At 42.3% G+C, this 72089-nt stretch overlaps 3 protein-coding genes and 1 long non-coding RNA gene across 7 annotated transcripts in view; 3 read left to right on the plus strand and 1 right to left on the minus strand.

The window, feature by feature from the left end:
• The first annotated feature begins 17037 nt into the window (after positions 1-17037).
• On the plus strand, positions 17038-39174 carry LOC139560292 (zonadhesin-like). The gene is made up of 25 exons (XM_071376935.1): positions 17038-17220; positions 17846-17886; positions 18319-18575; positions 21284-21836; positions 22040-22236; positions 22463-22843; positions 28324-28625; positions 28803-29068; positions 29460-29513; positions 29631-29768; positions 30057-30319; positions 30430-30514; positions 30624-30695; positions 30807-30944; positions 31540-31802; positions 31998-32082; positions 32163-32232; positions 33355-33543; positions 33754-33827; positions 34032-34240; positions 34345-34501; positions 34755-35134; positions 36274-36403; positions 38136-38304; positions 38593-39174. Exons 1-24 carry the CDS (start codon positions 17144-17146, stop codon positions 38267-38269), a joined length of 4515 nt encoding a protein of 1504 aa, XP_071233036.1. The 5' UTR covers positions 17038-17143; the 3' UTR covers positions 38270-38304; positions 38593-39174.
• A 277-nt stretch (positions 39175-39451) lies between these two features.
• Positions 39452-44817, plus strand: LOC139559588 (sialidase-like). The gene is made up of 5 exons (XM_071375706.1): positions 39452-39746; positions 42243-42500; positions 42652-42786; positions 42939-44713; positions 44782-44817. The coding sequence occupies exons 1-5, from the start codon at positions 39671-39673 to the stop codon at positions 44815-44817; spliced, it is 2280 nt and encodes a 759-aa protein (XP_071231807.1). The 5' UTR covers positions 39452-39670.
• Positions 44818-44864: 47 nt separating this feature from the next.
• Positions 44865-47350, plus strand: LOC139560158 (uncharacterized). Its single transcript, XR_011671875.1, has 4 exons — positions 44865-45365; positions 46217-46411; positions 46557-46645; positions 46825-47350. It is a non-coding gene; the product is annotated as an uncharacterized lncRNA (long non-coding RNA).
• A 21112-nt stretch (positions 47351-68462) lies between these two features.
• Positions 68463-72089, minus strand: part of LOC139559729 (paired box protein Pax-3-like) — a 43475-nt gene continuing 39848 nt past the window's right edge. For 3 of the 4 annotated variants that reach the window (XM_071375995.1, XM_071375994.1, XM_071375997.1), the window contains exon 9: positions 68734-68892. In XM_071375995.1, coding sequence (XP_071232096.1) covers positions 68875-68892 — 18 coding nt within the window. In that variant the 3' untranslated portion in view covers positions 68734-68874. Of the gene's footprint in view, positions 68893-72089 lie in introns of all 4 variants that reach the window. The other variant, XM_071375996.1, reaches the window with a different exon arrangement.

Raw genomic sequence — 72089 nt, forward strand, 5'->3', positions numbered from 1 at the left:
GGTGAGGTTGGGCACTGATGATGGACGATTAGGTCTGGCTTGCAATCGGCATTCCAATTCATCCCAAAGGTGTTCGATGGAGTTGAGGTCAGGGCAATGTGCAGGCCAATCACGTTCTTCCACACTGATCTCGACAAACCATTTCTGTATGGACCTTGCTTTGTACACAGGGGCATTGTCATGCTGAAACAGGAAAGGGCCTTCCCCAAGTTGGAAGCACAGAATCATCTAGAATGTCATGGTATGCTGTAGCGTTAAGATTTCCCTTCACTGGAACTAAGGGGCCTAGCCTGAACCATGAAAAACAGCCCCAGACCATTCCTCCTCCACCAAACTTTACAGTTGACACTATGCATTGGAGCAGGTAGCGTTCTCCTGGCATCCACCAAACCCAGATTTGTCCATCGGACTGCCAGATGGTGAAGTGTGATTAATCACTCCAGAGAATATGTTTCCACTGCTCCAGAGTCCAATGGCAGCGAGCTTTACACCACTCCAGCCGACGCTTGGGATTGAGCATGGTGATCTTAGGCTTGTGTGCGGCTGCTCGGCCATGGAAACCCATTGCATGAAGCTCCCGACCATCAGTTCTTGTGCTGGCATTGCTTCCAGATGCAGTTTGGAACTCGGTAATCAGTGTTGCAACCAAGGAGATACGTGAGCTGTGAGCTAGTGTGGCCTACCACTTTGCGGCTGAGCCGTTGTTGCTCCTAGATGTTTCCACTTCACAATAACAGCACTTAAAGTTGACCGGGGCAGCTATAGCAGGGCAGAAATTTTATGAACTGACTTGTTGGAAAGGTGGCATCCTATGACGGTGCCACATTGAAAGTCACTGAGCTTTTCAGTAAGGCTATTCTACTGCCAAAGTTTTATCTATGGAGATTGCATGGCTGTGTGCTCGATTTTTTTATACCTGTCAGCAACGGCAGTTGCTGAAATAGCCAAAAATACTAATTTGAAGGGATGTCCACATACTTTTTTATATATAGTATACTTTGAAACAAAAGTATACACCTTACACACATGGTTATGGGCTTAAAAAAGAAGACACCTGTACCATGTCAGATACAGAGTTTAAACGTATTCAAATTTGAGTTTGCATCCCAATATTACACTTTATACACATCGCAGAAGACTGAAATAAAACAAAACGGTTTGACATAGCAACATTTGATTTTCAGCGTGATTTTTTAAATGATGTTTATTAAGTATGAAATTAAGAAAAATATTAATAACATTCCATCCATGAGGCCACTAGAAGGCGATTGGTAATTTGACTGCAGGAAAGGGCTACAACCATAATGCTATGGATCCACTTTAGCAGTTTTATGCTAGGCTCAAACATAAATCTGCTATTTGCCTCTCGTAGTATTTAGTAAGTGGCACAAGCCCTCACATGTAAATATTGGGCTCTTTTAAGAGCTTTAGGAGTTTTAGGGAATTCTACATTTGTGAATCATAATATCCAGAAAAAGATGCAGACAAAACAGGAGAAACAAAGCTATCCACATACTGCTTTTAAGTGTTCCCAAACGTCTCTTTTTATTCCAGTATTTTGTCTTATATGTAGGGAATAGGGACGAGAATAAGAGAGAAACAAATTGTCAATAGAGCCAACTAGTAAAGAGGGAGAGCTCAACGTCTGCCCTAGAGAACCCACTGTTATCCATCACTCATGACCTTGACCTGGCAGTGTTCTGTAGGAGTGGGTGTCCCGAGCACTCTGGAGACTGGAGTCAGCGAAGAGAGAAGAGGGTTGAAGATATCCATATGCCACGCTTGACCTATCCCCAGATGAAAGAATGCTGTCTGGATTGATTTCTTAACAGAGGTGACCTTTTGGGTCTTCGCCTCATCAGGGGGGGAGAGAGGAGAGAGAGATAGGGCGGAGGTGTGTCCGTTAATGGGCTTGGAGTTTTAGAGAGAGGAGATGATAGAAAGAGGGTGGAGGGCACACAGACTTATTATGATGACACAGTTGAAAATTCACTGGAAATAGACCCCAGAGAACCAGATAAACGACTGTATAATGGTGCCTTCAGCTCAGACAAATACATTCTGTATGGTTTGGATGAGTAATTTTTTATATATAGTATATAAATGCAAAGAGCACTTTACATTTTATAAGGGAAAGTGGGGAAAGTCACGCCATCCACTACCTATGAATAGCACCTGTTTTCTGTTTGTTTGATTTTTATTGACTGAGTGGAATATGTTAGAAAATTATATATTGCATCTCAAGTGGGTCCAATTCATAGACTTATATAAGGTCCCATTACATTGAACAGCATGTTGTGTGGTCTTAGGGTGCCTTGTAAAGGAACGAGACATGGTACAGCTATCGTTCTGTTTCAATGTCTTGTGTGTTCCATTTATGTGTGTGTGAAAAGCCACATTCCAATGCCTGCTCAGGTGTTCTACCTTAAGCCTGGGTTGACACATTGTCACCAATGAGGAACAGGTAAATCAAATCAAATCAAAGTTTATTTGTCACGTGCGCCGAATTCAACAGGTGTAGGTAGACCTTACAGTGAAATCCTTACTTACAGGCTCTAACCAATAGTGCAAAAAGGGTATTAGGTGAACAATAGGTAAGTAAAGAAATAAAACAACAGTAACAAGACAGGCTATATACAGTAGCGAGGCTATAAAAAGTAGCGAGGCTACATACAGACAGTTAGTCAGGCTGATTGAGGTACATGTAGATAGGGTTAAAGTGACTATGCATATATGATAAGCAGAGAGTTGCAGTAGCGTAAAAGAGGGGTTGGCGGGTGGTGGGTGGCGGGACACAATGCAGATTAGAGGTCGACCGATTATGATTTTTCAACGCCGATACCGATTATTGGAGGACCAAAAAAAGCCGATACCGATATCGGACAATTTGTTTTCTTTATTTTTTTATTTGTAATAATGACAATTACAACAATACTGAATGAACACTTTTATTTTAACTTACTATAATACATCAATAAAATCAATTTAGCCTCAAATAAATAATGAAACATGTTAAATTTGGTTTAAATAATGCTAAAACAAAGTGTTGGAGAAGAAAGTAAAAGTGCAATATGTGCCATGTAAAAAAGCTAACGTTTACGTTCCTTGCTCAGAACATGAGAACATATGAAAGCTGGTGGTTCCTTTTAACATGAGTCTTCAATATTCCCAGGTAAGAAGTTTTAGGTTGTAGTTATTATAGGAATTATAGGACTATTTTTCTCTATACCATTTGTATTTCATATACCTTTGACTATTGGATGTTTTTATAGGCACTTTAGTATTGCCAGTGTAACAGTATAGCTTCCATCCCTCTCCTCGCCCGTACCTGGGCTCGAACCAGGAACACATCGACAACAGCCACACTCGAAGCATCGTTACCCATCGCTCCACAAAAGCCGCGGCTCCTTGCAGAGCAAGGTGAACAACGACTTCAAGGTCTCAGAGCGAGTGACGTCACCGATTGAAACGCTATTAGCGCGCACCCCGCTAACTAGCTAGCCATTTCACATCGGTTACACCAGCCTAATCTCGGGAGTTGATAGGCTTGAAGTCATAAACAGCCCAATGCTTGAAGCACAGCGAAGAGCTGCTGGCAAACGCACGAAAGTGCTGTTTGAATGAATGCTTACGAGCCTGCTGCTGCCTACCACCGCTCAGTCAGACTGCTCTATCAAATATCAAATCATAGACTTAATTATAACATAATAACACACAGAAATACGAGCCTTAGGTCATTAATATGGTCAAATCTGGAAACTATAATTTAGAAAACAAAACGTTTATTCTTTCAGTGAAATACGGAACCGTTCCGTATTTTAGCTAACGGTGGCATCCATAAGTCTAAATATTCCTGTTACATTGCACAACCTTCGATGTTATGTAATAATTACGTAAAATTCTGGCAAATTAGTTTGCAACGAGCCATAACTGTTGCATTTACCCTGACTCTGCGTGCAGTGAGCGCAAAAGAAGTGACACAATTTCCCAAGTTTAATATTGCCTGCTAACCAGGATTTATTTTAACTAAATATGCAGGTTTAAAAAAATATATACTTCTGTGTATTGATTTTAAGAAATTCATTGATGTTTATGGTTAGGTACATTCGTGCAATGATTGTGCTTTTGTTAAATCATCCCCCGTTTGGCGAAGTTGCCTGTCTTTGTTAGGAACAAGTAGTCTTCACACATTTCTCAACGAGCCAGGCGGCCCAAACTGCTGCATATAACCTGACTCTGTTGCACAGAAACCAAGAGAAGTGACACAATTTCCCTAGTTAAAAGAAATTCATGTTAGCAGGCAATATTAACTAAATATGCAGGTTTAAAGATATATACTTGTGTATTGATTTTAAGAAAGGCATTGATGTTTATGGTTAGGTACACATTGGTGCAACGACAGTGCTTTTTTCGCGAATGCGCTTGTTAAATCACCCGTTTGGCGAAGTAAGCTATGATTCAATGATAAATTAACAGGCACCGCATCGATTATATGCAACGCAGGACAAGCTAGATAAACTAGTAACGTCATCAACCATGTGCAGTTAACTAGTGATTATATTAAGATTGATTGTTTTTTATAAGAAACGTTTAATGCTAGCTAGTACCTTACCTTGGCTCCTTGCTGCACTTGCATAACAGGTAAGCAGCCTGCTACGCAGTCTCCTCGTGGAGTGCAATGTAATCGGCCATGATCGGTGTCCAAAAATGCCGATTAGGACCAGTTTAAAAAGAAGGGTTGGGGGGGGGGAACACAATGCATTTGGTTACCTGTTCAGGAGTCTTATGGCCTTTTTGTACAAGACTTTGCACTCCGGTACCGCTTGCCATGCGGTAGTGGAGAGAACAGCCTATGACTGGGGTGGCTGGGGTCTTTGACAATTTTTGGGGCCTTCCTCTGACACCGCCTGGTGTAGAGGTCCTGGATGGAAGGCAGCTTAACCCCAGTGATGTACTGGGCTGTACGCACTACCCTCTGTAGTGCCTTGCGGTCAGAGACCGAGCAATTTCCGTACCAGGCAGTGATGCAACCAGTCAGGATGCTCTCAATGTTGCAGCTGTAGAACCTTTTGAGGATCTCAGGACCCATGCCAAATCTTTCCTAGTTTCCTCAGGGGGAATAGGCTTTGTCGTGCCCTCTGCACGACTGTGTTGGTGTGTTTGGACCATTCTAGTTTGTTGTTGATGTGGACACCAAGGAACTTGAAGCTCTCAACCTGCTCCACTACAACCCCGTCGATGAGAATGGGGGCATGCCCGGTCCTCCTTTTCCTGTAGTCCACTATCATCTCCTTAGTCTTGGTTACGTTAAGGGATAGGTTGTTATTCTGGCACCACCCGGCCAGGTCTCTGACCTCCTCCCTATAGGCTGTCTTGTCGTCGTCGGTGATCAGGCCTACCACTGTTGTGTCGTCTGCAAACTTAATAATGGTGTTGGAGTCGTGCCTTGCCATACAGTCGTGGGTGAACAGGGAGTACAGGAGGGGACTGAGCACGCACCCCTGTGGAGCTCCAGTGTTGAGGATCAGCGTGGCAGATGTGTTGCTACCTACCCTCACCACCTGGGTGCGGCCCGTCAGGAAGTCCAGGATCCAGTTGCAGAGGGAGGTGTTTAGAGAGCTGTAGTTGCAGAGGGAGCTGTAGTCAATGTATAGCATTTTCACATACTTGTTCCTTTTGTCCAGGTGGGAAAGGGCAGTGTGTAGTACAATAGAGATTGCATCATCTGTGGATCTGTTTGGGCGGTATGCAAATTGGAGTGGGTCTAGGGTTTATGGGATAATGGTGTTGATGTGAGCCATTACCAACCTTTCAAAGCACTTCATGGCTACGGACATGAGTGCTACGGGTTTGTAGTCATTTAGGCAGGTTGCCTTTGTGTTCTTGGGAACAGGGACTATGGGGGTCTGCTTGAAACATGTTACGGACATGCTGAAAATGTCAGTGAAGACACCTCCCAGTTGGTCAGCACATGCCTGGAGCACACGTCCTGGTAATCCGTCTGGCCCCGCAGCCTTGTGTATGTTGACCTGTTTAAACGTCTTACTCACGTCGGCTACGGAGAGCATGATCACACAGTCATCTGGAACAGCTGATGCTCTCATGCATGCCTCAGTGTTGCTTCCCTTTGTAGTCTGTAATAGTTTGCAAGCCCTGTCACATAAGACGAGCGTCGGAGCCGGTGTAGTGTGATTCAATCTTTGCCTGTTTGATGGTTCGTCGCAGGGCATAGCAGGATTTCTTGTAAGCTTTCGGGTTAGAGTCCCGGACCTTGAAAGCGGCAGCTCTACCCTTTAGCGCAGTGCGAATGTTGCCTGTAATCCATGGCTTCTGGTTGGGGTATGTACGTACAGTCACTGTGGGGACGACATCCTCTATGCACTTATTGATAAAGCCAGTGACTGATGTGCTGTACTCCTCAATGCCTACGGAAGAATCCTGGAACATGTTCCAGTCTGTGATAGCAAAACAGTCCTGTAGTTTAGCATCTGCTTCATCTGACCACTTTTTTTTAGACCGAGTCACTGGTGCTTCCTGCATTAATTTTAGCTTGTAAGCAGGAATCAGGAGGATAGAGTTGTGGTCGGATTTACCAAATGGAGGGCGAGGGAGAGCTTTGTCCGCGTCTCTGTGTGTGGAGTACAGGTGATCTAGAATTTGTTTCCCTCTGGTTGCACATTTAACATGTTGATAGAAATTTGGTAGAAATGATTTAAGTTTCCCTGCATTAAAGTCTCCGGCCACTAGGAGCACCGCCTCTGGGTGAGTGGTTTCCTGTTTGCTTATTTCCTTATACAGCTGACTGTGTGCGGTCTTAGTGCCAGCATCTGTCTGTGGTGGTAAATAAACAGCCACGAAAGTATAGCTGAAAACTCTAGGCAAGTAGTGGCCTGCAATTTATCACAATATACTCTACTTCAGGCGAGCAAGATTTGTTTAGATTTGTTTAGACTTCGTACACCAGCTATTGTTTACAAATATGCACAGACACCCCCCCCCCCCCCCCCCCCCTCATCTTACTGGAGTGCACTGCTCTATCTTTTGACATCACATTGTTGTTTTGCATTTTGAATGTTTTCAGTATTTTGAATGTTTTCAGACAATGAGATTAATCACGATTAAGGGCTGGATTCAATCTGTATTGCAGAAATATTGCAGAGGATCCACGTTAAAATGTATCGGTATTTTCCGATTGAGCATGCAGTGTTAACCGTGAATGAACGCCATTGCCATTACATTTCTATTGAGTTGTAACGCGGATATTCCTCGATACTTCTGCTATATGGATTGAATCCAGCCCTAATACAAAATAGTCCACTAAAATTACACAATGTTAACGTAAATTAATTGATCAACTCTGACAGCCCTAATTCAATATGATCATGATGAGACATCATTTTAGGGTATCAATTGATTTGATATTCAGTTTCACACTTATATAACAGTAATTGTATGTTAAACATTTTTATTCAGATGAATAGATTCAGATTAATGGGCAGAATCATTTGTAAGATATTATAAAAATAGTATATACTTGTGTAACGCTCGTCGGAAGAAGTGGACCAAGGTGCAGCGTGGTACGTGTTCATGATTCTTTATTTAATCAGAAACACCAAACAAAACAACAAAAGAATAACGAACGTCACGTTCTGTAGGCTTCACAGAGCTAACAAAAAAACAACATCCCACAAAACTAAGGTGGAAAAACAGGCTAGCTAAGTATGATTCCCAATCAGAGACGATAGACAGCTGTCCCTGATTGAGAACCATACCCGGCCAAAACATAGAAACACAAAACATAGAATGCCCACCCCACATCACACCCTGACCTAACCAAATAGAGAAATAAAACGGCTCTCTAAGGTCAGGGCGTGACAACTTGTGAGCTTTCATTTACTTAATATCAGAAACTATGAATGTTTGGACTAATTAATCAGAGACAGTATAATTAATACAAATAATTTTGGTACGCATACCTCACAATTATATTTCAAAGACTCTAGCCTCATCTAAAACCGTACCACGCAGCGGAAACATACTGTATGTGTACAGTCAATGCTTTAGTTACATTTCTGTGCTGCACCAATTAGTAATGGATAAGAAATGTAGTTCACATTGGTGGCTCACTTCCTGACACCAATAACAATAATAATAATACCAATAATCAATTATCCTTATTTCCAGTCTGGTCCACACTTCATGCATGAGAATTTGCGTCATACAGTCATCAGAGCGCCCTCCACCTGATTTGCTAAGTCGACTTTATAACTTGATAAAGTAACTGAGAAGACGGTGCAAGGCAGTGCTTGTCATGACTATTTGGTCACTCAGACCCATATCGATTGACAGCCAACACCCTTCCAAGGCATTAAGACTGGGCAAAGGGCAAGATTTGGCCGTTTTACCATCAATCTATGGCCCAAATCCAATGGTAAAATATATTGATAATATCATAATTACAAAATAGAAACTAAATTGTTACGTGGTTCCAATGACCAACAGATCTAAGTGGTCTCATGCAGGTAGAACCCAGTCAAAAGAGAATGTTCTAGATTTAAAATATCATGCTCTCTTGCTGTACTATTTTAACATGCTACTGTTCCTTACAACCAACAATGTGTTGGCATGCCTTAGCAACCATTAGGCTCCAAACTACAGCCAGGCCCCATAAAGATGCTGGAATGTATTCTGATAAATTCCTGAAGAGGACACACCTAAAATGGATGTGAAGATAATCTGTGATCCATCTGTTGAGAACCATTATAGATCTCATTGATTCTTATACTGTACATACAGTAAAATCAGACACTCTCTCTGAGACGCCAACACACACATGTTATCAACGGAGCAGTTAAAAACAGTGTTAATATTTGTTTGTATTGACAGAGAGAGAGAGAGAGAGAGAGAGAGAGAGAGAGAGAGAGAGAGAGAGAGAGAGAGAGAGAGAGAGAGAGAGAGAGAGAGAGAGAGAGAGAGAGAGAGAGAGAGAGAGAGAGAGAGAGAGAGAGAGAGAGAGAGAGAGAGAGAGAGAGAGAGAGAGAGAGAGAGAGAGAGAATAATTAGAGGGAGCATACTTAAGTTGACACAGGACACCAGATAAAACAGGAGAATTTCACCAGATATATCAGATAGACCCAAGCCCCCAGGCAACTAGACAGCATTGATAGTGGAGGCTGAGGGGGGGCCAACCAGGCAGGATATTACCCCGGCCACTTTGCCATAGCACAGCCCCCGCAACTACAGGGATATCAACAGACCAACAACTTACTACCCTGAGACATGGCTGAGTATAGCCCACGAAGATCTCTGTCACCGCACGAGCGTGAGGGAGGGGGCGCAAAACAGAACAGGAAGATCACGTCAGTGATTCAACCCACTCAAGTCGAGTGCAGCGGAAAAGCCTGGCACGACGTGACACACCCCTCCTAGGGACGGCATGGAAGAGCACTAGTAAGCCAGCCCCCGTAATAGGGTCAGAGGCAAAGAATCCCAGTGGAGACAGGGGAGAGACGGGAGCCTTTCAGGCAGAGACAGCAAGGGCGTTTCGTCACTCCAGTGTCTTGCCATTCACCTTCACACCCCTGGGCCAGACTACACTAAATCCTAGGACCTACTGAAGAGATTAATCTTCAGTAAAGTCTTAAAAATAGAGACTTTTAAGTCTTTACTGAATGTTGCTCTGTAGGAGAAAGCCCTGCCTCCAGCTGTTTGCTTTAGGGACAATAAGGAGGCCTGCGTATTGTGACCGTAGCGTACGTGTAGGTATGTACGGCAGGACCAAATCGCATAGATAGGTAAGAGAAAGTCCATGTTAAGCTTTGTAGGTTAGCAGTTAAACCTTGAAATCAGCCCTAGCCTTAACAGGAAGCCAGTGTAGAGAGGCTAGGACTGGAGTAATATGTTCAAATTTTTTGGTTCTGGTCAAGACTCTAGCAGCCGAATTTTAGCACTAACTGAAGATTATTTAGTTTTTTATCCGGGTAGCCAGAGAGTAGAGAATTTAAGTAGTCTAATCTAGAAGTGACAAAAGCACAGATTAGCTTTTCTGCATCATTTTTGGACAAAAAGTTTTTGATTTTTGCAATGTTACGAAGATGAAAAAAAGCTGCCCTTGCAATATCCTTGATACTGTATGTTTGTTAAAAGAGATATCAGGGTCCAGAGTAAGGCCGAGGTTCTTCACAGTATTAGTTGAGACGACTGAGACAACCATCTAGTGTATTGTCAGATCAAACAGCAGATATCTTTGTTTATTGGGACCTAGAACTATCATATCTTGTTTTGTCAGCGTTTAAAAGTTTAAAAAATGTGCCGCACCCCACTTCCTTATGTCTGAAACACAAACTTGCAGGGTAGGAAATTTTGGGGCTTCACCATGTTTCATTGAAATGTATAGCTGTGTGTCGTCCGCATAGCAGTGAAAGTTGACATTATGTTTCCAAATGACATCCCCAAGAGGTAGAATATATAGTGAAAACAATAGTGGTCCTAAAACGAAACCTCGAGGAACACCGAAACTTACCATTGATTTGTCGGAGGACAAACCATCCACAGAGACAAACTGATATCTTTCGGACAGATAAGATCTAAACCAGGCAAGAACTTGTCCGTGTAGACCAATTAGGGTTTCCAATCTCTCCAAAAGAATGTGGTGATCGATGGTGTCGAAAGCGGCACTAAGGTATAGGAGCATGAGGACAGATGCAGAGCCTTGGTCTGACGCCATCAAAAGGTCATTTACCACAGTACAGTCTCAGTACCTATGATGGGGTATAAAACCAGACTGGAGCGTTTTGTATACATCATTTGTATTCAGGAAGGCAATGAGTTACTGCACAACAGCTTTCTCTAAAATATTTGAGATGAATAGGCCGATAGTTCGATATAGGCCGATAGTTTTTTTAATTTTCTGTGTCAAGGTTTGGCTTTTTCAGGAGAGGCTTTCTAACTGCCACTTTTAGTGAGTTTGGTGCACATAGGAGGGCCAAGCACAGAAGTAGCTCTTTCAGTAATTAAGCTGGAATAGGGTCCAGTAGGCAGCTGGAAGGTTTAGAGGCCATGACTATTTTAGTGAATGTGTCGAGAGATACAGGATAAAAAAAAACATTGATGCCATCATTTGTTTTCTAATGATCATGATCTTTTTGTCTAAGAAGTTAATGAATTCATCACTGCTGAAGTGAAGGCCATCCTCACTTGGGGAATGATGCTTTTTAGTTAGCTTTGCGACAGTATCAAAAACACATTTAGAATTGTTTTTCTTCTCCTCAAATCAGGTTGTAAACATTTAGATCCCCGATATTTATTCCACGGGACAAAACTAGATCCAAGGTATGACTGTAGCAAAACCCACCCGAGTCAATGATGGCTCCGAAAGCCTTTTGGAGTGGGTCTGTGGACTTTTCCATGTGAATATTGAAGTCACCAAAAATGTGAACGTTATCTGCCATGACTACGAGGTCCGATAGGAATTCAGGGAACTCAGTGAGGAATGCTGTATATGGCCCAGGAGGCCTGTAAACAGTAGCTATAAAAAGTGATTGAGTAGGCTGCAAAGATTTTATGACTAGAAGCTCAAAAGATGAAATTGCAGTCTTTTTTTTGTAAATTGAAATGTGCTATTGTAAATGTTAGAAACACCTCTTCCTTTGTGGAATTTGCGGGGGATATGGTCACTAGTGTAACCAGGAGGAGAGGCCTCATTTAACAAAGTAAATTCATCAGTCTCGAGCCATGTTTCAGTCAAGCCAATCACAATATGGTTATGATCAATCATTAGTTATTTGACTATGACTGCCTTGGAAGTGAGGGATCTAACATTAAGTAGTCCTATTTTGAGATGTGAGATATTATCACAGTCTATTTTAATAATGACAGGAATGGAGGAGGTCTTTATTCCAGAGAGATTGTTAAGGCGAACACCGGCATGTTTAGTTTTGAGACACAGACACAGACACAGATCGAGACACAGACACAGTCGACTAGATCGAGACACAGACACAGTCTCAATGGGGAAAGCTGAGCTGGCTACACTGACTGTGCTACTGGCATACACCACTAAGCTGGAAGGCTGGCTAACAGCCTGCTGCCTGTCCTGCACCCTATCTCATTGTAGAGCTAGAGGAGTTAGAGCCCTGTGTATGGTGATAGATAAGATGAGAGCACCCCTCCAGATGGATGGAGTCTGTCTCTCCTCAGTAGGTCAGGCTTGGTCCTGTTTGTGGGGGAGTCCCAGAAAGAGGGCCAGTTATCTATAAATTCTATATTTTGGGAGGGACAGAAAACAGTTTTCAACCACCGATTGAGTCGTGTAAATCTGATGGAGAGCTCATCACTCCCTAACTGGGAGGGGGCCAAAGACAATTGCTCGATGCCAACACATCTTTCTTGCTAAGTTGAAGGCTTTGCATGGTCAATCCGACATCTGCATTGGCCGTGCAACATTTACGGTGATATGGCCTCTAGAGAAGTCAGGGCATTCATACTTCTTGCGCTTCGCAAAGCAGCGCAGAGCTGCTGTGAAGGAAGTTGTCAAGGAAGTGAGTTTGTGTTTACACAGGACCTCCCACAACATCCCTATACCATCTACACTCGCCAGTTTTAGCCTCAGCCAGCACCATCTTCAGATGAGCTTTTACGTCAGTAGCCCTGCTCCCTGGTAAACAATGTATGATCGCTGGATGATTCTTTTTAAGCCTAATATTGCGGGTAAAACAGTCGCCAATGACTAGGGTTTTCAATTTGTCAGAGCTAATGGTAGGAGGCTTCAGTGGCTCAGACCCTTTACCTAATGTTCCCTCTAAGTTGCGCGTTGGCGGGCATCTCCCCCGGGAATGCCAGCAGAAGAAATATGAGCCCCCACAGAGAAGAACGAGATTGAACTTCACTCAACTTTCTAAAGTTTTCCCCGTTAGTTAACACTATCAACATTTCCTTTTACTGTGGGAATTGTGATCGAATCAACGCAATATTAGCCACTTTTAGTGCAACATACCAAAACAAAACAAACTATGCAAGACTAACTATGGAAGCGATTTTGTTGTAGGTAGAATGCATCAGAGTAGGAGTCTATTGCATTGACATGCACGACTCAGGCCCGTACTCCACACAGACCGGTGCGCCATAACCAATCAGAGCTGCAGTAGGTCTACTGTATATGCAAATAGACCACTGCCAAATATAGATCTGTGCCATTCACTTTGAACTGGACTGTGTTTACAGCATGAGCGGTCATGAGTGTAGAGGTGCATGTTTTGAGCTACATGTAGCCACGTGTGCACATTTGTTCATATCCTTTGCTGGTTAGTGAGTTATTAGTCCAGTTATAGATCATTTGTAGTCGGCAATGGGGGAGTGATTGCTTCCTACACGAGCACAAAACGTGCATTTCTAGACATTTTTCAAAAGCCAGTCAGGTAAAGAGCTTTTTTTTGTCTTAAAGGGGCAGTGTTGTATTTTGAGACAAGCTTGAATAAACTAAGTAGTCAATAGGCAGAGGTTGCATAATTTGATAAACAGGGTAATGTTAAGCCCTGTGTATTTCTTTCAAAAAGTCTCATGGAACTCATGGAGTTTACATACACTTTAGCCAAATACATTTAAACTCAGTTTTCACAATTCCTGACATTTAATCCTAGTGGAAATTCCCTGTCTTAGGTCAGTTAGGAACACCACTTTATTTTAAAAACGTGAAATGTCAGAATAATAGTAGAGAGAATGATTTATTTCAGCTTTTATTAATTTCATCACATTCCCAGTGGGTCAGAAGTTTACATACACTCAATTAGTATTTGGCAGCATTGCCTTTAAATTGTTTAACTTGGGTCAAACGTTTCGGGTAGCCTTCCACAAGCTTCCCACAATAAGTTGGGTGGATTTTGGCCCATTCCTCCTGACAAAGCTGGTGTAACTGAGTCAGGTTTGTAGGCCTCCATGTTTCGCACACGCTTTTTCAGTTCTGCCCACAAATTTTCTATAGGATTGAGGTCAGGGCTTTGTGATGGCCACTCCAATACCTTGACTTTGTTGTCCTGAAGCCATTTGGCCACAACTTTAGAAGTTTGCTTGGGGTCAATGTCCATTTGGAAGACCCATTTGAGACCAAGCTTTAACTTCCTGACTGATGTCTTGAGATGTTGCTTCAATATATCCACATAATTTCCTGCCTCATGATGCCATCTATTTTGTGAAGTGCACCAGTCCCTCCTGCAGCAAAGCACCCCCACAACATGATGCTGCCACCCCCATGCTTCCCGGTTGGGATGGTGTTCTTCGGCTTGCAAGCCTCCCCCTTTTTCCTCCTAACATAATGATGGTCATAATGGCCAAGCAGTTCTATTTTTGTTTCATCAGACCAGAGGACATTTCTCCAAAAAGTATGATATTTGTCCCCATGTGCTGTTGCAAACTGTAGTCTGGCTATTTTATGGTGGTTTTGGAGCAGTGGCTTCTTCCTTTCTGAGTGGCCTTTCAGGTTATGTCAATATAGGACTCGTTTTACTGTGAATATAGATACTTTTGTACCTGTTTCCTCCAGCATCTTCACAAGGTCCTTTGCTGTTGTTCTGGGATTGATTTGCACTTTTCGCACCAAAGTACGTTCATCTCTAGGAGGCAGAACGCGTCTACTTCCTGAGCGGTATGACGGCTGCGTGGTCCCATGGTGTTTATAATTGCTTACTATTGTTTGTAAAGATAAACGTGGTACCTTCAGGCGTTTGGAAATTGCTCCCAAGGATGAACCAGACTTGTGGAGGTCTACGATTTTTTTCTGAAGTCTTGGCTGATTTCTTTTGATTTTCCCATGATGTCAAGCAAAGAGGCACTGAGTTTGAAGGTAGGCCTTGAAATACATCCACAGGTACACCTCCAATTGACTCAAATAATGTCAATTAGCTTATCAGAAACTTCTAAAGCCGTGACATCATTTTCTGGAATTTTCCAAGCTGTTTAAAGGCACAGTCAACTTAGTGTATGTAAACTTCTGACCCACTGGAATTGTGATACAGTGAATTATAAGTGAAATAATCTGTCTGTAAACAATTGTTGGAAAAATGACTTGTGTCATGCACAAACTCGATGTCCTAACCGACTTGCCGAAACTATAGTTTGTTAACAAGAAATGTGTGGACTGTTTGAAAAACGAGTTATTATGACTCCAACCTAAGTGTATGTAAACTTCCGACTTCAACTGTATGTGTGATGATTGTGAGGCGCTAAACATATTCGACAGTCACAAGACAGGACTTCAAATAGGCCTGTAGCATGTCAAGGGAACTGTAACCTAGTGTTCAGATGGGTTAAATGGAAACTGAAATCTGGACACTGACTGTAGGTCTATAACCTCTCACACAGCCTTAACAATAACTCCTGCAGAATTAAGCATTTCTTGTAGTAAATTGATACACCAAATGCAGGCAAAATATGGATTTGGGAACAGGAGTGGAGAAATATGATTTATTTATTTCTGCATCTTGATATAAGGTAATGCTCAGTTAGAAACCATCTGTAGAGGTTCAATCTTCATCATAAAAGCAACATAAAAGCTGATTGTATTTCAATCACATTTTTCCTACACATAAAATAAGAAATTGTTCTTAACTGACTTGCCTAGTTAAATAAAGGTTAAATAAAAAATAAATAAACATAAAATATGCGTCGAACTGAAATCTTATCAGAAACACGTTGGGTCGTTTTCAAAGCTTTCTTTTTCATTACAACCGATAAAACTGACTTTTTTTGTTGCATTATTGTATTTTCTCCCCAGTCCTGAAACGCCTTTGCCCCGCGAAAGATGAGAGAGAAAACTGTCCCAATGTCAACTAGATTAAAGCATTCATTCTATCGATCTATTACATTATTATGTGGATAAAGGGTTTATTTAGTCTTCCAGAGCAACATATAATGACAAAAGAGAAACTACATGTATCTAATTATAGACAAGTTTACTAACACATAGCCTACCAATATGTCGGGAATTAGAAGCAGAAACATCTGAATCGTTCTGCTGTCTTTGACTGTAGCATATAGCGCATGTTCTATATTTGCGTGTTAGGGTTGGGTACGGGCCTTCCGATTTTTTTGTGATTGCGGGCGAACAAACAGCTGACCCACGCACCACTATTGCACATAACCGGTGGAGAGACCTGCAAAGGCTCAGGCTCTGACTTCAACTCGTTGCTTAGTGGGGGAAATTGGCAGACAGTTTCTGAACGAGCTACACCGGTTGAGCGTGCAGACAGCATATCTCTCCAGAAGCAATGAGAAAATTGTCCGACTTCAGGGACTGTGCACTACTACCTGTATTTACTGGTGTCACAGACGCTTTATCATCCTTTCCTACACTTAAATTGCCTTTGCCTAACGATTGCGTCTGAAGCTGAGCTTGCAACTCGGCTATCCTCACCATAAGGTGATAGTTCTGCTGTATACAGTGACTGCAATGGATCATGAGGTGTCCGAAATAAGCAAATAAACAAACTTTAGCAATGTCGTTTTCAATAGAAAAATGTCTAAGCCAGGCGTGGAAATGGGGGGGAAATCACTCTGGGAACCCACCAATGTATAATCCTTGAATTTACCTTAAAAAGCACAATTTTACTCCCGTAAATTCACTCCCAGAACCCGATTCCCCCTCATTTCCCCTCATTTCCACTCTTGATCTTATCAATAAATACATTTTAAATTCTCAGTGATTGTCCTCACTTTTTCCTTGTGCTTTTTATATGGTCCTAGCTCCTAAGAAGTGGAAAAAAGCATATTTTGATTATCATCAATCTCTAATCAGCGTGGCGTAGTCTACTAGCCATGCCATACCTTTGATCCTATACTAAATCCCTGACCTGGAGACTGACACCCTTTAAAGTAACTGTTTCTCAATCAATTCGTCAATTCAATGTCTGTTTGACGCCATACACCTGACCACCCCCATTTTCTACTTTACCCGCCCACTGCTCTGGGTTTTACCTTATCAGGTGTGTGCTTCCCCCTTATAAAAGCCTGCCTGCTCTCCTCTTCCCATTCAGAATCAGAGTGAGACCTGACAACACTCGGAGACTCAGTACTCTCCACTCTCTCTGTACAAAGAGTGCAAAGAGTGTTTTATCTCTAGCCTCCATAAGGGACCACAGCAACGAGAACAGCCATGCTAGCAGGCACCTACACTGGGTTGGTGGCTACAGCAGCCCTCCTCTGCCTGCTACAGGCAGGAACCAACGCAAGGTGGGTCTCACTATCATACTGTATCTCTTGGTCTAATGTCTAGCATCTAGCATACTTTTAGTTACTCTCTCTCTATCACTTTCCCTTCTTCTCCAACACACTCCCTTCCTCCCTTCCTTCCTCCCTCCCTCCATCCATCTGCCTTGGCATAGGTATCGGACACTGGGGCTCTATGTGTTTGTGTGTCTCTTTTCTGCCCCCTCTTCCCTCCCCTCTCTCTCTCTCTCTGGCTGCATCTCAGTCTTTCACTTCTATGATTACTGTCTAAGTCCTTATTATGTCCACATTAGTATTAATAATACTAATATGTGTATTAAAGTAGGAAAAAGTTTAGTATTTGGTCCCATATTCATAGCACACAATGACTTGTGACCACAAATTTGTTGGATGCATGTGCTGTTTGTTTTGGTTGGGTTTCAGATAATTTTAGATACTTTTAGATAATTTTTATAATATTATTAATAATACTAATGCTGAACTTTTGTTTGCAACTTGTTCTCTGATAGCACCATGACATCGAGGTTATGATGTTGATGTATTGACAGGCAAACAAAGTGTTTTATTTTGATATCCATTTCTCTTCCAATGTTTTGATTTGATCTTGATGTTGTTTTTCTTCCTTCAGCATTGAAGGTGACGGCTCATCAGTTACCAGGACAGATGCAGGTGCGGAATAGTTTTAAAAACAAATAATGCTTTGCATTGTTTTGCTGTTTTTTTTTTCAAACAACACAATGATTGCTAAAGGAGAAATGGGATTTGTCAGTAGAACTAGCAACCTATTAATCAGTCTGGCTTATAGGCTACACTTGTGTGCAGTTCACGTCCTTAATTCCACTGTCATCCACACCACCAATTTCTTGCTATAGTAACTTTGGAGAGAACACACCTTTATTAAAAGCCAAAACACAGAATAGTGTATTAAAATTTTTACATTTTCTCTCTCTCTCTCTCTCTCTCTCTCTCTCTCTCTCTCTCTCTCTCTCTCTCTCTCTCTCTCTCTCTCTCTCTCTCTCTCTCTCTCTCTCTCTCTCTCTCTCTCTCTCTCTCTCTCTCTCTCTCTCTCTCTCTCTCTCTCTCTCTCTCTCTCTCTCTCAGGGACCTGCACTGTCCACAGCAACCCCCACTACAGCACCTTTGACGGGGCCAACTTCCGCTTCGTGGGACCCTGTACCTACGTCCTGACCCGGGTGTGCTCGCCTTCTGCACCCTCTGAGACACCCCTGTCCCACTTCAGTGTGGAGGTGAAGAATGAGCTGAGAGGGAACTCCTCCGTGTCTGCTGTTCAGCAGGTCAAGGTGGAAGTGGAGAACCTCAGGGTCTCCCTGCACAAGAGACAAAACCATCGGGTCATGGTGAGTACCTTGTAGGTTGTTATTATGAAGTTTCTGCATTATAAAATGGGTTATAATGGTTTATTGGTTATAATCACTTTCACATGTGATTTAGTCTTGAAAATTCCAACTGACCACGTTAATGTTACATAATGTATCTTGACGCAGAAAAATATCCTGACTTTAGTTGTGCTATTTGTAATTGAGTCACTGCATAATAGTGCTAAACGAAGTCACTGGGTCTAAACGTAGATATACAGTGAGCTCCAAAAGTATTGGGACAGTGACATTTTTTGTTGTTGTTTTGGCTCATCACTTTGGATTTGAATTATACAATGACTACGAGGTTAAAGTGCAGACTCTTAGCTTTAATTAGAGGGTATTTTCATCTTTTTGTACATAGTCCCCCCATTTTTGGCTGAACAAAAGTATTGGGACAAATTCACTTATATGTGTATTAAAGTAGTAGAAAGTTTAGTATTTGGTCCCATATTCATAGCACACAATGACTTGTGACCACACATTTGTTGGATGCATGTGCTGTTTGTTTTGGTTGGGTTTCAGATCATTTTGTGCCCAATAGAAATTAATGGTAAATAATGTATTGTGTACTTTTGGAGTCACTTTTATTGTAAATAAGAGTATAACAGGTTTCTAAACACTTCTACATTAATGTGGATGCTACCATGATTACAGATAATCCTGAATGAATCGTGATTAATGATGAGTGAGAAAGTTACAGATGCACAAATAGCATACCCCCAAGACATGCTAACCCTCTCACCATTACAATAACAGGGTTGTAGGTTGGTGGAAATCCCCATCGACTGAGGATGAGGGGTCACCATTATGTAGATGTATAAAAATTATCCAACCATTAAGTAGAAATTATGTTTAATAATACTAAACTACAGTCATCAATCTGAATCCAATATGATGTGAATGAATGCAACAGGCCCTGTGGGTTCCTGGAGGATCTAGCAAGATAGCGAATCATTGCATCACCGACTCAGTATGACTATAATGTCTAACTTGCAACGTTATGCAATTATTAAGACTAGATTCAAATAGCTAATCCTGGCAACCAATGTTCTAGCATTAAGTTATTGAGGCCAGCAGATCAGGGATGTCAAGGTGGTACCCAAGCATGTGATATGTGTTTAGTGTATATAACCACTATCAATAGACCTATTACATTATAGGCTTATAGTCAATCAAATAATTACTCTGTAAAACGAGGAATGCATTTACTCAATTAGTCACAAAATAACTGACAATCAAACAATTACAGTGTACATGAAATACATGATACATTAGAGAATAAAACAGAGTGAGTAACTATCACCAATAGGTTAAGACTTAAAGTTGTTACACGTGTCTTCAGGTCAGAATAACCTATAAGAGAAGAAACCATGTGTGTCTGATACACACAGGAGCTTGGTAGCAAGTTCTCAAAGTATGAGCGAATTCACTGCCCTTTTAACCAAATTCAAGCGGGAACCCATCCCCAACCTGAATTAACATTTCTGAGCTCTTTGCTAGTGAAAACAAAAGGCAGGAACAACACACCCAGATTCTAATCTAATCAACTGAATTGGAATGTTCTGACCAGACAACAGGAATGTGCCTGATAACCAATCAACCCAACATACAATTTCAAACCAGTCACTTTAAAAATGCATCAACCAGAAAACACACAATGCAGTTAGACATATCCAAATGTGCAGCCCTTTATGAGCTCTTGAAACAAACCAAACACCACAATTTAATTCACACAGTAACATTCATTTAGTCAATTCACATTTTCATCAGTCATCACACGTCTCCTTGTGTCAGTGACCTCAGGACTTCTGGGGGAACATCTCTTCATTGAGATTGCCACAGATAAGGTGTGTTTCTCTCCTGTGAAATGCAAATATGCAGCCATTTATGCAGACAATGCCAATGACCCTCTGTAACTTTCTCAATCATCATTATTCACGATTCATTCAGGATTACCTGTAATCATGGTAGCATCCACAATGTAGAAATGTTTAGAAACATATTCTATTATTATTTACAATAATAACTCAAAAATAACACAATACAGTATTTACCATTCATTTCTATTGGGAACAAAATCGTCTGAAACACAATCAAAACAAACAGCAAATGCATCCCACAAATGTGTACAGTCACAAGCTTGATGTAGTCATTGTGTGCTATGAATATAGGACCAAATACTTCACTTTTTACTACTTTAAAATACATAGAAGTGAATTTGTCCCAATACTTTTGGTCCCCTAAAATATGGGGACTATGTACAAAAAGTGCTGTAATTTCTAAACAGTTAATCCGATATTGATGAAATACCCTCATAATCATTATATTATTGCAAATCCAAACTGCTGAAGTACAGTGCCAAAACAATAAAACATTTTTCACTGTCCCAATTCTTTTGGAGCTCACTGTATCTGCTGTTTCCATGAACTGATATCTTAAAAAGTATTTACAATACAACTAAGTTCAGATGAGTTCAAAGTTCTGTTACACAATAATGTACAATAATATGAAACCTTATCAGGTTTTTCAAAGTTTTATGGGCCATTAGGGCATTAGTATTTTGTCCCCTATTCCAAAGTATTGAACACCTTGAGCCAGTAAATATTTACTACATACTACCATAGATGTGCGAACGGCAAAGAAAGACCAAAGTCTTTCAAGCACACTAATCTGTATCATGTTTTCAGGTCAACGGTATTTGGAGGAAACTCCCTCTGAGCCTCAATGGTGGCACTGTCAACATCCAAGGCACCGCCGCTTCCATCGTTGTGGAGACAAACTTCAGCCTGTTTGTATCCTACAACGACGCCGGTGCTGTCCATATCACCGTTCCCGTATCGTACTCCGATAAAGTCTGTGGCATGTGTGGGAACTTCAACCACCTGAGAGACGATGATTACCGCACACCTGGCAGTTCCGAGGCCGAAGACTCTGCCACATTCGGACAGAACTGGCAGAGCGAGGCCTGTGACTTGACCGTCGTCCCCATTGAGTGTCAACCAACTGATGAGGCGGAGTATGCCAGCGAGCCATACTGTGGGTCCCTGATCTCCAGGCATGGGCCTTTCTCTGGCTGCCAGTCTGTTCTGGGAGCAGAGAGCTACTTCCGGAGCTGTGTGGCGGGGATGTGTGGAGCGGATGGTGACCCAGAGGTGCTGTGTGAAGCCCTGCAGTCCTACTCCGATATGTGTCTCAAGGCCGGGGTGCTGGTACCAGCCTGGAGGAACTCGACTATGTGTCGTAAGTTGTTTTATGGTTTCCTCTTTCAACCTTCTTGTTGTAGAAAACAGTTTGCTCTTATTAACTGGTGAAGTTGGAGAGAACTTGATGATGATGATGACGATGATGATGATGATGTTGGTGGTGGTGATGAGGATGATGATAGCCCTCTTTTACACCATGACCAGACTTTTGTCTCATCTCTCTCTCTCTTCCTCCCCCAGCCCTGGAGTGTGGTGCGAACAGCCACTACAATGCCTGTGCTAAGGGCTGCCCTGAGGTCTGCTCCAGCATGGATAATCAAGGGGCGTGTGGGAGGTGTGAGGAGAGGTGTGTGTGTGACCCAGGCTTCAAGCTCAGCGGGGGGAGTTGTGTACCTGCAGAGGACTGCGGCTGCTGGATAAAGGGAGAACACTATGAAGTAGGGAATGGTAACACGCACACAGACAGACAGAAACACAGACAGACAGACAGACAGACAGACAGACAGACAGACAGACAGACAGACAGACAGACAGACAGACAGACAGACAGACAGACAGACAGACAGACAGACAGACAGACAGACAGACAGACAGACAGACAGACAGACAGACAACACAGAGAATGTTGGTGTTCATCAATCTCTTTTCTTCACCCTTTTCTAGAGAGGAGAGACGTTCATGGAAGGTGAGTGTGATCGTGTGTGCCAGTGTATGAGTGGGGACAGACTCCAGTGTGCTGCTTCCTCCTGCGCGGCCGACGAGGTGTGCAAGGTCAAGGAAGGGGTCAACGGTTGCTTCCTCTCCAGCCCGGCAACCTGCCACGTCTACGGAGACCCCCACTACATCACCTTTGACGGCAAGGCATACACCTTCCAGGGGGGCTGCAGCTATACCTTAGCCAAGACTTGCGGCGGACACACACCCGTCCAGTTCTCAGTGACGGGCCAGAACTGGAACCCCAGAAACGAGAGCAGTGCCAAGCTGGGCGCAGTGGTTCTGGAGACAAGCGGTCTGCATGTGAAGATGCAAAACTACAGTGCCACAGTAAGCATGAAAACTACAAAATTCTGAATAATCTTTCTTTACTTGTTGTGATTACATTAGCATGCATTGCTGACCCACTGGATTCCCACTAGCCCTCCCCACTGTTCTGTATTGTTTTGGCATGACAGGTCAAATAAACTTGATGTAGACTAGTAGTACAGAATCTAACTATGCCTATCCATTATATGTCTTCATTTGTATTTGTGACAATTCAGTGTACTTTAGTATCTACCATTTGTCCTGTGAGATGGTGGAGACATACAGTGCCAGTCAAAAGTTTGGACACACCTACATTCTACATTGTAGAATAATAGTGAAGACATCAAAACTATGAAATAACACATATGGAGTCATGTAGTAACCAAAAAAGTGTTAAACAAGATTCTTCAATGTAGCCACCCTTTGTCTTGATGACAGCATTGCACAGTCTTTTTTTCTTATTATTTATAATTGTAAATATATATATATATATATATTTAGGGGGTGGATCGGCTTTAATATTGAGGATAGACTGTTTGATTTGATTTGGATCTCTTTTAGTCCCCATTTGGACTAATCTTCAAAGAGTCCTTAAACATTAAAATACAATTTATAATACGAACACATTTTCACATATAACACACTATTACAAACATACATAATATACTAACATAATGACCCAATAAATACTAAATCTAAAAAATATTGATTCTTCATCTACTATAGTCCCACAACATTTTTATGTATTATATTTAAATCGTTTTAAAATAATGTTTACATTTATATATTGAAAGGTTTCTAGTTTGCTCAGTTAATTTATTCAATTTCTTTATTGCTCTAAATCGAAATGTTATTTTGCCTATTTCTCTTTTCTGTTGCTTCCATCAATGTAAATGTCTACATCATTTCCAATCACCCATATATTTTTGGGGTAAATCTATATATATACGCATACATACACATATATATATACAGTTGAAGTCCGAAGTTTACATACACTTAGGTTTGAGTCATTTAAACTAGTTTTTCAACCACTCCACACATTTCTTGTTAACAAACTATAGTTTTTGCAAGTCGGTTAGGACATCTACTTTGTGCATGACACAAGTAATTTTTCCAACAATTGTTTACAGACAGATTATTTCACTTTGTGGGCAGAACTGAAAAAGCACATGCGAGCAAGGAGGCCTACAAACCTGACTCAGTTACACCAGCTCTGTCAGGAGGAATGGGCCAAAAGTCACCCAACTTATTGTGGGAAGCTTGTGGAAGGCTACCCGAAACGTTTGACCCAAGTCAACTTGGTGTGTGTAAACTTCTGACCCACTGGAGTTGTGATACAGTGAATTATATGTGAAATAATCTGTCTGTAAACAATTGTTGGAAAAATTACTTGTGTCATGCACAAAGTAGATGTCCTAATCGACTTGCCAAAACCATAGTTTAACAAGAAATTTGTGGAGTGGCTGAAAAACAAGTTATAATGACTCCAGCCTAAGTGCATGTAAACTTCCCACTTCAACTGTATAAACATCCATACATATACACATATATACGCATACACACGTACATATATACATATATACACATACATACGTACATACAGTATATACATATATACACATACACACGTACATATATACATATATACACATACACACGTACATATATACATATATACACATACACATACATATATACAGTGGGGAGAACAAGTATTTGATACACTGCCGATTTTGCAGGTTTTCCTACTTACAAAGCATGTAGAGGTCTGTAATTTTTATCATAGGTACACTTCAACTGTGAGAGACGGAATCTAAAACAAAAATCCAGAAAATCACATTGTATGATTTTTAAGTAATTAATTTGCATTTTATTGCAAGACATAAGTATTTGATCACCTTCCAACCAGTAAGAATTCCGGCTCTCACAAACCTGTTAGTTTTTCTTTAAGAAGCCCTCCTGTTCTCCACTCATTACCTGTATTAACTGCACCTGTTTGAACTCGTTACCTGTATAAAAGACACCTGTCCACACGCTCAATCAAACAGACTCCAACCTCTCCACAATGGCCAAGACCAGAGAGCTGTGTAAGGACATCAGGGATAAAATTGTAGACCTGCACAAGGCTGGGATGGGCTACAGGACAATAGGCAAGCAGCTTGGTGAGAAGGCAACAACTGTTGGCGCAATTATTAGAAAATGGAAGAAGTTCAAGATGACGGTCAATCATCCTCGGTCTGGGGCTCCATGCAAGATCTCACCTCGTGGGGCATCAATGATCATGAGGAAGGTGAGGGATCAGCCCAGAACTACACGGCAGGACCTGGTCAATGACCTGAAGAGAGCTGGGACCACAGTCTCAAAGAAAACCATTAGTAACACACTATGCCGTCATGGATTAAAATACTGCAGCGCACGCAAGGTCCCCCTGCTCAAGCCAGGGCATGTCCAGGCCCGTCTGAAGTTTGCCAATGACCATCTGGATGATCCAGAGGAAGAATGGGAGAAGGTCATGTGGTCTGATGAGACAAAAATTGAGCTTTTTGGTCTAAACTCCACTCGACGTGTTTGGAGGAAGAAGAAGGATGAGTACAACCCCAAGAACACCATCCCAACCGTGAAGCGTGGAGGAGGAAACATCATTCTTTGGGGATGCTTTTCTGCAAAGGGGACAGGACGACTGCACCGTATTGAGGGGAGGATGGATGGGGCCATGTATCGCGAGATCTTGGCCAACGACCTCCTTCCCTCAGTAAGAGCATTGAAGATGGGTCGTGGCTGGGTCTTCCAGCATGACAACGACCCGAAACACACAGCCAGGGAAACTAAGGAGTGGCTCCGTAAGAAGCATCTGAAGTTCCTGGAGTGGCCTAGCCAGTCTCCAGACCTGAACCCAATAGAAAATCTTTGGAGGGCGCTGAAAGTCCGTATTGCCCAGCGACAGCCCCGAAACCTGAAGGATCTGGAGAAGGTCTGTATGGAGGAGTGGGACAAAATCCCTGCTGCAGTGTGTGCAAACCTGGTCAAGAACTCCAGGAAACGTATGATCTCTGTAATTGCAAACAAAGGTTTCTGTACCAAATATTAAGTTCTGCTTTTCTGATGTATCAAATACTTATGTCATGCAATAAAATGCAAATTAATTACTTAAAAATCATACAATGTGATTTTCTGGATTTTTGTTTTAGATTCCGTGTCTCACAGTTGAAGTGTACCTATGATAAAAATTACAGACCTCTACATGCTTTGTAAGTAGGAAAACCTGCAAAATCGGCAGTGTATCAAATACTTGTTCTCCCCACTGTACATACTCACTTTTTATAAGAATATACCTTCCTTTATTATTCCCCGCAAACCCTACCACCCCTCCCCCAACTGGAGTAAACTAATAAACAATAACACTTAGGCTTCTACTTCCAACTTATACATACTGTACACATTTTACAGACACAATCTATTTTACAGTAGTTATATTTTCTTTGTTTTTAGTCCTGACCTTCCTCTATTTCTGATGTCCATCCAGTTTGATTTCTATTTGCCATATATTTGTAACTGTGCTATTTCACAAAAGTTCTGAACCTATATACATTTTACAGACCCCGTATGTTTTACATTGGTTATCTTGTTGTTATTAGTCCCACCCATCAGCTCCATTCAGCCCCTCCCATATATCTCTTAAAACACCATCCATATTGGATTTATATTTGCCATATATTTTTCAACTGTGCTGTGATGCTTCACAAAAGTACTGAACATTTCTATTCTCATAGTTTCTACAGATTGTAAATTAAAGATAAACATTTTTGCTAAAATAATGATTATACTGTATTATTGATCGATTGACTATGACTTTTCAAACCACCCAGTATTGCTATCTGCAGCGTTAGCTCTAGGTAAATGTTGCAATTCTTCAGCCATTCCTGGACCTGTGACCAAAAACGAGCTACATATGGGCAGTACCAAAATAAATGATCTAATGACTCTGCATCCTCGCAGCAAAATCTGCAGACCTGGGAAGATTGTATCCCCCATATATAACACACTCTTGGCATTCTCTCAACCAGCTTCACCTGGAATGCTTTTCCAACAGTCTTGAAGGCGTTCCCACATATGCTACATACTTGTTGGCTGCTTTTCCTTCACTCTGCGGTCCAACTCATCCCAAACCATCTCAATTGGGTTGAAGTCAGGTGATTGTGGAGGCCAGGTCATCTGATGCAGCACTCCACCACTCTCCTTCTTGGTCAAATAGCCATTACACAGCCTGGAGGTGTGTTGGGTCATTGTCCTGTTAAAAACAAATGATAGTCCCACTAAGCTCAAACCAGATGGGATGGCAAATCGCTGCAGAATACTGTGGTAGCCATGCTGGTTAAGTGTGCCTTGAATTCTAAATCAATCACTGACAGTGTCACCAGTAAAGCACCCCCACACCATCACACCTCCTCCATGCTTCACGGTGGGAACCACATATGCAGAGATCATCCGTTCACCTACTCTGCATCTCACAAAGACACGGCTGTTGGAACCAAAAATAGCAAATTTGGACTCATCAGACCAAAGGACAGATTTCCACCGGTCTAATGTCCTTTGCTCGTGTTTCTTGGCCCAAGCAAGTCTTTTCTTGTTATTGGTGTCGCTTATTAGTGGTTTCTTTGCAGCAATTCAACCATGAAGGCCTGATTCGCGCAGTCTCCTCGGAACAGTTGATGTTGAGATATGTCTGTTACTTGAACTCTATGAAGCATTTGTTTGGGCTGCAATTTCTGAGGCTGGTAACTCTAATGAACTTATCCTCTGCAGCACAGGTAACTCTGGGTCTTCCTTTCCTGTGGCGGTCCTCATGAGAGCCAGTTTCATCATAGCACTTGATAGTGTTTGCGACTGCACTTGAAGAAACTTTCAAAGTTCTTGAAATGTTATGGAATGAATGACCTTCATGCCTTGAAGTAATGATGAGCTGTTCTTGCCATATTTGAGCTGTTCTTGCCATAATATGGACTTGATCTTTTACCAAATAGGGCTATCTTCTGTATAACACCCCTACCTTGTCACAACACGACTGATTGTCCCAAACGCATTAATTAACTTTTAACAAGGTACACCTGTTAATTGAAATGCATTCCAAGTGACTACCTCATGAAGCTGGTTGAGAGAATGGCAATAGTGTGCAAAGCTGTCATCAAGGCAAATGGTGGCTGCTTTGAAGAATATAAAATATAAAATATATTTTGATTTGTTTAACACTTTTTGGGTTACTACATGATTCCATATGTGTTATTTCATAGTTTTGATGTCTTCACTATTTTTCTCCAATGTAGAAAATAGTAAAAATAAAGAAAAACCCTTGAATGAGTAGGTGTGTCCAAACTTTTGACTGGTAGTGTGCATTACTCCAACAACAATTCAATTTAATTCAGTTCAGTTCTACTGTCATCTATTTTACTTGGCTCCACTCCACCTTACTCTACTCTACCCTTCCCTACTCTCCACTGTAGGTGAACCATGTTTGGCAGCATCTTCCTGTTACAGTAAACGGCACATACGGCGAGGTGAAGCTGTATAAGAAGAAGCAGTACACTGTCATGGAGACGACTTTTGGCCTCCGGATGCTGCTGGACGACCAGAGCAGGCTTTTCCTGCAGCTGGACGAGCGCTACAAGGGTAAGATGTGCGGCCTTTGTGGTACCTACTCCGATGACCAGGGGGATGACTTCCTGACCCCTAACGGCACCAAACCCGAGACCAACGTGGTCACGTTCGCCAACAGCTGGAGAGTGAATAGTCCGGAAGACGATCGGTGAGTGTGTTAATTGTTTTAAACCATAACGGTAACGTACAATGGTCATTCGGTTTGTAGTTAATGACCATATCCGGTGCATAATCTGAAATGCGGAACCATGGTTGTGTCATCAACACTATTCTATGAACAAATCCAGTCCACCACTGATCTCCTCTCCTTTCCCTTATACCCTAGATGTGTTGCCTCCCCCCCTGCCCCCCAACCATGTGACTCCCATTTGGATGAACAGGGCTACCGGGAGTGTTCCAAAATGCTGCGCGAAGCCTTCAAGCACTGCCACCCCTTCGTCCACCCCACACCCTACATCGACAGCTGTATGTCCGACCACTGTGCCTCCGGTGGGAACATGCATGTGACATGTGACTCCCTGAGGTCCTATGTGACCACCTGCGAAGTGGCCAATGTGACCCTGCCTCCCTGGTGGAACGACACTGCCTGTGGTGAGTGTTTTTTGATGGTGTTGTTTTAGTAATGATGATGATGATGATGATGTATTGGGTTTAGAGGCAATCTTTAGGTTTTAATCTAATTTATATTTGGTTATGGACGCACTACTACGGTGAGGCCATCCTAATATGAACACCGTACCATGATTGTATGGAGTTTGCTCACCCCATCCATCATCGTACACTTAGCTTTTTTGCTGTAGTCTTCAACTTGGATCCTTCATTCCTTACTCCATTCTTCTTTTCCTTCCCCTCTTTCAGCCCTTTTTTTCCTCCTCCCCTTCGCGCTACTTCTCTGACATTGCCCTCCCTCACATCCACCTGAACCTGAGGCTTGTCCAATGTGTTCCTGTGAAAAACCTTGCTGTCTGTCTTATCATTGTAGATAGTCTACCTGGACCTCCCACAATACCACCAGTTACTACACCTGACAAGGAACGTAAGAACCTTGACCACATTATTTTTGTATCAAATTGATCAATGGCAGCATTTCCATGCCTTTTATACCAGCTGGTTCATTTGATGACAGATTTTTCTATGGTTCTGCCTCCTACAGTTTGTCCTCTAGACTGCAACTTTGACAACAGCGAGTGTGGGTGGGAGCAAATTATTCAGGACAGTTTTGATTGGAGGAGACTGAGAGGCCCAACCCCATCTGACCTCACAGGGCCAACCCAAGACCATACCACAGGAGGTGAGAGGTTACATGGTTGTGACAAAAAAACATCTGAAATGACCAATATCTTACACACCCAGATCCAATCTCAATGTTCAAATGTGCATCAGTCACTGTTTCTGAGATTGCACATTATTCACTGAATGCGTCAATACATGGTTGTAGCCTATCGACTTGTACAGATAGTGATATATAAATACCTGTCTACATAGAAGATACCATAGACACCATGGAAGCAAGCCATTTCAGAGCTAATATGCTGTGAGTCGTGATGTTAAAGAGTGTCTGTGTGTGTTTGTTGGTCAGGTGGCTCCTACATGTACATTGAGGGTGACGGTGTTTATCACGGAGACTCTGCTCGTATGATGAGCCCTAAGTGCCAAAACGGGCCGGGCCAATACTGCCTGCGCTTCTGGTACCACATGTACGGACAGGCCACAGCCATGGCTCTCAATGTCTACCAGCTTGACCAGCACAACGGAAACAAAAAACTGTGGTCCAAAGCCAACAACCAGGGCTCCACATGGTATCCGGCAGAAGTGGATATTATAATCGATGGGTCATTCAAGGTAGGAGAAGGTCACAGAGGTTTTAGAGGGTTAACTAGTGCGAAAAGATTATGATTTTATAAAGAGAGGGGAGATTGTTTTTCATCCAACACAAAAGGTCTCTGTTTCAGATCATCATGGAGGGAATACGAGGCTCTGACCCTCGGTCTGATGTGGCATTTGATGACGTCTCCATCCACTATGAATCATGCTCAGGTGAGCTTTTAATTATCATAGTGACACATGCTTTATCTAATCCCTGAATGTCAGATAAGAAAACGTTCCGCCTTTATGACTAATGCCGTTCCTTTGCTTCCTCTGGCAGGTTCTTCAATTGGTGGTATTAGTGGAGCTTCAGTTCCTTCCTCAGTTGATGGAGGAGTGGCCCCACACCCAGGTACATAACATCTATAGACACATTTTCTTATGGAAAGATATTTCAGAATAATATGTTAACATTTTAGACTCATGTTGACATTTACAAATGTTCCCAATGTTCCCCGTTCAGTCTGCAACCTTGATTGCGCTTTCGAGCAGGACCTCTGCGGTTTTACCCAGCTGATGACAGATGTTTTTGATTGGACAAGGCACAGTGGCTCAACCCCCACTGCCATGACTGGGCCATCAGCTGACCACACAAAAGGAAGTAGGTGTTTGTTGGATGTGTTTGGCTTGACAGTCACTGGACCCAGGTTTCAGTCCCGGTCGGGGCTACCGCCTGAATGTGCGCCAATATGCTTATTGTTGGACATTGTAATGCTTTTTAATGCATTGTAATGGTTGCAAAATCTCCGAAACTCAAACAACAGACCTGAAAGTCCAAATTGGATTGAAAGACTTACCCTCAACTATTATTTTTGCTCAATTAACCGCAATGGCTATATCGTTAGACCTACACCCTTACATTAACAATCTAACCTGTACCATTGCAGTTAGAAACCCTAATAAAATCTAAAGGAATTTCATGTGACCCCATCTCTTTTTTACTTATTTTTTACCCCCTTTTTCAATCTTGTCTCATCGCTGCAACTCCCCAACGGGCTTGTGACGCAAAGGTTGAGTCAATGGTCCTCTGAAACATGACCCACCTAACCGCGCTTCTTAACACCCGGGATTGAACCAGGGTCTGCATTGACGCCTAGAAGCACTGCGATGCAGTGCCTTAGACTGCTGCGCCACTCAGGAGGCCCTGTGACCCCATCTCTAATCTTATCTAATCTACTCTCACCTATAATCTGCAGGTCCATTTGGTCACTACTTGTACATCGAGGCCAACAGTGTGTCTAACGGAGACACGGCTCGCCTCCTTAGCTCTGAGTGTTCTGACCCCGGTCCCCAGTGTCTGCAGTTCTGGTACCACATGTCTGGCTCGGCCGAGACCATGGGTCTGCACGTCTACCTGCTCCAGGGCCGCTACGTGGATGGGGTGTGGGGGAAGAGGAACAACCAGGGAGACTCATGGCAACGGGCTCAGGTGGATCTGATGACCACTGAAACTTTCCAGGTAGTGGTGTGACCTTGGTCTTGGTGTAGCCAATGGGCTTTTCCACCCTGTATGTTGTAATTTAAAGACTAGCTCGGACTTGTGTACTACCGTTCATCCAGAGGTCCTTTTGACAAAATGTGTTTACTTTACCTGTTTGTTATATATCAATTTGCTATTATGAATTTTTCCCCTTGGCTATTACTTTGATCTCAGATCATCTTCGAGGGCCACAGAGGCACCACTGATCAGTCCGACGTGACTATAGATGATGTATCTCTGCATCGTGGACGATGTGCAGGTAAGGGTCACTCCCTCTATAGTTCATATTGGTCAAAAACACAACAATTTTCATAATGTTGATATTATTTTATCTTCTAGACTTGATTAAGCCACCAACACCAACAGAGAAACCTGTACTCCCTCCAGTGGACAAGGCCACCACTGCACCAGCTCCAACTGCTACAAGACCTGAACCACCCACAACAACTAGGCCACAACAACCAACAACTGATAGACCAGAAACACCAAGACCAACAACTGAAAGACCAGAAACACCAAGACCAACAACTGAAAGACCACAACCACCTAGACCAACAAATGAAAGACCAGAAACACCCAGACCAACAACTGCAAGACTAGAAACACCAAGACCAACAACTGCAAAACCAGAAACACCAAGACCAACAACTGCAAGACCAGAAACACCAAGACCAACAACTGATAGACCAGAAACACCAAGACCAACAACTGCAAGACCAGAAACACCAAGACCAACAACTGAAAGACCAGAAACACCAAGACCAACAACTGCAAGACCAGAAACACCAAGACCAACAACTGCAAGACCAGAAACACCAAGACCAACAACTGCAAGACCAGAAACACCAAGACCAACAACTGAAAGACCAGAAACACCAAGACCAACAACTGCAAGACCAGAAACACCAAGACCAACAACTGCAAGACCAGAAACACCAAGACCAACAACTGCAAGACCAGAAACACCCAGACCAACAACTGCAAGACCAGAAACACCAAGACCAACAACTGCAAGACCAGAAACACCAAGACCAACAACTGCAAGACCAGAAACACCAAGACCAACAACTGCAAAACCAGAAACACCAAGACCAACAACTGCAAGACCAGAAACACCAAGACCAACAACTGAAAGACCAGAAACATCAAGACCAACAACTGATAGACCAGAAACACCAAGACCAACAACTGCAAGACCACGAACACCAAGACCAACAACTGCAAGACCAGAAACCCCCAGACCAACAACTGCAAGACCAGAAACACCAAGACCAACAACTGCAAGACCAGAAACACCAAGACCAACGACTGATAGACCAGAAACACCCAGACCAACAACTGCAAGACCAGAAACACCAAGACCAACAACTGCAAGACCAGAAACACCAAGACCAACAACTGCAAGACCAGAAACACCAAGACCAACAACTGCAAGACCAGAAACACCAAGACCAACGACTGATAGACCAGAAACACCCAGACCAACAACTGCAAGACCAGAAACACCCAGACCAACAACTGCAAGACCAGAAACACCAAGACCAACAACTGCAAGACCAGAAACACCAAGACCAACAACTGCAAGACCAGAAACACCAAGACCAACAACTGATAGACCAGAAACACCAAGACCAACAACTGCAAGACCACAACCACCTAGACCAACAACAGAAAGACCACAAACCCTACAACCAACAACTGAAAGACCTCGACCACCAAGACCAACAACTGAAAGACCTCGACCACCAAGACCAACAACTGAAAGACCACGACCACCAAGACCAACAACTGAAAGACCACGACCCCCAAGACCAACAACTGAAAGACCACGACCCCCAAGACCAACAACTGAAAGACTACGACTACCTAGACCAACAACAGAAAGACTACGACCACCAAGACCAACACTTGAAAGACCACAAACCCTACAACCAACAACTGAAAGACCACGACCACCAAGACCAACAACTGCAAGACCACAACCGCCCACCACAGCAAGACCAAGTAAGTCTTTGTGTCCTTCGATAACACAAAGTTACAATCTTCATTCATCACATACCCCTCCTTTAAAACAAGTTTAATACAATCTGTCTTTTCCAAATGGAAAAAAACTAAGTACAAGGGAAATGTAATCTCTGTACTTATACTTGCAGTCAGTGTGATACATATTCTTTACACTCAACATCGTATTTGTTATTTTCTCTCTAGCGCCATCTTGCCTAAAGAACAGCCATTACATCTCCTGCATCTCCGCCTGCCAGCCCACCTGTAAGCACCTCCACGGCCCTCCCGACTGCAGTGCTGACGAGCCCTGTGTACAGGGTTGTGTATGTGACGACGGCTTTGTTCTCAAACAGAGGGTGTGTGTCCCCATCCAGCAGTGTGGCTGTGTGGGCAGCAATGGCAACAGTCATAACGTGAGTAACCCAGCACACAATTCTTAACTGTTTTTAGATGTAGCTACCTAGTTATATGTGTAGCATGTGCAGTGTAATTACTTTAATGATCTATTTGATTTCAGTTTAAAGAGAACTGGTACACTGAGCACTGCCATCAAAAGTGTGAGTGTGATGAAGGCGATGGTGTGGGGGAGATTGACTGCGACGATGAAAATGGGTGTGATGAGGATACCGTCTGTTTCCAGAATGAAGCCGGACAGTATTTCTGCAAGTCAACAGGTATAGGCCACACTTGACTGGTTCAATGGGCTGGACTAATGTTTTCCCATGCTACAGACGGCTATATCTTACTCCAGGCCCAGTGCACTACTTCTGGGAATTTTAATTTAAAAAAAAATAAGTTATTTAAATATATCTCTATATAGTTAATTGTTTTTATTGTGATTTTTAGGGGGTGCTGCAGCACCCTCAGCACCCCTACTTCCCGTGGCTATGCCTATGCACTAATGATGTCCCTACTGTTGCCTTCCAGACTTCAGCGAGTGCTCTATCAATGGAGAGCCAGAGTACAGAACTTTTGACAACATGAAGCACGACTTTGAGGGCAGAAACTCCTACATTCTGGTCCAGACCACAGGCCTGTCCAAGAACCAGCCAGACGTCTACATCGAGGCCATCATTGAGATCGTCAACCAGGATGGTGTTGACAGTCATAGGGACAGTAGGCATGGTGACAGTGGTCATGGTGACAGCAATGATGAGGATGACAAGCATAAAGACAACAAGGAAAGGGACAGCAATGAAGACAGCCATGATCACAGCAAAGAGAACGACAACCGTCTGCGACTCAGAGGACTGAAGATCAGAGTCTATAACCACACAGTGGAGTTCAGAAACAACAGGAAACTTGTTGTAAGTATTCTGGACGTATACGTTACGTAAAATGACAAGTACAGTATAAGGCAATTCATAGCCTGTACTTCTCTTTCTACATTATTTATAGCGGTCTTTCTAGGGTTTTTCATCCTCAGCGTTTTGTCATCAGTTGCCCCATGTCACATTGAACACCTCTCTAAAACATTATCTCTGTCTAGGTGTTAGAATTGTTACAAATTAAATTGTATTGGTCACATACACATGATTAGCAGATGTTATTGCGGGTGTAGTGAAATACTTGTGCTTCTAGCTCCAACAGTGCAGTAATATCTAACAAATTACACAACATACAGTATACCCAATACACACAAATCTCAGTAGGAAGGAATTAAGACTATAGACATACAGAATGGACGAGCGATATCAGAGCAGAACAGACTAAGACACAGTAGAATTATATAGAAAAAACAGTATATACATATGAGATGAGGAATGCAAGATATGTCAGCATTATTAAGTGAATGAGATACCGTAGAATAGTATAGAAAACAGTAAATACTCATGAGATGTGTGAGCGCGTGTGGCAAAACCATGCACAGCCCATTGGGAGGGCAGGTGCTCAAAATAAAAAAGGTAAACAAAAACTAAATTTGACTTGATTTCATTTAAGTTTGTTCTGTTGCTGACATCTGCGTCTTACTAACAAGCAGTCAGATTGCCCCATTCTTTGTCCCTAACAGTGGGAAACAGACCCAACTCTAAAGTAGCCTCCTATCAGTATTCAAGTCTCCCCGTCTGGTGCCTGCAGCCGGTAGCCACAGCATGCAAGTCAGACGAGTGCAATCTGGGGCGGGAGGGCGGGGAGGGGTATAATATTCTGAGATTCAAGAGTTTAAGAAATTATCTACATTGATGTGCAATTCGTTACATTTAAAATTTTAACTAAAAATGAAGAGACTCAAAGTATAATTCAAAAGTAAATCCTAAAATTCCAAAAATCCACAAGCTGCAAGGGCACTTTTTCATAGGAGGGCAAAAGGGCAGTCGCTCAGGCACTGGTTGAGCCTTATCTGTGTAGTATCAAATAAATAGTTCATGACAGGGTTGTAGTACACTCTGAACTTCAGAGGAATGCAGGACTAGTCATGTATAATATTTTCTCTCCCTCTCTCTAGCTGGACGGTAGGAGCACCCATGCCCCTGTCTCACCAGCAGGTGGTCTGAGGATTCTGGAGCGTTCCTCTCGTATCTACCTGAAGACAGACTTCGGCCTCTCCGTGGAGTTTGATGGAGACAGCAGAGCAGGTAACACCACTGTTATAGTACAGCCAAAGGAGAGTTTAAATAAGTGGTATCTCAGTAGTCTCTCTAATGATAGGACAGTAAGACAGCTGTACAGACCACACAACATGGCTTTATCTGTGGACAGATAATATAATCATACTATTATCGGCATCATTGACACCTTTTTTCATATCTTGGTGAAAATGTGGTAACAAGACAACATATCAATCCAAACACATCTGTGTAATGTTTATGATATGCTATAGATGTGCAATGTATGCTTTATGATATGCAGTAAACTGCTTTATGATATGCAGTCAACTGCTTTATGGTATGCAGTAAACTGCTTTAGAATATACAGTAAACTGCTTTAGAATATACAGTAAACTGCTTTATGATGTACAGTAAACTGCTTTATGATATGCATTAAACTGTTTTATGGTGTAAACTACTTTATGATATGCTGTAAACTGATTTATGATATACATTAAACTGCTTTTGATATATAGTATACTGCTTTATGACATGCGGTAAACTGCTTTATGATATAAACTGATTTATACTATACAGTAAACTGCTTTATGATATACAGTAAACTGCTTTATAATATGCAGTAAATTGCTTTATGATATGCAGTAAATTGCTTTATAATATGCAGTAAATTGCTTTATGATATGCAGTAAATTGCTTTAGAATATAGAGTAAACTGTTTTATGGTGTAAACTGCTTTATGATTATTCAGTAAACTGCTTTATGCTATGCATGAAACTGCTTTTGATATACAGTAAACTGCTGTATGATATGCATGAAACTGCTTTTGATATACAGTAAACTGCTGTATGATATGCAGTAAACTGCTTTATGATATGCAGTAAATTGCTTTATGATATGCAGTAAACTGCTTTATGGTATGCAGTAAACTGCTTTATGGTATGCAGTAAACTGCTTTATGATATACAGTAAACTGCTTTATGATATGTATTAAACTGCTTTATGACATGCAGTAAACTGCTTTATGATATGCAGTAAATTACTTTATGATATGCTGTAAACTGATTTATGATATACATTAAACTGCTTTTGATATATAGTATACTGCTTTATGACATGCGGTAAACTGCTTTATGATATAAACTGATTTATACTATACAGTAAACTGCTTTATGATATGCAGTAAATTGCTTTATGATATGCAGTAAATTGCTTTATAATATGCAGTAAATTGCTTTATGATATGCAGTAAATTGATTTATGATATACAGTAAACTGCTTTATGATATGCATTAAACTGATTTATGGTGTAAACTGCTTTATGATATGCATTAAACTGCTTTTGATATATAGTATACTGCTTTATGACATGCGGCAAACTGCTTTATGATATAAACTGATTTATACTATACAGTAAACTGCTTTATGATATACAGTAAACTGCCTTATGATATGCATTAAACTGCTTTTGATATATAGTATACTGCTTTATGACATGCGGTAAACTGCTTTATGATATACAGTAAACTGCTTTATGATATGCAGTAAACTGCTTTATGATATAAACTGATTTATTTATAAAGCAGTTTACTATGCAGTAAACTGCTTTATGATATGCAGTAAACTGCTTTATGATATTCAGTAAACTGCTTTATGGTATTCAGTCAACTACTTTATGATATGCAGTAAACTGCTTTATGACATACAGTAAACTGCTTTATGTATTGCAGTAAACTGATATCCATGTGCTTACTTTCTGTAGAGATCATCCTGCCCCACACCTACAAGAGGAGGGTGGGCGGCCTGTGTGGCAACTTTGACGGCAAGAAGAAGAACGATATGACGAAGCCCAACAGCAACCAGGCCAAGAGCATCAAGGAGTTCAGAGAGAGCTAGAGAGTGACGGAGGACAGACTGAGCATAACATGGAAGTATGTAGTCACAGAAACCACTACTAGTTGCCACTAGCATGTTATTGTCTGCCATATCGTGTGTGGAGTGTATAGTACGGCATCCATATTAGGAACTCCCCCAGTTGTCACTCCTTATTTAACTTTTTTAGAATTTCAAGTTTCACTTTAATTGCCTCTCTACCAAGCAGAGAGATTTGATTTATTGGGGAACAATGCTAGTCATTCTTATTTTTTATTGATTGCATATGTTACATATTTAAAGAGTACCAACACCAAGACTGACTGCTCGTTCTTTTATGTTTTCAGAGGATCGTCTTCCCTTCGTAACGTTGTCTATGGCCAGTGACCTCACCTCCATGCATCAAGACCATTGATTGTGTAATATTCTTCTCATAGGCAGACACTTTCCTTCCTACAATGGACACAGTGTATTTGAAAGTACTTAGGTTAAACAAAAAAAAGCTTGTGTTTTTGTGGACTGTATGGAAAATAGATCAATGAAGTATTCTACTTCTTCTATATGACTGTTGGTTTAAATCCTGTTGTTACTGCGGCTTATGACCCACCTGTATGCCTTCTGAGATCTCTTTCAGTCTTACTATAGGTTCTTTGCACAGTTTACCTAGTGTATGAATCAATGTACACAAGTTACATATTTGTGTATTACTGCTAATGTGTACTATATATTCAAAAGCCCACATTCCTTTAGATTTAGGCTGATGTCCAATAGTTCAGTGACTGTAATGTGCAATATTACTGTATGATAATAGAAAACTATGTAAACAAAGGATGCAAGTGTTTTAGCTGATGTTTTATCCCACTGAATGTATGTTTTATTTCTTGAATTATATATCTATGATTGATATGAATTTTATGAGATCTTATAAATAATAAATAATTTTTCACACTGCACCGATTCTGTATGTGTTGAAAGCAATAGGGCAGTCCAGTTTAGATAAGGGATAACAAAGAGGCCGTGGTTGTAACTCACGTGACTTGAAAAACTCTGGGTCCTGGTTATGGTGTATGATTTATTTCCTCAATCAGTCTGGTCATGTGTCTCTCCATTGGTCTAGTCAGAGGAAATACACACCATTCCTTACATGTCAAACATTAACCAATAATGAAAGGAATGTTCTTGTTACTAAAACCATTAGACGCCACTGTGACTCTCAGGGAAACATATACAACTGTGGTGTCAAGTCTGAGGTAATAGGATATTACCAAACTCGAAGGAAAATATGTGTTTGTGCACCTAGCAAACCATGGGATTACTCATTCTGTGTTTGTCTGCATACGTGTGCGACCGTGTGTATGATTGACAGTGTATTCATTCATACTCACATAAATGAACGTTCACCACATTTGGCTGTAAGACAGTAGGATGGATGGGTCTACCGTACACATCGTGCTTCTGATGCTGTTTCTGCTTCACTATACACAGGGGACCTTGCCAACAGGTAGGGAACAAAGGGAAAGGACAGTTATTCACATACAATCTATTTGATGTTGATTTTATTTTGAATATTGGGCTAAATTAGACATAATTTTGAAATGTTTATTGTTTGTTGATGGTTCCTCCTAAAGATATGATGGTGTGGGCAGAAAGTATGATTTAACTTGATAGCCAATGTTGAAATTCTAAAAAGATTGATATGAAGCTTACAATGTTTCAAGGTCCAAGACATACGATAATCACATATCAAAAGTGTAGTCCATTATTGCATGACGTAAGATAACATCGTTTTGTGTTTTAACAATAATATATCACTTTTCTCTTACTGATCAGATGTATCTGTCACCATATCTCTATAATTTACGAGGCAAACATCTACAATCCTATGAAAAATGATTTGCCCCCTTCCTGATTTCTCATTTTTTTGCACATTTGTTACACTTAACTGTTTCAGATCATCAAACAAATGTTAATATTACACAAAGATAACCCAAGTAAACACAAAACACAGTTTTTAAGTGATGATTTTATTTATTAAGGGAAAAAAGCTATCCGAACCTTCATGGCCCTATGTGACAAAGTAATTGCCTGCCTTGTTAAATCATGTATTTACTGTGGTTAATGGCATTTTTTTGGAAAGCTGAGTTCAATTTCACTAGCCACACCCAGGCCTGATTACTGCCAGAACTGTTGAATCAAGAAATCACTTAAATAGAACCTGTCTGACAAAGTGAAGTAGGCCAAAAGATCTCAAAAAGCAAGACATCATGCCGCGATCCAAAGAAATTCAGGAACAGATGAGAAACAAAGTAATTGACATCAATCAGACTGGAAAGGGTTACAAAGCCAGTTCTAAAGCTTTGGGACTCCAGCGAACCACGGTGACAGCGAACCACGGTGACAGCGATCCACGGTGACAGCGAACCACGGTGACAGCGAACCACGGTGACAGCGAACCACGGTGACAGCGAACCACGGTGACAGCGATCCACGGTGACAGCGAACCACGGTGACAGCGATCCATGGTGACAGCGAACCACGGTGACAGCGAACCACGGTGAGAGACATTATCCACAAATTGAGAAAATTTGGAACAGTGGTGAACCTTCCCAGGAGTGGCCGGCCTACCAAAATTACCCCAAGAGCGCAGCGACGACTCATCCAAGAGGTCACAAAAGAACCCACAACTACATCTAAAGAACTGCAGGCCTCACTTGCCTCAGTTAAGGTCAGGGTTCATGACTCAACCATAAGAAACAGACTGGTCAAAAATGGCATCCATGGCAGAGTTCCAAGGCGAAAACCACTGCTGACCAAAAAGAACATAAAGGCTCGTCTCACTTTTGGCAAAAAACATCTTGATCCCCAAAACTTTTGGGAAAATATTCTGTGGACTGACGAGACAAAAGTATAACTTTTTGGAAGGTGTGCGTCCTGTTACATCTGCTGTAAAAGTAACACAGCATTTCAGAAAAAGAACATCATACCAACAGTCAAATATGGTGGTGGTAGTGTGATGGTCTGGGGCTGCATTGCTGCTTCAGGACCTGGATGACTTGCTGTGATTGATGGAACCATGAATTCTGCTCTCTACCAAAACAATCCTGAAGGAGAATGTCCGGCTATCAGTTCGTGACCTCAAGCTGAAGCGCACTTCGGTTCTGCAGACAATGATCCAAAACACACCAGCAAGTCCACCTCTGAATGGCTAAAATAAAACAAAATGAAGGTTTTGGAGTGGCCTAGTCAAAGTCCGGACTTGAATCCGATTGAGATGCTGTGGCGTGACCTTAAAAAGGCGGTTCATGCTCGAAAACCCTCCAATGTGGCTGAATTAAAACAATTCTGCAAAGAAGAGTGGGCCAAAATTCCTCCACAGCGATGTGAAAGACTCATTGTCAGTTATCGCAAATGCTTGATTGCAGTTGTTGCTGCTGAGGGTGGCACAACCAGTTATTAGGTTAAGGGGGCAATTACTTTTTCACATAGGGCCATGAAAGTTTGGATAGCTTTTTTCCCTTAATAAATAAAATCATCACTTAAAAACTGCATTTTGTGTTTACTTGGGTTATCTTTGTGTAATATTAAAATTTGTTTGATGATCTGAAACATTTAAGTGTGAGAAATGTGCAAAAAAATAAGAAATCAGGAAGGGGCAAATACTTTTTCACAGCACTGTATGTTCAGTCCATTTTTCATCTTCAAAATATGAGATCATAGTGAAAGTGCAAATCAGTGCAAGGAATGTTGACTAGTCTGATAAGTGAATAGCTTGATACTTGAGACCTCACGTCTAGACAGAAGAATGTCACTATAACACTGAACTTGTTGTTGTCACATCTCTTTAATATAGCTTGTGTTGTGTGGGTGTCTGTCTGGATGTCAGCCCATCTGTCAGTCAACTGCAATTACTATACAATGGGCACACACTACTAACACAAGATATGATTTAAAGGGATGTGTCATCATTTAGATTGTGTTCACTGTCTTCTCTCTTTAGTTACAGCCATCTCTCCAACCCATACGACAGCTACGCAGACTGACTACAGCCCTGTGAACGCATCCCACCCAACTACTCCTTCTACCCCCACCTCTGCTCGACCCAGCATGGCTACTTCCACCCAGGACCCCAGCAGTAGTCTGACCAGCCATGTTTCAGGCACCACAGCCAGGCCCCAAGAGGGTGACTCCACCTCTAATACCACCATGAACACCTCAAGCCTATCTACCACACCAACCCAATCGACCCCATCACAGGGTGAGTAAATACCCCACTTACCTGTTCAACGGGAGTCCCTAAGTGATATTAACGCAATACGAAGACCTGCAGTATAATGATCACTTGTAAGAAGTGTGGCTAGCTTTTTACAAGGTGAAGCCTCAGTGTTCACTATTCCATTGTTTTTCAGACAGATGCTCGTCCCCTCCAGTTCTGTGTTGTTTGGGGCAGAGTAGCAGCTGTAGAAGAAGAAGCTGTTTCTGTGACCAGGCCTGTGTGCTGTATGGAGACTGCTGTCATGACTACAGGAACACCTGCACACAACGTGAGGGACAGATAGAATACCAGTCCTATCAGTACATACAAAAGCAACCAGTTGAAATGATACTTATTTCATAACATATGACATGTTTTCTCAACAGTCGGTTGTTTGAATTGTGACTTTCTAACTGCCATCATTTTCCTTGTTTTCTAAAGCGTTCACCCCTCCAAAGCCAGTCACACAAGAGCCAAGAACAGTAGACAGCAATACTACACCTTCCCCATCTAACACAGTAGACAGCAATATTACACCTTCACCGTCTAACACAGTAGACAGCAATACTACACCTAAACCATCTAACACAGTAGACAGCAATATTACACCTTCACCATCTAGCACAGTAGACAGCAGTACTACACCTAAACCATCTAACACAGTAGACAGCAGTACTACACCTTCACCATCTAACACAGTAGACAGCAATACTACACCTAAACCATCTAACACAGTAGACAGCAATATTACACCTTCACCATCTAGCACAGTAGACAGCAGTACTACACCTTCACCATCTAACACAGTAGACAGCAATATTACACCTTCACCATCTAACACAGTAGACAGCAATACTACACCTAAACCATCTAACACAGTAGACAGCAGTACTACACCTTCACCGTCTAACACAGTAGACAGCAATACTACACCTTCACCGTCTAACACAGTAGACAGCAGTACTACACCTTCACCATCTAACACAGTAGACAGCAATATTACACCTTCACCATCTAACACAGTAGACAGCAATACTACACCTAAACCATCTAACACAGTAGACAGCAATACTACACCTTCACCGTCTAACACAGTAGACAGCAGTACTACACCTAAACCATCTAACACAGTAGACAGCAATATTACACCTTCACCATCTAACACAGTAGACAGCAATATTACACCTTCACCATCTAGCACAGTAGACAGCAGTACTACACCTTCACCATCTAACACAGTAGACAGCAATATTACACCTTCACCATCTAACACAGTAGACAGCAATATTACACCTTCACCATCTAGCACAGTAGACAGCAGTACTACACCTTCACCATCTAACACAGTAGACAGCAGTACTACACCTAAACCATCTAGCACAGTAGACAGCAGTACTACACCTTCACCATCTAACACAGTAGACAGCAATATTACACCTTCACCATCTAACACAGTAGACAGCAATACTACACCTAAACCAACTAACACTGTAGACAGCAGTACTACACCTTCACCGTCTAACACAGTAGACAGCAATTCTAGTAGTACTACAACACCATCTAACACAGTGGACCTCAATACTACACCTTCCCCATCTAACACAGTAGACAGCAATATTACACCTTCACCGTCTAACACAGTAGACAGCAATACTACACCTAAACCATCTAACACAGTAGACAGCAATATTACACCTTCACCATCTAGCACAGTAGACAGCAGTACTACACCTAAACCATCTAACACAGTAGACAGCAGTACTACACCTTCACCATCTAACACAGTAGACAGCAATACTACACCTAAACCATCTAACACAGTAGACAGCAATATTACACCTTCACCATCTAGCACAGTAGACAGCAGTACTACACCTTCACCATCTAACACAGTAGACAGCAATATTACACCTTCACCATCTAACACAGTAGACAGCAATACTACACCTAAACCATCTAACACAGTAGACAGCAGTACTACACCTTCACCGTCTAACACAGTAGACAGCAATACTACACCTTCACCGTCTAACACAGTAGACAGCAGTACTACACCTTCACCATCTAACACAGTAGACAGCAATATTACACCTTCACCATCTAACACAGTAGACAGCAATACTACACCTAAACCATCTAACACAGTAGACAGCAATACTACACCTTCACCGTCTAACACAGTAGACAGCAGTACTACACCTACACCATCTAACACAGTAGACAGCAATATTACACCTTCACCATCTAACACAGTAGACAGCAATATTACACCTTCACCATCTAGCACAGTAGACAGCAGTACTACACCTTCACCATCTAACACAGTAGACAGCAATATTACACCTTCACCATCTAACACAGTAGACAGCAATATTACACCTTCACCATCTAGCACAGTAGACAGCAGTACTACACCTTCACCATCTAACACAGTAGACAGCAGTACTACACCTAAACCATCTAGCACAGTAGACAGCAGTACTACACCTTCACCATCTAACACAGTAGACAGCAATATTACACCTTCACCATCTAACACAGTAGACAGCAATACTACACCTAAACCAACTAACACTGTAGACAGCAGTACTACACCTTCACCGTCTAACACAGTAGACAGCAATTCTAGTAGTACTACAACACCATCTAACACAGTGGACCTCAATACTACACCTTCGCCATCTAACACAGTAGACAGCAATATTACACCTTCACCATCTAACACAGTAGACAGCAGTACTACACCTTCACCATCTAACACAGTAGACAGCAATACTACACCTTTACCATCTAACGCAGTAGACAGCAGTACTACACCTACAGCAGAAGATGGCAGCACACTAGAAGTCACAACGTCCACTCCTATTGGTGAGTGTATGATGATATTCAAGTAGTCTATTCCGGCAAAAACGACAGACACAACAGCGCCAATAACAGGAGACAGCAATACTACACTGTCACCATTAGAGGGCAGTACAGTCACAAAAGTCCCAGCCTTCACTACTCTGGATTAGTATCAGTACTGAAAAAGCACCCAATTGTCATACTTGAGTAAAAGTTAAGATACCTTAATAGAAAATGACTCAAGTAAAAGTGAAAGTCACCCAGTAAAATACTACTTGAGTAAAAGTCTATTGGTATTCAGTTTTAAATATGTAATTGCTAAAATATACTTAGTATCAAAAGTAAAAGTATGGATAATTTCAAATTCATTATATTAAGCAAAACAGACAGCACAATTTTCTTGTTTTTTAAATGTATGGATAGCCAGGGGCACACTCCAACACTCAGACATAATTTACAAACAAAGCATTTGTGTTGAGTGAGTTCGCCAGATCAGAGGCATTATGGATGACCAGGAACGTTATTTTGGTAAGTGTGCGAATTGGACCGTTTTCTGTCCTGCTAAGCATTTAAAATGTAAAGAGTACCTTTGGGTGTCAGGGAAAATGTATGCAGTTAAACGTACATTGCTTTATTTAGGAATGTAGTGGAGTAAAAGTAAAAGTAATCAAAAATATAAATAGTAAAGTACAGATGCCCCAAAAAAATGACTTAAGTAGTACTTTAAAGTATTTTTACTCAAGTACTTTACACCACTGTTTAGTATCTGAACTGTCAAACAACATCTAGTCACACCTATCCCCTAGTTGTATGGACCAAGAATGAATACAGCAGTTTCATGACAAAGTGTTAATCATATACATGGTATATTTCAGAACTTGGATCAACATCGACTCTTCAAGCCACACATACCGTCCCTGCTGTGTCTAACCTAGTACAGACCATTACCAGTCATTCTGATGACACAACTGGTAACACAACACCACCAGTCACAACAACCTTGTTCCACAATACTGTCTCCAAGGAAACAACTGAGGCAGACCATAAGAACATCATAACCTCTCACAAAGGTATGCATTAGTTCCCACTGCCAAGTTGCTCAAGAATCATGGCATTAACATGATTGATTTTTGTTAAGGGCATCATTTACAGCTCAGTATGGCTAGGATCATCATCTCAAAACGGATCATATTACATTGTGATTTTTTCAATCAGATATCCAAACTCTAATCGCCCATTTGAGGGTCTCTATAGTTTCGGCTGGGGACATAAGTAAGGAGGAGATCATTGAGGCGTTGCATAATGTAAGTGAAGCTCACAATTATCAACTCACACTTTTACACGGCTTAATGTTTCTAAAACATTACTACATAACCAGTATCAACCATTTAGAAGTAGGCTTCTAGGCTATGTTATATCAACCTGTTGAGATAACAGGCAGGAGAGCCTTTATTCCTTGCTTGATTCTACTCTTCCTCTCCAGCTTGCAGCGCAGGTCCAAGCCTTTCTACAGAGAGAGTACTGTAACAACTGCACACTACGCATCAGAAACGTCAGAGGAATATGAGACCAACATTTAATCCAAACCAGGTCTCTACACTAACCCAAAGAATCTTATGAGATTCCTGGAACTAACCCTCATCATATAACCCTAATATAGTCTGGAACACTGTCACGACCTGAACATAGAGAGCCCTTGGTTCTCTATGGTGTAGTAGGTCAGGGTGTGACTAGGGGGTGTTCTAGGTTATATATTTATATGTTGGTGCTCTTGGTATGGTTCCCAATTAGAGGCAGCTGATGTTCGTTGTCTCTAATTGGGGATCATACTTAAGGTTTCCCTGTTCCCACCTGCTTTGTGGGATATTGTTTTTGAGAGAGTGCATGTAGCACCTCAGTACTGCACGGTCGTTGTTTGTTTCTTGGTTTGTTTTAAGTTTCACTTAATAAAGATGTGGAACTCCAATAATTTTGCGCCTTGGTCCGTCTCTCCACACATTCGTAACAGAATATCCCACCAAACAAGGACCATGCAGCGTGCAACGATGGGAGAAGTAAGTTGGACCTGAGAAGGAGATCATGAGACCCTTCCTTGGCGGGAGTTGCCAAGGAGCATGGAAGGACAGCGACGACGCCGGGGACCACGGCCACAGAAACCCCAAGATTTGTTTTGGGGGGGGGGGGAACATGGAGCTGGCGGTCGAGCAGCGGAGAGTATCAGAGCCTGTTTGGGAGTCGGGGGAGGAATTTGATGAAAGATTCCGGAGAGAGGTGGTAGCGATGAGAATGCTGCAGCACAGGCGTGCTGAAGAGCGTGACACCAGTCCGGTGCCATCTGCACCGGTTTCACGCATCTGGCCTCCAGTGCGCCTTCCCAGTCTGGTACGTCCTGTGCCAGCTTCCTGCACTAGCCCTGAGGTGCGTGTCACCAGTCCGGTGCCACCTGTGCCGGCTCCACGCACCAGGTCTCCAGTGCGTCTCCCCAGTCCAGATCCATGGCAGGAGCCGTCTACTGCGCCAGTGCCCAGTCCAGGCACGGCGTCCAGTCCTGCTCCATGACGGGAGCCTTCCTCTGCGCCGGTGGCCAGTCCAGGCACGGCGTCCAGTCCATCTCCAGGGCAGGAGCCTTCCTCTGCGCCGATGCCCAGTCCAGGCACGGTGTCCAGTCCTGCTCCATGGCCGGAGCTTTCTACTTTGCCAGGACTCAGTCCAGGCACGGCGGCCAACCTAGCTCCATGGCAGGAGCCTTCCTCTGCGCCGGTGTCCAGTCCAGGCACGGCGTCCAGTCCCGCTCCATTGCGGGAGCCTTCCTATACACCGATGCCCAGTCCAGGCACGATGTCCAGTCCTGCTCCATGGCCGGAGTCTTCTTCTGCACCGGTGCCCAGTCCAGGCACGGTGTCCAGTCCTGCTCCATGGCCGGAGCCCTCCTTTGCGCCGGTGCCCAGTCCAGGCACGGCGTCCAGGCACGGCGTCCAGTCCCGCTCCAAGGCTGGAGCCTTCCTCTGCGCCGGTGCCCAGTCCAGGCACGGCATCCAACCCAGCTCCATGGCCGGAGCCCTCCTTTGCGCCGATGCCCAGTCCAGGCACGGCGTTCAGCCCGGCGCCATGGCCGGATCCGGGGTAAGGGCGGGGGCTACGACCTGCACCGGAGCTGCCACCGATACTAATCACCCCCCCTACCCTCCCCATTTGGTTTCAGGTTTTGCGGCCGGAGTCAAAAAGTCATGGCGGCTACAAAAGGCGACACTACAGGTGACATTTTTACCCGGACTCGAGCACTAGCGACGGAAAAAGCCTCCAAGAAGCAGCTAGCTTCAGAAAAAGCTAGCGCCATTAGTCAGGAGCAAGAGGACCCGTTCCCCCCCGAGGCCCAACGAATGCCAACCTCACACTCTGTCGAAGACATCCTTTCTGAGTTGAGATCCCAACGTACAGAACTCAACATTAAATTAGATGTCATTAACTCTCAGCTCAGTGCGATAGGGGGCAAGGTGACAATCCTGGAAAATGCTTTGCCTGACATCAACAACAAGATAACCATAAACGCGGGGCACCTGGACGAGGCAGAGGAGCGAATCCTATCCACGGAAAACTTATTTACAGACGCCATGGAAACAATAGCATATGCTAAAAAAAAAATGAGCAGCTGGAATAGAAAACAGAGGACCTAGAAAACAGGGGGCGAAGGAATAATTGTGTTCTATTAAATTTGGGCGAAAAAGAAGAGGGAAACATGCCACTGATCCGCTACCTTCAAGACAAACTTCCCGAGTGGCCCCACCTGTCCACCGACAGGCCCATAGAACTCGAGAGAGCTCACCGAGCACTGAGGCCCCCACCAGCAGCCAGACAACCACCGCGCCCAATCACCATACGTTTCCTGAGATTCACCGACAAGGAACGAGTCCTACAGGCGGCGAAAACCAACACCATTACAGTGGGAAACGCCAAACTCACCTTACACCAGGACCTGTCAGCTGGAATACGCCGAAAGCGCAGAGTGTTTGACGAGGTGAAGAAATACTCCATTGACCGAGGCATCTTTAGGGGATTCAAATACCCAAACGAGCTCAGGATTCTTCACCAAGGGGCCCTGCGACACTTCAAAACTCCCGAAGAGGCAAAACGTTTTTTGAAAGACAATCCCGGTCAATGAGAAATGGACCAATGACTAAATGCGATTACTGTTATTACTAAAGGAGGTAAGACAACATATAGCCGATATCCAAAGACCCACCCGCCCCGCTAAATGTCATTATAGCCGTCTAATTTATATTTTTGTTCCTTTAGCTGAGAGGGATAGGCTCTATAGCATAACCTAGGGCTACTAACGTTTCAGCCTACTTTTATTTACCTTTTTTTTTTGTTGCTATTATTACTTGTGGTTCCCTATGTCCCTTGGGGGAGGTATATGTAGGCTGGGCTATTGATTCTATTTTCTCCCTCTTTTAATGTGGTCTGGACGGGGGCTACGTTGTCATTTACTCAATGCGGGGCGGAGAGGATGAGGCAGTTCTTTGGTGGGGAGGGGGAGACGTTGTGCGTTGCTAACTGTTCCCGTTTGGTTTTTTTGGAACACAGAATTGTGACTGAGCGGGGGGGTAATAGATCCAGCGGGATATGTCGAGTTGTTTGGGAACTCGGCTGGGGTGTTCAGAGATTGTTATTTTATGTAAACCATTTATTTTCCTTTTATGTGAACGCAGCTGTAACTACTATCCACCTTTACCCAGAGATGACTTGCACTAAAGTTCGATTACTGTTCGATGACGATGACTAGTACCTTAAATCTATTGACATGGAACTGCCATGGTTTAGGTCATGCAATAAAACGGAAAAAGATACTATGTGCTCTAAAAAAGGAAAAAGCAGACATCGTGCTATTACAAGAGACACACCTCTGTGATGCTGAACATGCCAAACTCCGCAGAGCTTGGGTGGGACAGGTGTATTTCTCATCTTTCAAATCAAAAAGTAGAGGTACAGCCATACTTATCCATAAGAATGTTCCATTCATAATTGACAAAAACATATCTGATCTGGAGGGGAGATTTATTTTGATAACTGGGTCACTGTATGGGCAACCAATTACTATCTTAAACATATACGCCCCTAACACAGATACTCCTGCTTTCATGTCGAAAATGATAACCCTGTTCAATGAGTATTGTGTTTCCTTTAGAGTGCTGGCTGGAGATTTTAATTGTACCCTTAACACAACCCTAGACAAAACATCTAAAGTCCCCACCACAAATCCTAGATCTGCAAAAATGTTGAACTCTCTTACTAAAGAGATGGGACTGATAGATATCTGGAGAGAGACTAATAGCTAATATATGGACTATACATACTACTCTAATGTCCATAACACCTACTCCCATATAGATCACATTTTTATCCCAAAGAGTTTCATAAATTCATCCACGTGTACAATCGGACCTATAGCACTTTCGGATCACGCCTTTGTCCACCTCCGCTTTGACCTCTGCAAAAACATCCCGAGGTCAAAGAGCTGGAAATTCAACACCTCCATGCTCAAACGAAGCGTTCCATACATTGGTAACTACATGGATAGACAACTACACACAAGACAACAAAGTTTCTCCTGTTTCTCCAGCCACAATGTGGGACGCTGCTAAAGCCACATTAAGAGGTCATCTAATTGCATATGCTTCCTCTAAGAAAAAAGCAATGGAAGCACACAGGCTAGATCATGAGAAGGAGCTGGAACGCTGTGAAAAAGTACATAAACAATCCCCAGACAGCACCTCCTGGAGTCAACTTAAAGCCGCCAAAGCCAAACTGAATTTGGACTATACTTGGGAGATTAAAAAAAAAGTTTTCTTTACTAAACAGAAATACCATGACTATAGCAATAGGCCTAGTAGATTGCTTGCTTATCAATTTAAAAAAAAGAGCAGTCAGAGTGTACAATTATGGCTATCCGAACAGCAGAGGACGAGGTCACATATGACCCAAAAAAGATCAATTTAACTTTTCATGATTTTTACTGCAAACTATATATCTCTGAGAGAAAACACACAGAGGCAGAACTCCACTCCTTCCTAGGGGGAATCTCGCTACCTAAACTATCAGAGACCGACCAAGAAGATCTCAACTCCCCCTTCACTCCTGAGGAGATCCTGGAGGCAATTACCTCCATGCCACCTAACAAGTCCCCAGGGCCAGAAGGATTCCCCAGAGAGTTCTACAAAGCTTTTTGGGCCCAGCTTAGCCCTATTTTCATGCCAATGCTGGAGGATTTTAGCAAAAACGGAGTTCTCCCAGACTCAATGCACACAGCTCGCATTACAGTGTTGCTCAAAAAAGACAAGGACCCCCTATCCTGCTCCTCCTTCCGGCCCATACGCTTGTTGGATTTCGACTACAAAAGAATTACCAAATTGCTCGCCAAAAGACTAAACACTCTTCTTCCCAAAATAATAAAAGTGGACCAAACTGGATTTATTAGAGACAGATACTCTTCTGATAACATTCGCCGTCTTTTTGATATTATTGATCAAGTAAATGTACAGAAGACCCCTGTCCTGCTGGCTTCACTGGATGCTGAGAATGCGTTCGACAGGATGGAGTGGAGCTTTCTGTTCTCAGTCTTAGAAAAGTTCAATATGGGCCCAAACTTTATTAAATGGATCAAATCACTATACTCTCATCCAAAGACCATGGTGACTACTAACGGACTGAACTCTGACAGATTCCCTTTGGGACGGGGCACAAGACAAGGGTGCTCGCTGTCCCCCCTGCTCTACTTGTTGGGGGCTCTGGCAGAGTTGATAAGGAGCAATCCAAGTATTATAGGCGGCCTGCAGCACAAGATTTCGCTTTACGCGGATGATGTCTTGCTCTACATATCCAACCCTGAGAAATCCCTTCTTCCCATTTTAGACACAATTGCTCAGTATGGCAAGTTTTCAGGTTATAAGATCAATTTGAACAAATCCACTGTCTGCCCTCTCAATATTACACTCACCAGCTCTATGAAGACACTATGTCCATTCCAATGGAAGACACAGGGGTTTCAATACCTTGGGATCTTCATAACACCAGATCTGAATAGCCTTTCAAGGAGAATTATCTTCCACTCCTGGATCGAATCAAGAACGATCTCCAAACCTGGATCTCCCTCCCAATTAGCTTAGTAGGAAGAATTAATGTCATCCGTATGAACATCCTCCCTAGACTGAACTATTTATTTCAGATGCTCCCATGCTATCTCCCAGCTTCCTTTTTCAAAACAACTAACCAAAGCATCACCAAATTTATATGGGGCAATAAAAAACCTAGGATCAAGTTCTCCACTCTATCGAAACCTGAATCTAAGGGCGGTCTTGCCCTTCCCCCCCTTCAATTGTACTACTGGTCTGCCCAAATCCGCAACATGCTAACATGGATCACAAACAGACAAGAGTCAACGGGGATTCAGATAGAAGCCCAATCCTGTGGTTCATTGCCACTAAGCTCAATTATATTCATTAATAACTTTAGTGAAGTGGGCAACATAGCCAAAACCTTTGTGATTTACAGCACCCTACTAGCGTGGAGGGACTGTAAGAAATACCTGGGCATCTCCTCCCAAAAATGTTCTCACTCGCCTATAGTAGGCAACCCAGACTTGCCAAAAGCCCTGAGGGATGCCAACTTTAATCTTTGGCATACTCTAGGAATCAGGACCTTTTCAGACCTATTTCATCAGAAGACCACTACACTGAAATCCTTTCAAGAGCTCTGCAGTGAATTCAATGTGCCAAGATCCCATTTTTTTAAATATCTTCAAATTAGTAATTTCCTCATTTACTTCCAAGAGGAGGTTTAGAACTCAGTTGAATGAAGTTGAAACCCTTCTTGTCACAGCACAATCCATTAAAGGCAAAATATCTTATATCTATAGACTCCTTTCTGAGAAAGGGGGCTCCTCCTTTACTCCTTTGAAAATAATCTGGGAAAAGGACCTTGGTCTGACTATCAGTGATGAGTTATGGGCGGAGGTTTGCGACAGGGTATACTGCTCCTCTACTAATGAAAGAATCTAATTACACATTTTTGTACAAATTTTATTACACTCCCTTGAGACTCCATAGAATGAAAACAGACATTTCTCCTAACTGTAAAAGATGTACCTCTGAAAGTGGAACCTATATGCATGTATTTTGGAGCTGTAGAGAGATTGCCAGATTTTGGCAATCTATACATACTGCTGCACAGAAAATACTAGATGTACAGTTTGATATGACCCCGTGTATCTATCTTCTTAATGCCCAGCAGGACTTTGTTCTTGATCCTGACAGAGAAAATTTGCTTATGACCATTACATACTTTGCTAAGAAATGTATTCTTCTATTGTGGGCCTCTAATACCTCTCCTACATTTAAAATGTGGATTGACCAGATTGTTGACTTTCTCCCTCTTGAAAAGCTCACTTATGACCTCCGCAAGAGACAGCCCAAGTTTGATAGACTCTGGTCTCCACTACTCAACTATATTTCAAATTGGACAGAGTGAATGGGGTGATTAGGGAGATGAGCAGATGCATGTTGTGTAAGGTGCTGTAAAATCTAAAAACAAATTATTTGCTCGTTGTCTCAGCTAAGGCTGAAAATAGCTAATAAGAACCTTGGTAGTGCTGCTGCAAGTTTTATACTTTAAATTTTGTAATAATTATTCTTTGTGTGTATGTACAGTATATATATATATTATAAAAAAAATAAAAAATAAATTCATGTTTTTTTGTTAATTTTTTTTTTTTTTAAGTCTGTCACATCTGTGAATGTGGAATGTGTTTTGTAGGTTGATTGAAAAACAAGAAAACTTAATAAAAATTTAAAATTTAAAAATTTAAAATTAAAAATTAAAAAAAAATTTAAAAAATAGTAAAGATGCATCTAAGGGGCACTATACACCTGTTGGCTACAAAACAAAAGTTATTTTGGAAAATCTGCGCAACAATTGGATTGTCAATATATATACTGTATATACAGTATATACTGTATATATATTATATACACATATATACACACACACACCACAGTCGAAGTCAGGAGTTTACATACACCTTAGCCAAATACATTTAAACTCAGTTTTTCACAATTCCTGACATTTAATCCGAGTAAAAATTCCCTGTCTTAGGTCAGTTAGGATCAGCCCTTTATTTTAAGAATGTGAAATGTCAGAATAATACTAGCGAGAATGATTTATTTCAGCTTTTATCACATTCCCAGTGGGTCAGAAGTTTACATACACTCAATTAGTATTTGGTAGCATTGCCTTTAAATTGTTTAACTTGGGTCAAACGTTTTGGGTAGCCTTCCACAAGCTTCCCACAATAAATTGGGTGAATTTTGGCCCATTCCTACTGACAGAGCTGGTGTAATTGAGTCAGGTTTGTAGGCCTCCTTGGTCGCACACGCTTTTTCAGTTCTGCCCACAAATTTTCTATAGGATTGAGGTTAGGGCTTTGTGATGGCCACTCCAATACCTTGACTTTGTTGTCCTGAAGCAATTTTGCCACAACTTTGGAAGTTTGCTTGGGGTCAATGTCCATTTGGAAGACCCATTTGCAACCAAGCTTTAACTTCCTGACTGATGTCTTGAGATGTTGCTTCAATATATCCACATAATTTCCCCCCGTCATGATGCCATCTATTTTGTGAAGTGCACCAGTCCCTCCTGCAGCAAAGCACACCCACAACAGGATGCTGCCACTCCCATGCATCACGGTTGGGATGGTGTTCTTCAGCTTGCAAGCCTCCCCCTTTTTCCTCCAAACATAACGATGGTCATTATGGCCAAGCAGTTCTATTTTTGTTTCATCAGACCAGAGGACATTTCTCCAAAAAGTACGATCTTTGTCCCCATGTGCAGTTGCAAACCGTAGTCTGGCTTTTTATGGCGGTTTTGGAGCAGTGGCTTCTTCCTTGCTGAGCGGCCTTTCAGGTTATGTCGATATAGGACTTGTTTTACTGTGGATATAGATACTTTTGTACCCGTTTCCTCCAGCATCTTCACAAGGTCCTTTGCTGTTGTTCTGGGATTGATTTGCACTTTTCGCACCAAAGCACTTTCATCTCTAGGAGACAGAACACATCTCCTTCCATGATCCCATGGTGTTTATACTTGCGTACTATTGTTTGTACAGATAAACGTGGTACCTTCAGGCGTTGGAAATTGCTCCCAAGGATGAACCAGACTTGTGGAGGTCTACAATTTTTTTTCTGAGGTCTTGGTTGATTTCTTTTGACTTTCCTATGATGTCAAGGAAAGAGGCACTGAGTTTGAAGGTAGGCCTTGAAATACATCCACAGGTACACCTCCAATTGACTCAAATGCCTATCAGAAGCTTCTAAAGCCATGACATCCTTTTCCAAGTTGTTTAAAGGCACAGTCAACTTAGTGTATGTAAACTTCAGACCCACTAGAACTGTGATACAGTGAAATATAAGTGAAATAATCTGTCTGTAAACAATTGTTGGAAAAATTACTTGTGTCATGCACAAAGTAGATGTCATAACTGACTTGCCAAAACTATAGTTTGTTAACAAGAAATTTGTGGAGTGGTTGAAAAACGACTCCAACCTAAGTGTATGTAAACTTCCGACTTCAACTGTATATATAAATGGACAAGCATGTTTTCGTTTTGAGGTTCTAGAATTTTAGCAGTTTTTAACTAATACAGATTGGTATACGTGTAAAAAGGAAGAAAAACTATCCGCCAGAGCAGAGTTGCATGTTTTTTTCATTGGAGTAGCTGTGGCACATGTTCCAAACTTCAGATAGGTCAACAGGCGCTAAAGTGAGGATAGGAGCACGGCTCAGAAATCGAATTATGACTGAGGAGAAACGATATTCCTCCGCCCCAGGGACATCGATGTCTTTTATAACTAGCTACATAGATCATATAAGGGCAGCAGGATGCTGCTCCCTCTGACCCGGGAGATTCGGTTGTCCTCAAGGCCTACTCTCACCGCCTTTGACCGAGCTGTCATGAGCCGACAGTAATGGGGTACCAAAGGCTATTATGGTTACTCTTACACCACTGAAGACACTGAACTAGGCTAAAAACCAACTGCTCTGCCGATTTATTGTAAAACACATACATTTATATATATTATTGCTGCTTTTGCAACTTCATAGACCAAATTCAACAAGGATGTTATTGTCGTTTCCACTGGGATTTCTAAACGTTCTCTGTGAGCCAAGAATGCATGTCAAATGATAGGCAAAATCTGACCATGCTGAGAGGGGAGAAAATAATACGACGGGAACGGGAATCTACTATCACAATGGGCCATGCACGCACGTTTGATTTTATTTCAAATCAAATCAATTGTATTGGTGCCATACACATGGTTAGCAGATGTTAATGCGAGTGTAGTGAAATGATTGTGCTTCTAGTTCTGACAGTGCAGTAATATCTAACAAGTAATCTAACAAATTCACAATGACTACCTTATACACACACAATGGGATGGAATAAGAATATGTACATATACATATATGGATGCGCGATGGTCGTGCGGCATAGGCAAGATGCAATAGATGGTATAAAATACAATGTATATATATATGAGATGAGTAATGTAGGATATGTAAATGTTATTAAAGTGCCATTATTTAATGTGACTAGTGATACCATTATTAAATCCAGTGATTTGAGTTTGTATGTTGGCATACAGATTTGCCTCAAAGGCCACGGTGAAATGAGATATGATATGAGCCTCGTGTCACGGACTCAGGAGGAGGCGCTAAAAGTAGAACTGAAAACACACGTTGTTTGCCCGTTACTCAAAATTATAGGTCTTTAAGCTATTTTCCCCCCTATCCTGGTTGCTTCGTTCTAAGCATCGCTATAGCTGTACGTGGTGCAAATGGATTACGTATGTTCTCAAGCACATCTCCACAATCCTGCTAGATGCAACTGATGTTAATTCTCTTGATTGATAGCCTAAGGGTTCGCCTTTCGCCATCTAGGTTTGGTTTGTAAACTCAGATCATATGGGGTCACTTAGGGGTTGAAATCAGACCAGAGCTTTTTCTCTGAACATTTTAGCTTGATGCTCTCAATGGATCAGTTCCCAAGGCAATGGCATAGGAAGGCCACTGAGGCCATCCTCTGAATAGGAGCATGTAACTTTGGGCTTGATTATGCCCAACTCAAGCCTATGACATAAGTTACCAAACCATGAAAAACAGCCCCAGACCATTATTCCTCCTCCACAAAATTTTACAGTTGGCACAATGCATTCGTGCAGGTAGCATTTTCTTGGCATCTGCAAAACCCAAATTCGTGCTTCTGACTGCCATATGGTGAAGCTGATTTTATCACTCCAGAGAACGCGTTTCCACTGCTCCAGAGTCCAATGGCGGCGAGCTTTACACCACTCCAGCCGATGCTTGACGTTGTGCATGGTGATTTTAGGCTTGTGCGCGTTTGCTCAGCCATGGAAACCCATTTCATGAAGCTCCCGACGAACAGTTATTGTGCTGACTTTGCTTCCGGAGGCAGTTTGGAACTCAGTAGTGAGTGTTGCAACCGAGGACAGATGGTTTTTACGCGTTACGAGCTTCAGGCCTACCACTTCGCAGCTGAGCCATTGTTGCTCCTAGACATTTCCACTTCACAATAACAGCACTTAAGGTTGACCGGTGCAGCTCTAGCAGGGCAGTAATTTGATGAACTGACGGTGTCATGTTGAAAGTCATTGAGCTCTTTAGTAGGGCCATTCTACTCCCAATGTCTATGGAGATTGCATGGCTGTGTGCTCAATTTTATACACCTGTTAGCAGCGGGTGTGGCTGAAATAGCCAACTCCACTAATTTGAAGGGGTGTCCACATACTTTTGTATATATAGCGTAAGAAAACCATTATTTTGTTGAAATATAATTTGATCTCTGAAAAATTGATTTCACCCAAATTTGCCATTTACATTTTTAGGATTCATATAATATTCAATAATTATACTATCTAACATCAGATTTAGACTAAACTTTTTTCTATCAATGAGTAAGACATGAGGAATCCAAAGAAGTAGTCAGGGACCACCACACCCCACGCCAATCCCACCGCAACAGTATATAGTATCAGTTCTCTATGTTTGTTTGACAAGTAGTATGGATCTGCGGCTTAGATAATTGTTTCTTTGTCCTATGTAATGAATTCTCAGTGAATTTGATGTTGCCCCCCCCCCCCCCTGTTTTGAGAACTTTGTCATTTAAATTGTTGGGTTTATGTCCCATCCTAAATCATGATATTAGAAGGTTCTGACCACTAGATGGTGCTGTTCCTGCTATTAGGGGATTATCGTTAAAGGAATAGTTCAACCAAATTACACAATTACATTTTGGGTTTCTTACCCTCTAAGCAGTCTATGGACCAGGTACAAACCCATTGCAAGTCAGTAGTCCCCATAATAGCATCTTCGAGCTTCATATCCAAATCATCTATAAGTAACACCATTGAGTTACATAATACATCTTTAGATACTTTAGGATGATTTGGACATGAAGCGTACTAATATAGGTACCCTTGACTTACATTGGATTTGTGACACAAATAATTTGCATTTGAAACAATGGCCTTGTAAACCAAACCAAAGCATAGGTTGCTGTCATACTAGAGGGGCAAGCTACATCTACTCAGGGTTTTCTAAAGCTAACCAGCTTCAGTTAGCTTCACATTCCAATTCAGGCTTCATCCATACTACAACGGTGAATATTGCTTGTCTGCCTGCCGCTAACTGTAGCAGGCTTGTAACTGCGCATGCATGTTGCACATGGCTAGTCGAACGCCAAACATTGACACAATGCTGAAACATAAATTCATGGGCGAGTCAGTGCCACATTTTAATTTGGGTAAAAATCTAAATGAAAGAAAAGTTATCTTTCAAATTCAGCAGGCTATGGTGTGAAATAGGCTTTTAGAAATGACATCTTTATTGTATTACTTCTTGGTAATGCTGACTCTGTTGACAGTTGACAGACATATTCAATCTCTCCCTATCCCTGAATGCTGTCCTCACATGCTTCAAGATGTCCACCATTGTTCCTGTACCCAAAAAAGCAATGGTAACTGAATTAAATGTGCTTTGAGAGACTAGTCAAGGATCATATCACCTCTACCTTACCTGACACCCTAGACCCATTTCAATTTGCTTACCGCCCCAATAGATCCACAGACGATGCAATCGCCAACGCACTGCACACTGCCCTATCCCATCTGGACAAGAGGAATACCTATGTAAGAATGCTGTTCATTGACTATAGCTCAGCATTCAACACCATAGTACCCTCCAAGCTCATCATTAAGTTCGGGGCCCTGGGTCTGAACCCTGCCCTGTGCAACTGGGTCCTGGACTTCCTGACGGGCCGCCCCCCAGATGGTGAAAGTAGGAAAAGACACCTCCACTTCGCTGATCTTCAACACAGGGGCTCCACAAGGGTGCATGCTCAGCCCCCTCCTGTACTCCCTGTTCACCCATGACTGCGTGGCCACGCACGCCTCCAACTCAATCATCAAGTTTACAGACGACACAACAGTAGTAGGCCTGATTACCAACAATGATGAGACAGCCTACAGGAAAATAACCTGGCACCACAATAACCTGGCATCAACAAAACAAAGGAGCTGAACGTGAACTTCAGGAAACAGCAGAGGGAGCCCCCACCTATCCATATAGAGTAAAGAAGGTGGAAAACTTCAAGTTCCTTGGAGTACACATCACTGACAAACTGAAATGGTTCACCCACACAGAGAGCGTGGTGAAGAAGGCGCAACAGTGCCTCTTCAACCTCAGGAGGCTGAAGAAATTTGGCTTGGCACCTAAAACCCTTACAAACTTTTACAGATGCACAATTGAGAGCATCCTGTCGGGCTGTATCACCGCCTGGTATGGCAACTGCACCGCCCGCAACCATAGGATTCTCCAGAGGGTGGTGCGGTCTGCCTAACGCAAACTACCTGCCCTCCAGGACACCTACAGCACCCGATGTCACAGGAAGGACAAAAAGACCACCCGAGCCACTGCCTGTTCACCCGGCTATCATCCAAAAGGTGAGGTCAGTACAGGTGCATCAACGCTGGGACCGAGAGACTGAAAAACAGCTTAAATAGCCATCACTAACACCTTAGAGGCTGCTGCCCTATATGCATAGACTTGGATAGATAATGGAACACTAATCACCTTAATAATGTTTACATATTTTGCATTACTCATCTCATATGTATATACTGTATTCTATTCTATTCTACTGTAGTTTAGTCTTTGCCGCTCCGACATTGCTCGTCCAAATATTTATATATTCTTAATTCCATTCCTTTACTTTGGATGTGTTTGTATTGTATGTATTGTTGTGAAATTGTTAGAGATTACTTGTTCGCTATTGCTGTTCCTGCTATTAGGTGATTACTTTTAAAGGCCCCCCCACCATCATGTGTTAATGGGATAGATCACTGTTGGAGCTAGAAACACAAGCATTTCACCTACACCTGCAATAACATCTGCAAAACATGTGTATGTGACCAATCACATTTGATTTGATTTGATTTGAGAAAGTGATATTGACTCAGAAAAGGTTTGTGACCACTGGCTGACAGGGTAAGACAACCAATATGTCATTTGGGTGATCTATCCCATTAACACATGATGGGGGGGTCTTTAAAAGTAATCACCTAATAGCAGGAACAGCACCAGCTAGTGGTCAGAACCTGGTAACAGTAGGATGTGGGATGGAACATAAATCCAACAACTTCAATGATACATTTTTCTGAACAGTGGGAAAAAAAACATCACCAAATTCACTGAGAATACATTACATAGGATGAAGAAACAATACTCTGAGCCGCAGCTCCATTCTACTTGTCAAACATAGAGAACTGATACTCATTGTTTGGGTGGGATTGGCTTGGGGGATTCCATGGGGGGGCTTTTGACCATTTCTTTGGATTCCTCATGTCTAACTCATTGTTAGAGAAAAGTTTGGCCCAAATCAGATGTTACGTATTATATTTATTCAAGATTATATGAATCCTGTAAATTAAAATGGCTAATTTGGGTGCAGTCAATTAGTTTAATTTCTCAGAGATTAAATTATATTTCAACAAAATAATGTTGCTGCAATGCTAATCTTAGCTGTTTCTAACAACAGAAACGATTTCAGAACAATCTGAGATGTTGGGTGTTGAAATCATCTTTCTTGTGCTTTTTCAGGTGGAACGACCCCTATATGATTTGGCACCTCAAATGCAATCACTCTTTATGTCTTTATTGTTCTTTATTTCATATGCACATATTAATTGCTGTTTAATGGTAGCAAACTGTGACATAAATGTCTAACGCAAACAAACCTCTTATCATTTTGTTGAATAAAATTCCCCACACATTGTTTCTTTACCCATGTTTGTCTTCATAATATTCAAGATTATATATACAATTATTTAATGGTTTGTCTCTTTCTACATACACACATATGTTCTCACACACATACACACACACTATCTGTTGCACCGGGCAGTTTAAGCGTCCCTTGTGTTCTGTGGCGTGTGCCATGTAAAAGGCTCCTCTGGAATTTATTCTGATAGGGCCTCACAGGAGAAGAGTCTGAATTCTGATGACCCACAGTTCTACATGTTTCCACCCCCCCCCCCCTACTGCTCCCCCCTGATCCCCCTCCTGCTTTCAGTTTCTCATTTTTGAATGGTGGAGAAAAAAATAACTTTGCAGCTAAAGGTTTTGCAAAATCACTAGCAGGTCCGTGAAAAGTTCGTATTGACATTTTCCTGGCTTTGGCAACTGTCAAAACATCTGCATGCAGCATTGCCTCACAGCCAGCCCACCAGCCAACCCAACTCCGGGGCTCAGAGTCCGCTCTCCTCCTCTCCTCTACTCTTCAAAGTTAAACCGCCCCATCGTCGTTCAAATTCAAGTCAAAATCATCTGTGCTCAATTTTTCCTTCCCTCCTCCTCCTTCGCCCATGAACTCCTCATAAGGGTCCTTCTTCTGTGAACTGTTGACAAAGCTCTTGAAGAGGGCGATAGCCAGGAAGGAGTAGAAACCCATGACGAAGAGGATGTAGAAGTAAGCATTGTCGTAGGAAGTTCTGGGGTCCACAGCCGGCTGGCTGGGGGTCAGGATGGGCATGGGGAGGGATGATGATGATGTGGTGTTGGTGTTGAGTTGGTGGACACTGTTGCCACCGTTGGATTCCAGTTCTTCTAGGATGATCTTCCTGCATCGGGAGAGTAGGGCAAGAAGCAGGGTTCGGTTCATGACGAAAGAGATAAAGAGGAGTTTGGAATGAGGCAGAGAGAGAAATACAGATGGAGGGAGAGGAGACGTAGAAAATAAAAATGGTATCCAAATGGTATCCAAAAGTATTCAACGATGGAATGAGAGAGACGATGAAGAAATAGAGTCCTAGAGAGAGAAAGACATTGGAGAAAGATGTGTAGAGCCAGATTGAGAAAGGGAAAAATGGAGACAGAGAGAGAGGGAGAACGGACGACACTTAGCTGCATTGGGAAAGGAATGTTGTCCCTAACCTAGCAACTATCTGACACTGGATAAAAAGACATTGCTGAGATAAAGACCACTTACCACCCTTACCAGTAAAAGGCCATGGCAGCTACAGGGCAAAGATACTCTCTGCAAAATATCAGAGAGAGTTCAGTCTCTCAACTAAGTTATAAACATGGTTGAAATGTCATACTGATAAAGTTAATGTCACCAGGCTAAAATAACATACATGCACCATTGTCTATGCAGTCAAATCATGTCAGCTCAATGTATCCCTTTCAACGTTTTGCCTTGAATCAAAGCTGTGCATTACCCAAAACATATTTTTTCTTTTGCCCTCTTCTCTAAAATCAACTCTTTTTCACACCTCCCTCCCTCCTTTTCTCTCTCCCTCCCTCTCTCCTGAAACACCTCCTCCCCTTCCTTCACTTTCTATTGGAGGGCTTGGAGGCTGCAAGAGACTGGGGTTGTTGTCAGCTCTGGTCAAGTAGTCTACTCATTTCAAAGAGTGTTGGGTCAAGGGTTAAGTTGTCTCCAGTGTGTGGCTGCTTGAGTGGCACTTTGCTTCAGAGGAGGCTTTTTCTCCTACTTCCATTGTGTTCAACAAGTTAAGCACTTTAAAAAGAGTTTGCTGAAAGACTTAGAAAACAGTGAAATGATATCTGGCCTTGATCTCTCAACGTTTACCTCAGAGCTTGGACACACAAGCAAACATCAACACACAATCACACAAACACTATTTCAAGTAAATACACAATGTAGGAGCACATGCACACATATAGAGGAAGATGTATGAACCAGTGGAGGCTCCTCAGAGGAGGAAGGGGAGGACCATCCTCCTCAGTGAATTTCATTTTTTTTTTTAAGTTAAACATTAAGAAAGTTATCCTTTTTAGATAAAATTCTACCAAATATATTCACCTCACCAAATGATTGATTAAAACACACTGATTTGCAATGAAGGTCTACAGTAGCCTCAACAATACAATGCAGTTAGCTAGTTTAGCCCACTCAAATGCCCTGCTCAAACAGAGGGATGCTATGTTAGCTAGCTGGCTATGACTATCCAACACAAAACTGGAACTCTTCCAAGTCAAGGTAAGCTTTTGGTTTTACTAATTTATTGCCACTGGGGCCCGCTTGTGTAACTGCTAAACTGCTTACTGACCATACAATGTAACGTTACTGCAGGATTGTAGCAGGTTTACTATGGCGTTAGTTCTATTAGCTGTGTTGACTATGACGTTACTTTAGCTAATATGGTGACATCTATGTAGGCTGTGTGTAGAGGTTATGATATGGTTTGGCTTGGAAAGTATTTTTTCACCTGGTCACATACAACTGATGGGTTGTGCATTGAAGTACCCAAACGAAAGGAAAAGGTGAGAGGAGGATAGCACATAGATGCGAGAAGGAATACAACGTGGCTGCTATAAAAGTGAACTGTGTTTTTACGTGATATGGGGTGTATTTATTCCGCCGATTCTGTTGAAAAGCGTTTCTTAAAAGGAAACAAATGGAATGAAACGGGGATAAACATACCTGAACTTGTCCAATAGAAACACTTGTTTGCAACTGTTGGACTAATGATTACACCCAGATGCAGGCAAGAGTGTGCAGGGCAGTATTGAATGCGTCACTGTCTGTCAATGTGTCACTGTCTGTCACCTGTGCATCTATGTTGTATACTTTCATTCATAGGCTAGGTTGTACAACCTCATGATGGGTATAGAGAAAATGAGAGTATCGTGTAGTAGTCTAAACCTATCAATGTTACATTGAACTAGGTGAATGGAATATGAATGACAGTCACCCAATAGGAAATAAGACCATGCTTACGGAGAAAGAAACGGCACCGACCGCCACTGGTATGAATTTATACATGGACACACACACATACACACTTACACACACACACACACACACACACACACCATATAAAATGAGTGACACTACCAGCTGCAAACACCTGATCCCCAGATTCCCCCCTTCACAAAGAGAAAAAAAGAAAGAAAGAAGAAGAGAAGAATGAGAGAGTGATAAAAACACCGATATCCATAACTTGTGAAGTGTCAGACAACTGGCTGAGTGTTTTTCTTTCTGCCGGGGCGCTGGGATCGGAACGTTTAGCCCTCTGAACCCCATGTGTGTCAAAAATGGTGTCCTATTCCCTACATAGTGCACTACTTTTGACTAGAGCCCTTCGGGCCCTGATCAAAAGTAGTGGACAATATAGAGAATAGGGTGCCTTTTGGGACGCAATTTCAGTCTGAACCCCAATCTGAACCCCAGAGAGACAGTGGCAGTGACTAATGTCCCAATGTGTTTGTGGTGTTGTGTTTAGATCGTTTACAGGGAGATCTGCTTTAATCATTACGGGTGTGAAGGGTCCCCCGGGGAGCAGGAATTTGTCTGAAAGCGGTGTTTATGAAAAAGGATATATTTATGAATGAGTCTTTAAAGTGTTGGGGAGCCGCTGGGCTGCAGCGAGAGAATACATGAGAGGATGAGAGCACCAACTGTCGGTCCACCATCAGTCATGGCGAATGCTTGTTCTTAGGACGACCACAATTTGGTTAACTTCCTGAAATGACTGGAACTGAAATTGAATTGACCCCAACCCTGGTGAGTGCATGAGTGCGTGCTTACAGTGATGGGGTTGGTGGATGGCAGATTCTTTCACTTATTTTCTAGGAAAACAAACATATCCTATTGCAGGGAAAACATTTAACCTTAAACATTGAAAATTTGAAAAGAAAGAAAGATTATCTTTGTTCTGAATTTCGGTAAAGATGTGTCATTTTCCAGTAAGTCATCCAGTGGATGGTCACTTGGGACATTGCCATCTTGTCTTGTCTGTGTCATTGCTCTTTTGGCTGCCTTTCCCTTTGATTAATGCAAGTACGGTATCTAAATTAGATGTAACTAATGTAGATGTCCTGAATGAGCTTGTAATCTGTTCTCATCAAGTATATTGCCCCAAGTTCAGAACTGGTTTACAGCATATCCTAACTCATAGTTAACTCATAGCTAACATTTTCTATTTACATTTTTACATTTCAGTAATTTAGCAGACACTCTTATCTAGAGCGACTTACATTACTCTTAAGATAAAAAATTATATGTCAATACATAATCAAGATTGTAAAGACAGACACACATTGGTTTGAAATCAATTAAAACACTTCAGCCTGTACACATTTTTTTATATTTTATTATAAATAGTAAATAGTGCTGCATTTGACACAAGACATATTCCAACAAAAATCATTTTATGCAGTCATAAATGAAAATTTTATATGTATACAAAAGAAACAAGGCAGACAAATATAGGTGTACAGATGTAGGATCTTAATTTGAGCCAGTTTGATACAGTTGGAAAATACTGCTGCAGCAACCGCAAATGTGAATTATTATGTGGATTATAATTAATAGACATTTATGTAGGGGTTGATACATTTTTCGTAATGAAAAACAAGTCTGAAGTTTCAAAGTGGAAATTATGAACTTCAGAAGCCTTTTTAAAAACAAAAATACACTACAAGTTTAACATTTCCTGTGTTTAAGATCCTATATCTGTAATTTCCATCGCTGTTTAAGATTTACGGGTCAGCACCACTGAGTGCTAAGACCAGAGATATTAACAGAGGTGGACTGAATAAATACTAAATGAACAGGAGTGGTATGTTTCATCAGGTCCAATTAACACTTGACTGGACTGTGTGACTGGTAGCCTGGTCCCAGATCTGTATGGGCAGAATCTTAACTTGAGTGTATATAACTCAGATTTATACTCAAATCTCCCATCTGCAAAAAAATCGAAGTTACCTGTACATGCATGGATCTTGTGTTAGGATTCTTATTGCTTTAAAAGTGATCCGAGCCTTCCAGTCTCCAAAGTGCCCTTTTCAGTGGTGGTATATATTATTATTTTTGTATACATTTTTTTGTCGTTGTTGTTCTGAGTGCGCTCAAATCGGTGGTAAATTCTCATCTATGCTTCAGAACCAAAAAGTTGTGCGTCTTCATTTTTGACCAATGACCAGTCATCAGCATTGGCACGCAAAGGCAGGCGCACATATCCAGATTAATGACCAGAACACTTGCTTATTTTCCTGCAGTTCTACGTGGCAAATACAGAGTAGGCCTATGTTTATCATCCATATAAAATACAGTTTAGCAATCTACTACTGACTCATATTTACCAGAACAATAGGCTAGGTGGCGATTTGATTGTTAATTTTCAAATTTCAGATAGGGCTAGTTTGGGTGGCTCCTGCTGGCTAGATGTCTAAAGATAAGCAGCTGTAACGTCGCACTGCCTTCAATATTATGGAATGAAGATGTAACATTTTCTAGTGAATTTGTTACAATAGTTGTCACGAAGAACCGGGCTACAGGGCTGACAACGAGCACTTTGCAGGCAGGTAGCCCTCAAGTGGCATCATTTTCCATACGATCCTGCAACCTCCTCTACAAGTAGGCCGTTTGACTTTGCTTGCTCTGGACTCCAGAGAATCGACATGATATATCCCTAGTACATATTGGCTGCAAACATGAATGACTTTCAGCCCCAAATTCAGCTGTAAAACGCAGTTTATTTCTGTAGCCTTGCGTTTTGAAAATGCGTCACCATTTATGGCTGTAATGACATGCTACATTTGCGTGCGCCTGGGCTTACATGTTTTGTGGGCTGACCACTCCTTTTTGGGGGTCGCGGGTCAACAAATATGAAAAACACTGGGATACATGATCGTGGCAACAAATGGAGTTGATTTGGATTTAGTAACGGTAGGCAACAGTATTTCTTACCATCTTCTATTTTGACTGGAATTGTGTGGGTCATTAATTTTAATAAGTGCAGCATTAATTCCAGTTCAAAATAGTTTAGGAAAATACTTTACTCATCAGATTGTGCTGCTTTTGCCTCTTGTAAAAATTGCAGCTGTTGCGGGAATTTCTTTGAGGGGGCACCCTTTTTTTTGTTTGAGCACATGCCCCCCAAAAGGTCTGTGCACTGCCCTGCAAGCAACCCAGCTATCTTTGTTTTTCTCAATACAATATAGATTACAAAAAGAATGTAGTAGGCTAGTTGAGGAGATGTGTCAGTTCATTTCATCTGAGGCACTTCTTTGGGTTGAAGCAGCTTCCATCTATGACTCTATGTCTCTATCTCTCTGTCTCTCTACTATCAACCTAGATGGGTGAAAGACTGAGTCCGCTGTCCAGACTGTTACTTTACTTTAACCCTACAGTCATGTTACGAATCAAATTTATGGCAGTTTTTCTTCTTCTGATAGAACCCATTTCATTTCCCCAAATCATGTGAAATAATACATAGTATCAGTGTACAGTATAAGACATTTCCCTAAGACATTGTGAGTGCCATAAATAAAGCATTGTGGCTGACTGAGCGGTGTGCCTATTGCAGGTCCATAGATAGATCACCGTTAGCCTCAGGATCGTGCCTTAAAACCTTATTTTCCTCCCATCATATTGGCCTTGAAGGCGCATCCATGGAAGATAAACAGCAGTCAAAGTCCTCTCCCACTCTCTCCCACTTATTACAAATCAAAGGCAGAATCTTGACTGAGTGAATTTTGTTTTATTCACCCTTTTTTCGTTTATCCTCTGCCTCACCTCCTCTTCTTCTCCTTCTCTCCATTTATTTTTCTCTTCAAGCATGGAGAGCAAGGCGTGCTTGGTTTTCAGAGCATGACGTGAAGTGCGAGTGGGGCGAGAGCCAGGTAACTGGAGAGGGCTCCCCCTTTGGTTCTGATTATCCCATTGAGACTCCCCCACCCCTCACATCCCCAACCAGGGTACCCCATCCCAACCGAATCCCAAAACAACCCCCCTCCGTCCATTTCTCTGGGTTGTCCCTTCTCCTCAGGGGCTGGGTAGGGAATAGGCAGAGGGGGAGGAAGGGGGAAGGAGGGATTTCTCAGGAGTTGACTGTCAGGTTAGCCAGAGATCTCGTCCACTCCTGGCCATGTTGGGGTTTCAGATAATGAAAGGCACCTGAGAGAGAGAGCGAGAGAGAGAGAGAGAGAGAGAAGGATAAAGAGAGCGAGAGAGAGAGAAAGAAGGATAGAGAGAGAGAGCGAGATAAAGAAGGATAGAGAGAGAGTGAGAAAGAGAGAGAAAGAAGGATCAAGAGAGAGAGTGAGAAAGAGAGAGAGAGAGAGGGGGAAGGGTTAGAACTGTTCTCCATTGGGTTTCATGTCAGTATCTCAAATCAAACTATTTGTCACATGCGCCAAATACAAGCGTAGATCTTACCGTGAAATGCTTACTTACAAGCCCTAAAGTAAGAAAATTATACAAAAGTAGCACAATAACATAACAATAACGAGGCTATATACAGGGGGTACCGGTACCGAGTCAGTGTGTGGAGTTACAGGTTAGAGGTAATTTGTACATGTAGGTAGGGGTGAAGTGACTATGCATAGATAATAAACAGCAAGTAGCAGCAGTGTACAAAACAAATGGGGGGGCAGATAGCCTAGTGGTTAGAGCTTTGGCCCAGTAACCAAATGGTTGCTAGATCAAATCCCTGAGCTGACAAGGTAAAAATCTGCTCTTCTGCCCCTCAACAAGGAAGTTAACCCACTGTTCCTAAGCCGTCATTGTAAATAAGGATTTGTTCTTAACTGACTTGCCTAGTTAAATAAAGGTTAAAAAGTAATAGTCCGGTGGCCATTAGATTCATTGTTCAGCAGTCTAATGGCTTGGGGGTAGACGCTGTTTAGTAGCCTTTTTGTCCTCGATTTGGCGCTCCGGTACCGCTTGCCGTGCGGTAGCAGAGAAAACAGTCTAGAACTTGGGTGACTGGAGTCTTTGACAATTTTATGGGCTTTCCTCTTACACCACCTATTCCTGGATGGCAGGAAGCTTGGCCACAGTGATGTACTGGGCCGTATGCACTACCCTCTGTAGCGCAATACGGTCAGATGCCGAGCAGTTGCCATACCAGGCGGTGATGCAACCGGTCAGAATGCTCTCGATGGTGCAGCTGTAGAACTTTTTGAGGATCTGGGGACCCATGCCAAATCTTTTCAGTCTCCTGAGGGGGAAAAGGTTTTGTTGGGCCCTCTTCACAACTGTCTTGGTGTGTTTGGACCATGATAGATCGTTGGTGATGTGGACACCAAGGAACTTGAAATTCTCGACCCGCTCCACTACAGCCCCGTTGATGATTATGGGGGCCTGTTCGGCCCACCTTTTCCTGTAGTCCATGATCAGCTCCTTTGTCTTGCTCACATTTAGAGAGAGGTTGTTGTCCTGGCGCCACACTGCCAGTTCTCTGACCTCCTCCCTATAGGCTGTCTCATCATTGTCGGTGATCAGGCCTTCCACTGTTGTGACGTCAGCAAACTTAATGATGTTGGAGTCGAGATTGGCCACGCAGTCGTGGGTGAACAGGGAGTACAGGAGGGGACTAAGTACACACTCCTGAGGGGCCCCAGTGTTGAGGATCAGCGTGACAGACGTTTTGTTGCCTACCCTTACCATCTGGAGGCGGCCAGTCAGGAAGTCCAGGATCCAGTTGCAGAGGGAGGTGTTTAGTCCCAGGGTCCTTAGCTTAGTGATGAGCTTTGTTTGCACTGTGGTGTTGAACGCTGAGCTGTAGTCAATGAACAGCATTCTCACATAGGTGTTCCTTTTGTCCAGGTGGGAAAGGGCAGTGTGGAGTGCAATTGAGATTGCGTCATCTGTGGATCTGTTGGCGCGGTATGCGAATTGGAGTGGGTCTAGGGTATCTGGGAGGATGCTGTAGATGTGAGCCATGACCTTCCTTTCAAAGCACTTCATGGCTACCGACGTGAATGCTACCGGGCAGTAATAATTTTGTCAGGTTACCTTCGCTTCCTTGGGCACAGGGACTATGGTGGTCTGCTTGAAACATGTAGGTATTACAGACTCAGTCAGGTAGAGGTTGAAAATGTCAGTGAAGACACTTGGTCCGCGCATGCCAGTTGGTCCATGCATGCTTTGAGTACACATCCTGGTAATCCATCTGGCCCTGCGGATTTTTGAATGTTGACCTGTTTAGAGGTCTTGCTCACATCGGCTACCGAGAACGTTATCACACAGTCATCCAGAACAGCTGTTGCTCTCGTGCATGCTTCAGTGTTGCTTGCCTCGAAGCCAGCATAAAAGTAATTTAGCTCGTCTGGTAGGCTCGCGTCACTGGGCAGCTCGCGTCTGGGTTTCCCTTTGTAGTCCATAATAGTTTTCAAGCCCTGCCAAATCCAACAAGCGTCAGAGCCGGTGTAGTAGGATTCAATCTTAATCCTGTATTGACACTTTGCTTGTTTGATGGTTCGTCGGAGGGCATAGCGGGATTTCTTATAGGCGTCCGGATTAGTGTCCCGCTCCTTGAAAGCGGCAGCTCTAGCCTTTAGCTCGATGCGGATATTGCCTGTAATCCATGGCTTCTGGTTGGGATATGTACGTACGGTCACTGTGGGGACGACGTCGATGCACTTATTGATGAAGCCGATGACTGAGGTGGTATACTCCTCAATGTCATTGGATTAGTCCCTGAAAATATTCCAGTCTGTTCAAGTAAAACAGTCCCGTAGTGTAGCATCCGCATCATCTGATCACTTCCGTATTGAGCGAGTCACTGGTACTTACTGCTTTAGTTTTTGCTTGTAAGCAGGAATCAGGAGGATAGTATTATGGTCAGATTTGCCAAATGGACGGCGGGGGAGGGCTTTGTATGCATCTCTGTTTGTGGAGCAAAGGTGGTCTAGTTTTTTTCCCTCTGGTTGCACATGTGACATGCTGGTAAAAAATTGGTAAAACTGATTTAAGTTTGCCTACATTAAAGTTCCTGGCCACTAGGAGCACCTCTTCTGGGTGAGCATTTTTTTGTTTGCTTATGACCTTATAGAGTTGGTTGAGTGCAGTCTTAGTGCCAGCATCGGTCTGTGGTGGTAAATAGATGGCTATGAATAATGCAGATGAGATCTCTCTTGGTAGATAGTGTGGTCTACAGCTTATCATAAGGTACTCTACCTCAGGCGAGCACTACCTCGAGACTTCTTTAATATTAGACATTGCGCACCAGCTGTTATTGACAAGAAGCTTACCAGACGTAGGTTCTCTGTTCTGTTGGTGCGTTGAGAATCCCTCCAGCTCCATAGTATCAGTATCGTCATTCAGCCATGACTCGGTGAAACATAAGATATTACAGTTCTTAATGTCCT

The sequence above is a fragment of the Salvelinus alpinus genome, chromosome 30 (assembly GCF_045679555.1).
Source record: "Salvelinus alpinus chromosome 30, SLU_Salpinus.1, whole genome shotgun sequence".
Taxonomy (NCBI): domain Eukaryota; kingdom Metazoa; phylum Chordata; class Actinopteri; order Salmoniformes; family Salmonidae; genus Salvelinus; species Salvelinus alpinus.

Excerpts from the sequence above, each read along its gene's own strand:
- LOC139560292 (XM_071376935.1), top strand. The coding sequence starts at position 17,144 with ATGCTAGCAGGCACCTACACTGGGTTGGTGGCTACAGCAGCCCTCCTC. Across the intron at positions 30,945-31,539 it reads AGCTGACCACACAAAAGGAA|GTCCATTTGGTCACTACTTG; the intron begins GTAGGTGTTTGT and ends TATAATCTGCAG. Across the intron at positions 35,135-36,273 it reads GAAACAACAGGAAACTTGTT|CTGGACGGTAGGAGCACCCA; the intron begins GTAAGTATTCTG and ends CCCTCTCTCTAG.
- LOC139559588 (XM_071375706.1), top strand. The coding sequence starts at position 39,671 with ATGGATGGGTCTACCGTACACATCGTGCTTCTGATGCTGTTTCTGCTT. Across the intron at positions 42,787-42,938 it reads CAGGAACACCTGCACACAAC|CGTTCACCCCTCCAAAGCCA; the intron begins GTGAGGGACAGA and ends TGTTTTCTAAAG. Across the intron at positions 44,714-44,781 it reads CACCTACACCATCTAACACA|CACAGTAGACAGCAGTACTA; the intron begins GTAGACAGCAAT and ends TTCACCATCTAG.